The sequence below is a fragment of the Gavia stellata genome, unplaced genomic scaffold (genome assembly GCF_030936135.1).
Source record: "Gavia stellata isolate bGavSte3 unplaced genomic scaffold, bGavSte3.hap2 HAP2_SCAFFOLD_623, whole genome shotgun sequence".
NCBI lineage: Eukaryota > Metazoa > Chordata > Aves > Gaviiformes > Gaviidae > Gavia > Gavia stellata.
The window spans coordinates 1-60,192 of NW_026777113.1; the positions used below are offsets into that span (position 1 = coordinate 1).

Sequence of the window (60,192 nt, forward strand, 5' to 3'; positions counted from 1 at the left end):
TGGGGACAGGGAATGGGGGGGGACAGGGACGGGGGGTGGCACAGGGAATGGGGGTGACACACAGGGACTGGGGGGGACACAGGGACTGGGGGGGACGGACCCCCCGGGATGGGCGGGGACCCCGGTCTGGGGGGGGGGACCCCGGGACTGGGGGTGGGGGGACACCCCGGGTCTGGGTGTGGGGGACCCGGGAGTTCGGACCCCAGCACCCATGGGACCCCCGGGTCGGGGGGGGGGGGGGGGGACACACCCAGGTAATGGGGTATGGGGGGGACCCCAGTGTCTGGGTCAGGGGGGACCCAGGTATTGGGGTGGGGGGGGACCCCGGTATTGGGGTGTGGGGGACCCCGGGGTGCCCCCCAGCACCCATGGGACCCCCGGGCCTGGGGGGGGGGGGGACGTGGGTGTTCAGGTATAGGGGCACCCATGGGTTGGGGTATGGGGGCACCCATGTGTTGGGGGGGGTACCCAGGTATTGGGGTGGGGGTGTACCCAGATATTGGGGTGTGGGGGACCCCGGGGTGCCCCCCAGCACCCATGGGACCCCCAGGTCTGGGTGTGGGGGGATGTGGGTGTTCAGGTATAGGGGCACCCATGTGTTGGGGTGTGGGGGCACCCATGTGTTGGGGTGTGGGGGCACCCATGTGTTGGGGGGGGTACCCAGGTATTGGGGTGGGGGTGTACCCAGATATTGGGGTGTGGGGGACCCCGGGGTGCCCCCCAGCACCCATGGGACCCCGTCACCCGCAGCTGCTGGTGCCCCACACCCGCTTCACGGTGCACATCGCCAGCCTGGCCCGCAGGTTCCTGCTCAACCCCGGGGGGGTCTTCGACCGGGTGGGTGCCCCTGGGTGCACCTTGGGGTGCTGGGGGGGGGGGGGGGCGGGGGCGGCCTCGGGGGGATTCGGGGCGCCCTGGGGATGGGGGGGGGGTGTTGGGGGGATTGGGGGGGATTTGGGGGGGATTTTGGGGGGATTTAGGGGGGATTTGGGGGAGATTTAGGGGGTTTGGGGGGATTTAGGGGGGATTTAGGGGGTTTGGGGGGATTTAGGGGGATTTGGGGGGATTTGGGGGGGTTTAGGGGGGATTTGGGGGGATTCAGGGGGGATTTAGGGGGATTTGGGGGGATTCGGGGGATTTAGGGGGATTGGGGGGGATTTAGGGGGGATTTGGGGGGATTCAGGGGGGATTTAGGGGGATTTGGGGGGATTTGGGGGGGATTTAGGGGGGATTTGGGGGGATTCAGGGGGGATTTAGGGGGATTTGGGGGGATTGGGGGGATTTGGAGGGATTTAGGGGGGATTTGGGGGGGATTTGGGGGGATTTAGGGGGATTTGGGGGGATTTAGGGGCATTTGGGGGAGATTTAGGGGGGATTTTGGGGGGATTTGGGGGGGATTTAGGGGGTTTGGGGGGATTTTGGGGAGATTTAGGGGCGTTTTGGAGGGATTTAGGGGGATTTGGGGGGATTTGGGGTGATTTAGGGGCATTTTGGGGAGATTTAGGGGGGATTTTGGGGGGCTTTAGGGGGATTTGGGGGAGATTTAGGGGGATTTGGGGGGATTTTGGGGGATTTGGGGGAGATTTAGGGGGGATTATGGGGGGATTTGGGGGGATTTAGGGGGATTTAGGGGCATTTTGGGGGGGTTTAGGGGGGATTTGGGGGAGATTTAGGGGGTTTGGGGGGATTTGGGGGAGATTTAGGGGGATTCAGAGGGGATTTGGGGGGATTTGGGGGATTTAGGGGGATTCAGAGGGGATTTGGGGGGATTTAGAGGGATTTAGGGGCATTTGGGGGGGATTTAGGGGGGATTTGGGGGAGATTTAGGGGGATTTTGGGGGGTTTTAGGGGCATTTTGCGGAGATTTAGGGGGGATTTTGGGGGAATTAGGGGGATTTGGGGGAGATTTAGGGGGTTTGGGGGGATTTAGGGGGATTTGGGGGGATTTTGGGGAGATTTAGGGGCGTTTTGGAGGGATTTAGGGGGATTTGAGGGGATTTAGGGGCATTCTGGAGAGATTTAGGGGGGATTTTGGGGGGATTTAGAGGGATTTAGGGGCGTTTTGGGGGAGTTGGGGGGAGTTGGGGGAGATTTAGGGGGATTTAGGGTTTTTTGGGGGGGATTTAGGGGGATTTTGTGGGTATTTAGGGGGATTTGAGGGGATTTAGGGGCATTTTGGGGAGATTTTGGGGGGATTTCGGGGTGATTTAGGGGGATTTGGGGGGTTAGGTGGATTTTGGGGGAATATAGAGGCGTTTTGGGGGGATTTTGGGGGATTTGGGGGGAGATTTATGGGGATTTAGGGGGATTTAGGGGATTTGGGGGGTTAGGTGGATTTTGGGGGGATTTGGGGCCATTTTGGGGGGATTTAGGGGGCCTTAGGATGGATTTTGGTGGGATTTTGGAGGGTTTTGGAGGCCTTTGGAGGGATTTTGGGGGGATTTGGGGGCCTTTTGGGGGATTTGGGGGCCTTCGGTTGGGTTTTGGCAGGATTTGGGGGAATTTTATTTGGATTTTGATGGGATCGGGTGGATTTGGGGGGGATTTGGGGGCCTTCGGTTGGGTTTTGGCGGGATTTGGGGGAATTTGGTGGCACTTTGGGGGGATTTGGGAGGTTTTGATGGGGTCCTTTGGGTTTTGGGGCGTCTTTGGATGGGTTTTGGTGGGATTTGGGGGCATTTGGGGGGATTTTGGATGGGTTTTGGTGGGATTTGGGGGCATTTTGGGTGGGATTTTGGTGGGATTTGGGGGCATTTGTGGGGGTTTGGGGGCATTTTGGGGGATTTTGGGGGCCTTTGGTTGGGTTTTGGTGGGATTTGGGGGCATTTACGGGGATTTTGGATGGGTTTTGGTGGGATTTGGGGGCATTTGGGGGGATTTTGGATGGGTTTTGTTGGGATTTGGAGGAATTTTGGTGGGATTTTGGCGGGATTTGGGGGCATTTGTGGAGGTTTTGGGGCCTTTTGGGGGATTTTGGGGGCCTTTGGTTGGGTTTTGGTGGGATTTGGGGGCATTTACGGGGATTTTGGATGGGTTTTGGTGGGATTTGGGGGCATTTGGGGGGATTTTGTTGGGATTTGGGGGCATTTGTGGGGATTTGGGGGCCTTTTGGGGGATTTTGGGGGCCTTTGGATGGGTTTGGGGGGGATTTGGGGGCATTTTGGTGGGATTTGGGGCATTTGTGGGGATTTTGGGGGGATTTTGGGGCATTGGGGGGATTTTGGAGGCCTCTAGATGGGTTTTGGAGGGATTTGGGGGCATTTGGGGGGATTTTGGATGGGTTTTGGCAGGATTTGGGGGAATTTTATTGGGATTTTGATGGGATCGGGTGGATTTGGGGGGGATTTGGGGGCCTTCTGTTGGGTTTTGGTGGGATTTGGGGGAATTTGGTGGCACTTTGGGGGGATTTGGGAGGTTTTGATGGGGTCCTTTGGGTTTTGGGGCGTCTTTGGATGGGTTTTGGTGGGATTTGGGGGCATTTGGGGGGATTTTGGATGGGTTTTGGTGGGATTTGGAGGAATTTTGGTGGGATTTTGGCGGGATTTGGGGGCATTTGTGGAGGTTTTGGGGCCTTTTGGGGGATTTTGGGGGCCTTTGGTTGGGTTTTGGTGGGATTTGGGGGCATTTACGGGGATTTTGGATGGGTTTTGGTGGGATTTGGGGGCATTTGGGGGGATTTTGTTGGGATTTGGGGGCATTTGTGGGGATTTGGGGGCCTTTTGGGGATTTTGGGGGCCTTTGGATGGGTTTGGGGGGGATTTGGGGGCATTTTGGTGGGATTTGGGGGCATTTGTGGGGATTTTGGGGGATTTTGGGGCATTGGGGGATTTTGGAGGCCTCTAGATGGGTTTTGGAGGGATTTGGGGGCATTTGGGGGATTTTGGATGGGTTTTGGCAGGATTTGGGGAATTTTATTGGATTTTGATGGGATCGGGTGGATTTGGGGGGATTTGGGGGCCTTCGGTTGGGTTTTGGCGGGATTTGGGGAATTTGGTGGCACTTTGGGGGGATTTGGGAGGTTTTGATGGGGTCCTTTGGGTTTTGGGGCGTCTTTGGATGGGTTTTGGTGGGATTTGGGGGCATTTGGGGGATTTTGGATGGGTTTTGGTGGGATTTGGAGGAATTTTGGTGGGATTTTGGCGGGATTTGGGGCATTTGTGGAGGTTTTGGGGCCTTTTGGGGGATTTTGGGGGCCTTTGGTTGGGTTTTGGTGGGATTTGGGGGATTTACGGGATTTTGGATGGGTTTTGTTGGGATTTGGGGGCATTTGGGGGGATTTTGGATGGGTTTTGGTGGGATTTGGGGCATTTTGGTGGGATTTTGTTGGGATTTGGGGGCATTTGTGGGGGTTTGGGGGCATTTTGGGGATTTTGGGGGCCTTCGGTTGGGTTTTGGTGGGATTTGGGGGCATTTACGGGGATTTTGGATGGGTTTTGTTGGGATTTGGGGGCATTTTGGATGGGTTTTGGTGGGATTTGGGGGCATTTGTGGGGGTTTGGGGGCATTTGGGGGATTTTGGGGGCCTTCGGTTGGGTTTTGGCGGGATTTGGGGCCATTTGCTGGCACTTTGGGGGATTGGGGGCGGATCCGGGGGGGCAGTCGGGGGGTCCGGGGTGGGGACGGGGGGTCCCCGGCACTGAGCACTGAGCGCTGGCGCAGGCGGTGGCCCTGGGGCGCCGGGGGCTGCTGCGGCTGTTGGCGCGGGGGCTGCGGGAACTGCCCTACGCCGCCCTGGTCCTGCCCCGCGACCTGCGCCGCCGCGGCGTCACCCACACCCGCCGCTACTACTTCGCCGAGGACGCCCGGCGCATCTGGGCCGCCATCCGCAGGTGGGAGAGGCCTCGTGGCCCCTCGTGGCCCCTCGTGTCCCCTCGTGCCCCCTCATTCCCCCTCGTGCATCCTCGTGCATCCTCGTGCGTCCTCGTGCCTCTTCCTGCCTCTTCCTGCCCCTTCATGGCCTCTCGTGCCCCCTCGTGTCCCCTCATTCATCCTCGTGCCCTCTCGTGTCCCCTCGTGTCCCCTCGTGTCCCCTCATTCCCCCTCGTGCCTCCTCGTGCTCTGTCGTGTGTCCTCGTGCATCCTCGTGCATCCTCGTGCGTCCTCGTGCCTCTTCCTGCCTCTTCCTGCCTCTTCATGGCCTCTCGTGTCCCCTCGTGTCCCCTCGTGTCCCCTCATTCATCCTCATGCTTCCTCGTGCTCTGTCGCATGTCCTCGTGCATCTTCGTGCATCTTCGTGCATCCTCGTGTGTCCTCGTGCCTCTTCCTGCCTCTTCCTGCCCCTTCATGGCCTCTCGTGTCCCCTCGTGTCCCCTCGTGCCCCCTCGTGTCCCCTCATTCCCCCTCGTGCCTCCTCGTGCTCTGTCGTGTGTCCTCGTGCATCCTCGTGCATCCTCGTGCGTCCTCGTGCCTCTTCCTGCCTCTTCATGGCCTCTCGTGTCCCCTCGTGTCCCCTCGTGTCCCCTCATTCATCCTCATGCTTCCTCGTGCTCTGTCGCATGTCCTCGTGCATCCTCGTGCATCTTCGTGCATCCTCGTGTGTCCTCGTGCCTCTTCCTGCCTCTTCCTGCCCCTTCATGGCCTCTCGTGTCCCCTCGTGTCCCCTCGTGCCCCCTCGTGTCCCCTCATTCCCCCTCGTGCCTCCTCGTGCTCTGTCGTGCATCCTCGTGCATCTTCGTGCATCCTCGTGTGTCCTCGTGCCTCTTCCTGCCTCTTCCTGCCCCTTCATGGCCTCTCGTGTCCCCTCGTGTCCCCTCGTGCCCCCTCGTGTCCCCTCATTCCCCCTCGTGCCTCCTCGTGCTCTGTCGTGCGTCCTCGTGCATCTTCGTGCATCTTCGTGTGTCCTCGTGCCTCTTCCTGCCTCTTCCTGCCCCTTCATGGCCTCTCGTGCCCCCTCGTGTCCCCTCATTCATCCTTGTGCCTCCTTGTGCTCTGTCGTGCCCCGTTGTGCCCCTTCGTGCCCCCTCACGTGTCTTCGTGCCTCCTCATGTCCCCTCGTGCCCCCTCGTGTCCCCTCATTCAGCCTCGTGTCCCCTCATTCCCCCTCGTGCCTTTTCATGCTCTGTCGTGCGTCCTCGTGCATCCTCGTGCATCCTCGTGCCTCTTCCTGCCCCTTCATGGCCTCTCGTGTCCCCTCGTGTCCCCTCATTCATCCTCGTGCTTCCTCGTGTCTCCTCGTGCTCTGTCGTGCCCCGTTGTGCCCCTTCGTGCCCCCTCATGTGTCTTCGTGCCTCCTCGTGCTCCCTTGTGTGTCCTCATGTCCCCTCGTGCCCCCTCTTCTGCACCCATGGGTGCCCTCATCAGACCTTGTGCACTCTCTTGTGCATCCTCGTGCATCCTCGTGTCTCTTCGTGCCCCCTCATGTGTCCTCGTCCCCCTCATGTGTCCTCATTCATCCTCGTGACCCCTCGTGCCCCCTCGTGCCCCTCTTCTGCACCCATGGGTGCCCTCATCAGACCTTGTGCTCTCTCGTGCATCCCCGTGTGTCCTCGTGTGTCTCCGTGCATCCTTGTGCCCTCTCGTGTCCCCTCATGTGTCCTCGTGTCCCCTCGTGCCCCCTCGTGCTCTGTCGTGCGTCCTCGTGCCCCTGATGTGTCCTCGTGTCCCCTCGTGCCCCTCTTCTGCACCCACGGGTGCCCTCATCAGACCTTGTGCACTCTCTTGTGCATCCCCGTGCGTCCTCATGTGTCTCCGTGCATCCTCGTGCCCTCTCATGTCCCCTCATGTGTCCTCGTGTCCCCTCATGTGTCCTCGTGCCCCCTCGTGCTTCCTCGTGCCCCCTCGTGCCCCCTCATGTGTCCTTGTGCCCCCTCGTGCCCCCTCGTGCTCTGTCGTGCGTCCTCGTGCCCCTGATGTGTCCTCGTGTCCCCTCGTGCCCCCTCTTCTGCACCCATGGGTGCCCTCATCAGACCTTGTGCACTCTCTTGTGCATCCTCGTGCATCCTCGTGTCTCTTCGTGCCCCCTCATGTGTCCTCGTCCCCCTCATGTGTCCTCATTCATCCTCGTGCCCCCTCATGTCCCCTCGTGCCCCTCTTCTGCACCCATGGGTGCCCTCATCAGACCTTGTGCACTCTCTTGTGCATCCCCGTGCGTCCTCATGTGTCTCCGTGCATCCTCGTGCCTCCTCGTGCCCTCTCGTGTCCCCTCATGTGTCCTCGTGCCCCCTCGTGCCCCCTCGTGCTCTGTCGTGCGTCCTCGTGCCCCTGATGTGTCCTCGTGCCCCCTCGTGACCCCTCTTCTGCACCCATGGGTGCCCTCATCAGACCTCGTGCTCTCTCTTGTGCATCCCCGTGCGTCCTCGTGTGTCTCCGTGCATCCTCGTGCATCCTCGTGCCTCCTCGTGCATCCTCGTGCCCCTGATGTGTCCTCGTGTCCCCTCGTGCCCCTCTTCTGCACCCATGGGTGCCCTCATCAGACCTTGTGCACTCTCTTGTGCATCCTCGTGCATCCTCGTGTCTCTTCGTGCCCCCTCATGTGTCCTCGTCCCCCTCATGTGTCCTCATTCATCCTCGTGACCCCTCGTGCCCCCTCGTGCCCCTCTTCTGCACCCATGGGTGCCCTCATCAGACCTTGTGCTCTCTCTTGTGCATCTCCGTGCGCCCTCGTGCCCCCTCGTGCTTCCTCGTGCCCCCTCGTGCCCCCTCATGTGTCCTTGTGCCCCCTCGTGCCCCCTCGTGCTCTGTCGTGCGTCCTCGTGCCCCTGATGTGTCCTCGTGTCCCCTCGTGCCCCTCTTCTGCACCCATGGGTGCCCTCATCAGACCTTGTGCTCTCTCTTGTGCATCCCCGTGCGTCCTCGTGTGTCTCCGTGCATCCTCGTGCCCCCTCGTGCCCCTGATGTGTCCTCGTGTCCCCTCATGTGTCCTCGTGTCCCCTCGTGCCCCTCTTCTGCACCCATGGGTGCCCTCATCAGACCTCGTGCACTCTCTTGTGCATCCCCGTGTGTCCTCGTGCCCCCTCGTGCCCTCTCATGTGTCCTCGTGCCCCCTCGTGCCTCCTCGTGCGTCCTCGTGCCCCTGATGTGTCCTCGTGTCCCCTCATGTGTCCTCGTGCCCCCTCGTGCCCCCTCTTCTGCACCCATGGGTGCCCTCATCAGACCTTGTGCTCTCTCTTGTGCATCCCCGTGCGTCCTCGTGTGTCTCCGTGCATCCTCGTGCCCCCTCGTGTCCCCTCATGTGTCCTCATGTCCCCTCGTGCCCCCTCGTGCTCTGTCGTGCGTCCTCGTGTCCCCTCATGTGTCCTCGTGCCCCCTCATGCTCTGTCGTGTGTCCTCGTGCCCCTGATGTGTCCTCGTGCCCCCTCGTGCCCCTCTTCTGCACCCATGGGTGCCCTCATCAGACCTTGTGCTCTCTCTTGTGCATCCTCGTGCCTCCTCGTGTGTCTCCGTGCATCCTCGTGCCCCCTCGTGCCCTCTCATATGTCCTTGTGTCCCCTCATGCCTCCTCGTGCTCTGTCGTGCGTCCTCGTGTCCCCTCATGTGTCCTCGTGTCCCCTCGTGCCCCCTCATGCTCTGTCGTGTGTCCTCGTGCCCCTGATGTGTCCTCGTGCCCCCTCGTGCCCCTCTTCTGCACCCATGGGTGCCCTCATCAGACCTTGTGCTCTCTCTTGTGCATCCCCGTGTGTCCTCGTGTGTCCTCGTGCCCCCTCGTGTGTCCTCGTGCCCCCTCGTGCCTCCTCGTGCATCCTCGTGCCCCTGATGTGTCCTCGTGCCCCCTCGTGTGTCCTCGTGTCCCCTCGTGCCCCTCTTCTGCACCCATGGGTGCCCTCATCAGACCTCGTGCACTCTCTTGTGCATCCTCGTGCTCTCTCGTGCCCCCTCGTGCGAGCGAGGCCCCACCCGAGGGCCCGGGAGCCCTCTCCTGCCCCTCCTCCTGCGAGAAGCAGCGGTGGGTGGGTGTGGGGGGGGGGAGGGGCAGCCGGGCTGACCCCTCCCCTCCCCCCCCGCCCCTCCCCCAGCTTCGTGAAGGGCATCGTGCGCCACTACTACCCGTGCGACGCGGCCGTGCGCGGGGACCCCGAGCTGCAGGCCTGGGTGGGGGAGATCTTCCACAAGGGCTTCCTCGGCCGCCGCAGCTCAGGTGCCGTCGCACGAGGACGCCCTCGTGCAAGGGGGGAGGGGGGGGGTGGGGGTGGGGTGTCCCCCGGTGACCCTCGGCTGCCCCCCCGACCCCACCCCCGCCCCGTGCGACCCCCGTGTGACACACCCCCGCCCCGTGCGAGGGCAGAATCCTCCTCCCCGGCCCTCGTGTCACGTCCTCGTGTGAGGCCCTGACCCCCACGTGACCCCTGGTGACCCCCGTGTGACCCCCGTGTGACCCCTGTGTGACCCCTGTGTGACCCCTGACCCCCGTGCGACCCTCCTGTGACACACCCCCGCCCCGTGCGAGGGCACCATCCCCCTCCCCGGCCCTCGTGTCACGTCCTCGTGCGAGGCCCTGACCCCCACGTGACCCCTGTGTGACCCCTGTGTGACCCCTGTCCCCTGTGTGACCCTTGTGTGACCCCCATGTGACCCCTGACCCCTGTGTGACCCTCGTGTGACCCCCCCGTGCGGGACCCTGACCCCCACGTGACCCCCGGTGACCCACATGTGAACCCTGTGTGACCCCTGTGAGACCCTCATGTGACCCCCATGTGACCCCTGACCCCTGCATGACCCTCGTGTGACCCCCCCGTGCGAGGCCCTGACCCCCATGTGACCCCTGTGTGACCCCTGACCCCCATGCGACCCTTGTGTGACCCCCGTGTGGACCCTGACCCCTGTGCGACCCTCGTGTGACCCCCCGTGTGAGGCCCTGACCCCCACATGACCCCTGGTGACCTGTGTGTGACCCCGTGTGACCCCTGACCCCTGCATGACCCTCGTGTGACCCCCCCATGTGAGGCACTGACCCCCATGTGACCCCCGGTGACCCCTGTGTGACCCCTGTGTGACCCCTGACCCCTGTGTGACCCTCATGTGACCCCTACCTGACCCCGTGTGACCCCTGTGTGACCCTCACATGACCCCTGTGTGACCCTCACATGACCCCTGCATGACCCCTGTGCAACCCCTGCGTGACCCCGTGTGACCCTTTGTGACCCCTTTGTGACCCTCATGTGACCCCTGCACACCCCCTGTGACCCTATGTGACCCCGTGTGACCCTGTTTGACCCCGTGCGACCCCTGCATGACCCCCATGTGACCCCTGCATGACCCCTGCATGACCCCACACGACCCCCACCTGACCTTCATGTGACCACTGTGTGACCCCTGCATGACCCTTTGTGACCCTCATGCGACCCCCGGGTGACCCCGCCTGACCCCTGCACTACCCCCACGTGACCCCCTGAGTGACCTCCACCTGACCCTGTGTGACCCCTGCTTGACCCCTGCACGACCCTCACATGACCCCTGCCTGACCCTCACATGACCCCTGTGTGACCCCACCTGACCCCTGCCTGACCCTCAGATGACCCCTGTGTGACCCCGCCTGACCTCTGCCTGACCCTCACGTGACCCTGGTGTGACCCCTGCCTGACCCCACCTGACCCTCACGTGACCCCTGTGTGACCCCACCTGACCCCGCCTGACCCTCACATGACCCCTGTGTGACCCCTCCTGACCCCACCTGACCCTCACGTGACCCCGCCTGACCCCACCTGACCCTCACATGACCCCTGTGTGACCCCTCCTGACCCCACCTGACCCTCATGTGACCCTGCCCGACCCCACCTGACCCCTGCCTGACCCTCACGTGACCCCATCTGACCCTCAAGTGACCCCTGTGTGACCCCACCTGACCCCGCCTGACCCTCACATGACCCCGCCTGACCCTCACGTGACCCCGCCTGACCCTGCCTGACCCCACCTGACCCTCATGTGACCCCTGTGTGACCCCGCCTGACCCCGCCTGACCCCTCCGTGCCCCTCCCACGCCCCCTGCCCCCTCCCCTCCCCCCAGATCCCCCTCCCCCCCTCCCCATACCCCCTCCCTGCCCCCACCAAAGGCCCCACCCGGTGTGGCCCCGCCCTCTGTGGCCCCGCCCTCTGTGGCCCCGCCCTGAGGGCCCCGCCCACTGTGGCCCCGCCCTCTGTGGCCCCGCCCTGAGGGCCCCGCCCCTCCCCCAGGGGTGCCCTCCCGGCTGAGCACCATCCCCCGCCTCGTCACCTTCCTCACCATGGTCATCTACAGCTGCTCCGCCCACCACGCCGCCACCAACAGCGGCCAGGTGCCCCCCCACCCTTGGGTGCCCCCCCACCCCTGGGTGACACCCCCACCCCCACCCCTGGGTGCCCCCCCACCCTTGGGTGCCCCCCCACCCCTGGGTGACACCCCCACCCCCACCCCTGGGTGCTCCCCCACCCTTGGGTGCCCCCCACCCCTGGGTGCTCCCCCACCCCTGGGTGCCCCCCCCACCCCTGGGTGCCCCCCACCCCTGGGTGCTCCCCCAGCCTGGGTGCCCCCCCCACCCCTGGGTGCCCCCCACCCCTGGGTGCCCCCCCCCCCCCCGGGTGCCCCCCACCCCTGGGTGCCCCCCCCACCCTTGGGTGCCCCCCCACCCTTGGGTGCTCCCCCACCCCTGGGTGCCCCCCCCACCCTTGAATGCCCCCCCACCCCTGAGTGCCCCCCCCCACCCCTGGGTGCCCCCCCACCCTTGGGTGCCCCCCCCACCCCTGGGTGCTCCCCCTCCCCTGGGTGCCCCCCCACCCTTGGGTGCCCCCCACCCCTGGGTGACCCCCCACCCCTGGGTGCCCCCCCCACCCCTGGGTGCCCCCCACCCCTGGGTGCCCCCCCCACCCCTGGGTGACCCCCCACCCCTGGGTGCCCCCCCCCACCCCTGGGTGCCCCCTCACCCTTGGGTGCTCCCCCCACCCCTGGGTGCCCCCCCACCCCTGGGTGCCCCCTCCTGCACCCCTGGGTGCCCCCCCCCACCCCTGGGTGCCCCCCCACCCCTGGGTGCCCCCTCCTGCACCCCTGGGTGCCCCCCCCCACCGTGGGTGCCCCAGTGGGGTGCCCCCCCCCACCCCTGGGTGCCCCCCCACCCCTGGGTGCCCCCACCCCTGGGTGACCCCCCACCCCTGGGTGCCCCCCCACCCCTGGGTGCTCCCCCACCCCTGGGTGCCCCCACCCCTGGGTGCCCCCTCCTGTACCCCTGGGTGCCCCTCACACCTCTGGGTCCCCTCTTCCAGAGGCCTCCCCTTGGGGGGGGCAATGGGTGCCATGGGGGGGGGCACTGGGTGCCATGGGGGGGGGCACTGGGTGCCATGGGGGGGTGTCTGGGTGCCATGGGGGGGGGCACTGGGTGCCATGGGGGGGTGCCTGGGTGCCATGGAGGGGTGCACTGGGTGCCATGGGGGGTGCCTTGGTCCCTTGGGGGGGGGCACTGGGTGCCATGGGGGGTGTCTGGGTGCCATGGGGGGGGTGTGGGTGCCATGGGGCAGGCACTGGGTGCCATGGGGGGGTGTGGGTGCCATGGGGGGGGGCACTGGGTGCCATGAGGGGAGCGCTGGGTGCCATGGGGGGTGCCTGGGTGCCATGGGGGGGGGCACTGGGTGCCATGGGGGGTGCCTGGGTGCCATGGGGGGTGCACTGGGTGCCATGGGGTCTGTCTGGGTGCCATGGGGGGTGCACTGGGTGCCATGGGGGGGGGGCACTGGGTGCCATGAGGGGAGCGCTGGGTGCCATGGGAGGTGCCTGGGTGCCATGGGGGGGGGCACTGGGTGCCATGGGGGGGGGCACTGGGTGCCATGAGGGGAGCGCTGGGTGCCATGGGGGGGTGTGGGTGCCATGGGGGGGGGCACTGGGTGCCATGGGGGGGTGTGGGGCCTGGGTGCCTGGCTTCACCCGGACCCCCGGCTCCCTTGGGTGGGCAGCGGGTGCCGCGGGGCGGGGTGGGGGCTGACCCCCCCCCCCCACCCATGGGTGCGGCAGTTCGAGCTGGGTGCCTTCATGCCCAACATGCCGGCGGCCATGCGGGCGCCGCCGCCCGAGACGAAGGCGCCGCTGACGGAGGGGGAGTTCCTGTCCGCCCTCCCCGCCATGAACACCACCGCCATCACCCTGGGGGTGCTCTGGGTGCTGCGCAACGAGCCCTTCGACATGGTGAGGGACCCCCACCCAGAGCACCCGTCCTGGGGGGGGACACCCACACAGAGCACCTGTCCTGGGGGGGGACACCTACACCCACCCAGAGCACCCGTCCTGGGGGGGGACACCCACCCAGAGCACCCATCCTGGGGGGGGACACCCACACAGAGCACCTGTCCTGGGGGGGGACACCTACACCCACACAGAGCACCCGTCCTGGGGGGGACCCCCACCCATAGCACCCATCCTGGGGGGACACCCACCCATAGCACCCATCCTGGGGGGGGACGACAAACACCCCACCCATAGCACCTGTCCTGGGGGGGACACCCACCCATAGCACCCGTCCTGGGGGGGGACACCTACACCCACCCATAGCACCCGTCCTGGGGGGGGGACACCTACACCCACCCAGAGCACCCGTCCTGGGGACACACCCATAGCACCCGTCCTGGAGGGACACCCACCCACCCCATAGCACCCATCCTGGGGGGACACCCACCCAGAGCACCCGTCCTGGGGGGGGACCCCCACCCATAGCACCCATCCTGGGGGGGGGACACACACCCACCCATAGCACCCATCCTGGGGGGACCCCTACCCATAGCACCCATCCTGGGGGGGGGATACCCATAGCACCCATCCTGGGGGGGGGGGCACCCACCCATAGCACCCATCCTGGGGGGGACACCCACCCATAGCACCCATCCTGGGGGGGGACACCTACACCCACCCATAGCACCCGTCCTGGAGGGACACCCACCCACCCCATAGCACCCGTCCTGGGGGGGGACACCTACACCCACCCATAGCACCCGTCCTGGGGGGGGGGGGGGCACCCATAGCACCCATCCTGGGGGACACCCACCCACCCATAGCACCTGTCCTGGGGGGTGACACCCACCCATAGCACCCATCCTGGGGGGGACACCCACCCATAGCACCCGTCCTGGGGGACACCCACCCACCCACCCATAGCACCCATCCTGGGGGGGACACCCACCCATAGCACCCGTCCTGGGGGACACCCACCCACCCACCCATAGCACCCATCCTGGGGGACACCCACCCACCCATAGCACCTGTCCTGGGAGGGGGCACCCATAGCACCCATCCTGGGGGACACCCACCCACCCACCCATAGCACCCGTCCTGGGGGGGGGACACCCATAGCACCTGTCCTGGGGGGACCCCCACCCATAGCACCCATCCTGGAGGGGACACCCACCCATAGCACCCATCCTGGGGGGGGGCACCCACCCACCCATAGCACCCATCCTGGGGGGGGGGCACCCCTACACCCACCTCCAGTGGTGGAGCACCCACATTGGGGGGTGCCGGGTGTTCGGGAACCCCCACCCGCCCCAAGTCCGGAGCACCCGACCCCAAAGGGGACCCAGGAGGGTGGGGGCGGGGGGGGGGTCCCACCCACTCCCCACATTCTCAGGGGACCCACGTGTTTGGGTGGGTCCCCCATGGCCCCAAGGGGACCTGGGTGCACCCATGACCCCAAGGGTGGGGCCCCCCATGACCCCAAGGGGACCCAGATATTTGGGGGGGCCCCACCCATGGGTGGGTGACCCCATGACCCCAAGGGTGGGTGCCCCCATGACCCCAAGCAACCCCAGGCCTTTGGGTGGGCCCCCCACATGGGTGGGTGCCCCATACGACCCCAAGGTGACCTGGGTGCCCCCATGACCCCAAGTGAACCCAGACCTTTGGGTGGGTGTCCCCCATGGGTGGACCCCCCATGACCCCAAGGTGACCTGGGTGCCCCCATGACCCCAAGGGGACCCAGATATTTGGGTGGGCCCCCCCAAGGGTGGGTGCCTCCCATGGGTGGGTGCCCCCATGACCCCAAGTGAACCCAGGCCTTTGGGTGGGCCCCCCATGGGTGGGTGCCCCCCATAACCCCCATGGGTGGACCCCCCATGACCCCAAGGTGACCTGGGTGCACCCATGACCCCAAGGGGACCCAGATATTTGGGTGCGCCCCCCCAAGGGTGGGTGCCCCCCATAACCCCAAGGGTGGGTGCCCCCATGACCCCAAGGTGACCTGGGTGCCCCCATGACCCCAAGCGACCCCAGGCCTTTGGGTGGGCCCCCCCATGGGTGGGTGCCCCACACGACCCCATGGGTGGAACCCCATGACCCCAAGGGTGGGCCCCCCCATGACCCCAAGGGGACCCAGATATTTGGGTGCGCCCCCCATGGGTAGGCACCCCATGACCCCAAGCGACCCCAGGCCTTTGGGTGGGCCCCCCATGGGTGGATGCCCCACATGACCCCAAGGGTGGGTGCCCCCATGACCCCAAGTGAACCCAGACCTTTGGGTGGGTGCCCCACATGACCCTATGGGTGGGTCCCCCATGACCCCAAGGGGACCTGGGTGCACCCATGACCCCAAGGGGACCCAGATATTTGGGTGGGCCCCCCCCAAGGGTGGGTGCCCCCCATAACCCCAAGCGACCCCAGGCCTTCGGGTGGGCCCCCCATGGGTGGGTGCCCCACACGACCCCATGGGTGGGTGCCCCCATGACCCCAAGTGAACCCAGACCTTTGGGTGGGTGTCCCCCATGGGTGGGTGCCCCACACGACCCCATGGGTGGGCCCCCCATGACCCCAAGTTGACCTGGGTGCACCCATGACCCCAAGGGGACCCAGATATTTGGGTGGGCCCCCCCATGGATGGGTGCCTCCCATGGGTGGGTGCCCCCATGACCCCAAGGGTGGGTGCCCCCATGACCCAATGGGTGGTGTGCCCCCATGACCCCAAATGAACCCAGGCCTTTGGGTGGGTGTCCCCCATGGGTGGGTGCTCCACATCACCCTATGGGTGGGTCCCCCATGACCCCAAGGTGACCTGGGTGCACCCGTGACCCCAAGGGGACCCAGATATTTGGGTGGGCCCCCCCAAGGGTGGGTGCCTCCCATGGGTGGGTGCCCCACACGACCCCATGGGTGGGTGCCCCCATGACCCCAAGCGACCCCAGGCCTTTGGGTGGGCCCCCCATGGGTGGGTGCCCCCATGACCCCAAGCGACCCCAGGCCTTCGGGTGGCCCCCCCATGGCTGGGTGCCCTCCCCCACCCCCAGGCCCCCCCCTCACCCCCCCACCCCCCCCCCCCCCCCCGCACCCACCCAGCGCCCACTGGGCTGTTACCCCGAACGCCACTTCACGGAGGAGCCCCCCCCAGCGCCTCATCCGGACCTTCCGCCGGCGCTTGGCCGCCATTTCCCGCCGGATCCACCGCCGGAACGCCGCCCTGGCACTGCCCTACACCTACCTCGACCCCCCCACCATCGAGAACAGCGTCGCCATCTGAGGGGGGGGGGGGGGGGAAAGTGGGGGGACCCCCACCCTGGGGTGCCCCGGACACCTTGGGTGCCCTTGGGGGAGCACCCACACAGCTGGGGGCCTCGTGGGGGGCAGGTGGAGGGAGGGGTTGGGGGTCCCAGTGGGTGCTATGGGGGTCCCAGATGTGTGGGTCCCACTTTGGGGGGGGCACCCACACGCCTGGGGCCTCTTGGGGGGCAGGTGGAGGGAGAGGTTGGGGGTCCCAGTGGGTGCTATGGGGGTCATGATGGGTGCTATGGGTGCCCCAGACATGTGGGTCCCATTTTGGGGGGCACCCACACAGCTGGGGGCCTCGTGGGGGGCAGGTGGTGGGAGAGGTTGGGGGTCCCAGTGGGTGCTATGGGGGTCCCAGACATGTGGGGTCCCAGTTTGGGGGGGCACCCACACGTCTGGGTCCTCTTGGGGGGCAGGTGGAGGGAGGGGTTGGGGGTCCCAGTGGGTGCTATGGGGGTCATGATGGGTGCTGGGGGGGATCCCAGACATGTGGGTCCCACTTTGGGGGGGCACCCACACGCCGGGGGCCTCTTGGGGGGCAGGTGGAGGGAGAGGTTGGGGGTCCCAGTGGGTGCTATGGGGGTCCCAGTGGGTGCTATGGGTGCCCCAGACATGTGGGTCCCACTTTGGGGGTGCCCCAGAGATGTGGGTCCCCCCCCCCGGGGGTGGGGGAGGGAGCGGGCTGTCCCCAGTGCCAAACTGGTCTGTACTGGGAGCTCTTACTGGTGTCAATAAAGGCGCTGCCCCGGCGGCCTGTGCGGGGGAGGGGAGGCACTGGGTGTACTGGTTGTACTGGTCATACGGGGCCCGGGAACAGTGGGGTGAACTGGGGGGGAACTGGGATGGGGGGCCAAGCCCAGTGGTGTAAACTGGGGTGGAACTGGGATGGGGGGCCAAGCCCAGTGGTGTAAACTGGGGTGGAACTGGGATGGGGGGCCAAGCCCAGTGGTGTAAACTGGGTGGAACTGGGATGGGGGGCCAAGCCCAGTGGTGTAAACTGGGGTGGAACTGGGATGGGGGGCCAAGGCCAGTGGTGTAAACTGGGATAGAACTGGGATGGGGGGCCAAGCCCAGTGGTGTAAACTGGGGTGGAACTGGGATGGGGGGCCAAGCCCAGTGGTGTAAACTGGGGTGGAACTGGGATGGGGGCCAAGCCCAGTGGTGTAAACTGGGATAGAACTGGGATGGGGGCCAAGCCCAGTGGTGTAAACTGGGGTGGAACTGGGATGGGGGGCCAAGCCCAGTGGTGTAAACTGGGTGGAACTGGGATGGGGGGCCAAGCCCAGTGGGGTAAACTGGGGTGGAACTGGGATGGGGGGCCAAGCCCAGTGGTGTAAACTGGGTGGAACTGGGATGGGGGGCCAAGTCCAGTGGTGTAAACTGGGGTGGAACTGGGATGGGGGGCCAAGTCCAGTGGTGTAAACTGGGGTGGAACTGGGATGGGGGGCCAAGACCAGTGGTGTAAACTGGGTGGAACTGGGATGGGGGGGCCAAGCCCAGTGGTGTAAACTGGGGTGGAACTGGGATGGGGGGCCAAGACCAGTGGTGTAAACTGGGGTGGAACTGGGATGGGGGGCCAAGCCCAGTGGTGTAAACTGGGGTGGAACTGGGATGGGGGCCAAGCCCAGTGGTGTAAACTGAGGTGGAACTGGGATGGGGGGGCCAAGGCCAGTGGTGTAAACTGGGGTGGAACTGGGATGGGGGGCCAAGACCAGTGGTGTAAACTGGGGTGGAACTGGGATGGGGGGGCCAAGCCCAGTGGTGTAAACTGGGGTGGAACTGGGATGGGGGGGCCAAGCCCAGTGGTGTAAACTGGGGTGGAACTGGGATGGGGGGCCAAGACCAGTGGTGTAAACTGGGGTGGAACTGGGATGGGGTGCCAAGCCCAGTGGTGTAAACTGGGGTGGAACTGGGATGGGGGCCAAGCCCAGTGGTGTAAACTGAGGTGGAACTGGGATGGGGGGCCAAGACCAGTGGTGTAAACTGGGGTGGAACTGGGATGGGGGGCCAAGACCAGTGGTGTAAACTGGGGTGGAACTGGGATGGGGGGGCCAAGCCCAGTGGTGTAAACTGGGGTGGAACTGGGATGGGGGGGCCAAGCCCAGTGGTGTAAACTGGGATGGAACTGGGATGGGGGGGCCAAGCCCAGTGGTGTAAACTGGGGTGGAACTGGGATGGGGGGGCCAAGCCCAGTGGTGTAAACTGGGGTGGAACTGGGATGGGGGGCCAAGCCCAGTGGTGTAAACCGGGGTGGAACTGGGATGGGGGGCCAAGCCCAGTGGTGTAAACCGGGGTGGAACTGGGATGGGGGGCCAAGTCCAGTGGTGTAAACTGGGGTGGAACTGGGATGGGGGGCCAAGACCAGTGGTGTAAACTGGGTGGAACTGGGATGGGGGTGCCAAGCCCAGTGGTGTAAACCGGGGTGGAACTGGGATGGGGGGCCAAGCCCAGTGGTGTAAACTGGGGTGGAACTGGGATGGGGGGCCAAGCCCAGTGGTGTAAACTGGGGTGGAACTGGGATGGGGGGCCAAGCCCAGTGGTGTAAACTGGAATACAACTGGGATGGGGGGCCAAGCCCAGTGGTGTAAACTGGGATAGAACTGGGGTGGGGGGCCAAGCCCAGTGGTGTAAACTGGGGTGGAACTGGGATGGGGGGCCAAGCCCAGTGGTGTAAACTGGGTGGAACTGGGATGGGGGGCCAAGCCCAGTGGTGTAAACTGGGGTGGAACTGGGATGGGGGGCCAAGCCCAGTGGTGTAAACTGGGATAGAACTGGGATGGGGGCCAAGCCCAGTGGTGTAAACTGGAGTGGAACTGGGATGGGGGGCCAAGCCCAGTGGTGTAAACTGGGGGGGAACTGGGATGGGGGGCCAAGCCCAGTGGTGTAAACTGGGTGGAACTGGGATGGGGGCCAAGGCCAGTGGTGTAAACTGGGGTGGAACTGGGATGGGGGGCCAAGCCCAGTGGTGTAAACTGGGTGGAACTGGGATGGGGGGCCAAGCCCAGTGGTGTAAACTGGGGTGGAACTGGGATGGGGGGCCAAGCCCAGTGGTGTAAACTGGGATAGAACTGGGATGGGGGCCAAGCCCAGTGGTGTAAACTGGGGTGGAACTGGGATGGGGGGCCAAGCCCAGTGGTGTAAACCGGGGTGGAACTGGGATGGGGGGCCAAGCCCAGTGGTGTAAACTGGGGGGGAACTGGGATGGGGGGCCAAGCCCAGTGGTGTAAACTGGGTGGAACTGGGATGGGGGCCAAGGCCAGTGGTGTAAACTGGGGTGGAACTGGGATGGGGGGCCAAGTCCAGTGGTGTAAACTGGGGTGGAACTGGGATGGGGGGCCAAGCCCAGTGGTGTAAACTGGGTGGAACTGGGATGGGGGCCAAGCCCAGTGGTGTAAACTGGGGTGGAACTGGGATGGGGGGCCAAGCCCTCTGGTGTAAACTGGAATACAACTGGGATGGGGGGCCAAGCCCAGTGGTGTAAACTGGGATAGAACTGGTATGAGGGGCCAAGCCCAGTGGGGTAAACTGGGATAGAACTGGGATGGAGCTGGGCCCAGTGGTGTAAACTGGGGTGGAACTGGGATGGGGGGCCAAGCCCAGTGGTGTAAACTGGGATAGAACTGGGATGGGGGGCCAAGCCCAGTGGTGTAAACTGGGGTGGAACTGGGATGGGGGGCCAAGCCCAGTGGTGTAAACTGGGATAGAACTGGGATGGGGGGCCAAGCCCAGTGGTGTAAACTGGGGTGGAACTGGGATGGGGGCCAAGCCCAGTGGTGTAAACTGGGGTGGAACTGGGATGGGGGGCCAAGCCCAGTGGTGTAAACTGGGATAGAACTGGGATGGGGGGCCAAGCCCAGTGGTGTAAACTGGGGTGGAACTGGGATGGGGGGCCAAGCCCAGTGGTGTAAACTGGGATAGAACTGGGATGGGGGGCCAAGCCCAGTGGTGTAAACTGGGGTGGAACTGGGATGGGGGCCAAGCCCAGTGGTGTAAACTGGGGTGGAACTGGGGTGGGGGCTGGGATCACTGGTGGGAACTGGGGGTAACTGGGGTGCGGCCCAGCCCCAGTGGTGTAACTGGGGTGTAACTGGGCCAGGGGTCAATGATGCAAGCAGGGGTGGAACTGGTTTTACTGGGCCCAGTGGCGTAACTGGGGTGGAACTGGGATGGGGGCCAGGCCCAGTGGTCCAGACTGGGGGCTTTAATGGTCCAAACTGGGGTGTTACTGGGATGAAGGGCCAAGCCCAGTGGTGAAAATGGGTGGAACTGGGGTGTAACTGGGATGGGGCTGGGCCCACTGGTGGGCACTGGGAAGCCACTGGGGTTTAACTGGGATGGGGGGCCAAGCCCAGTGGTCCAGACTGGGGTGTAACTGGGATGAAGGGCCAAGCCCAGTGGTGCAAACTGGGTGTAACTGGGATGGCAGCCAGGCCGGATCATCCAAACTGGGGTGTAACTGGGGTGGGGGCCAAACCCAGTGGTGTAAACTGGGGTGTCACTGGGGTGGACTGGGGTGGAACTGGGATGGGGCTGGGCCCACTGGTGAGAACCAGGGGGGGCACTGGGGGTAACTGGGGTGGGGCCCAGTGCCAGTGGTGTAACTGGGATGTAACTGGGGTGTAACTGGGGTGGGGCCCAGACCCAGTGGTGTAACTGGGATGTAACTGGGGTCTAACTGGGGTGGGGCCCAACTCCAGTGGTGTAACTGGGATGGAACTGGGGTGTAACTGGGGTGGGGCCCAGACCCAGTGGTGTAACTGGGATGGAACTGGGGTGTAACTGGGCCAGGGGTCACTGATGCAAGCAGGGGTGGAACTGGTCTTACTGGGCCCAGTGGTGTAACTGGGCTGTAACTGGGCGGACCCAGGTGTCCCTGGGGGGGGGCACTGGGAGCGCTCGGACCAGTCGAAGCCGGGAACTGGGAGGAACTGGGAGGAACTGGGGTGGGACTGGGACTTTCGGGGGCAGGCGAGGGTCCCAGGAGTGCCCCAGAGGGACCCTGGCGTCCCCATCGTCCCCAGATGTCCCCAAGGGGACCCCTTTGTCCCCAGATGACCCCGGGGGGACCCCAGTGTCCCCAGCTGACCCCAAGGGGACCCTGATGTCCCCAGATGACCCCAAGGGGACCCCATTGTCCCCAGCTGACCCCAAGGGGACCCTGATGTCCCCAGATGACCCTACGGGGACCCCATTGTCCCCAGATGACCCCAAGGGGACCCTGATGTCCCCAGATGTCCCCAAGGGGACCCCTTTGTCCCCAGATGACCCCGGGGGGACCCCGGTGTCCTCAGATGACCCCGGGGGGCCCCCGGTGTCCGGTGGGGGGGTGCGGTACCGGCTGAGGGTGACAACGGGGTCCCAGTGGGGTGGGGGGACACTGGCGGCGGTGGCCCTCAGCCTGGTGGGGACAAGGGGACAGAGCCCCCCCTGCCACCTCGACTGGCCCCTCCACCGCCTGCGCCCCGGCACCGTGAGTGCACTGGGAGGGGACTGGGGGGGCACTGGGAGGGACTGGGGGGGACTGGGAGTGGGCTGGAGGGTACTGGGAGGGGGCTGGGGGGGCACTGGGGGGGCACTGGGAGGGACTGGGGGGGACTGGGGGGGACTGGGAGTGGGCTGGAGGGTACTGGGAGGGGACTGGGGGGGCACTGGGGGGGCACTGGGAGGGACTGGGGGGGACTGGGGGGGACTGGGAGTGGGCTGGAGGGTACTGGGAGGGGACCAGGGGGCACTGGGAGGGACTCGGGGGGACTGGGAGTGGGCTGGAGGGTACTGGGAGGGGGCAGGGGGGGCACTGGGAGGGACTGGGGGGGACTGGGGGGCGCTGGGGGGGACTAGGAGTGGGCTGGAGGGTACTGGGAGGGAGCTGGGGGGGGCACTGGGAGGGACTGGGGGGGACTGGGGGGCACTGGGATGGACTGGGGGGCACTGGGAGGGACTGGGGGGGACTGGGGGGGCTGGAAGGGCCGGGGGGGTCTGGGGGAGGGCACTGGAAGGGACTGGGGGGAACTGAGAGGGACTGGGGGGGTCTGACGGGGGACTGGGAGGGACTGGGAGTGGGCTGGAGGATACTGGGATGGACTGGGGGGGCACTGGGAGGGACTGGGGGGGACTGGGAGTGGGCTGAAGGGTACTGGGAGGGGACTGGGGGGGCACTGGGAGGGACTGGGGGGGACTGGGAGTGGGCTGGAGGGTACTGGGAGGGGGCTGGGGGGGCACTGGGAGGGACTGGGGGGGACTGGGAGTGGGCTGGAGGGTACTGGGAGGGGGCTGGGGGGGCACTGGGAGGGACTGGGGGGGACTGGGAGTGGGCTGGAGGGGACTGGGAGGGGACTGGGGGGGCACTGGGAGGGACTGGGGGGGACTGGGAGTGGGCTGGAGGGGACTGGGGGGGCACTGGGAGGGACTGGGGGGGACTGGGAGTGGGCTGGAGGGTACTGGGAGGGGGCTGGGGGGGCACTGGGAGGGACTGGGGGGGACTGGGGGGGACTGGGAGTGGGCTGGAGGGGACTGGGAGGGGACTGGGGGGGCACTGGGGGGGACTGGGAGTGTGCTGGAGGGTACTGGGAGGGCACTGGGGGGCACTGGGAGGGACTGGGAGGGACTGGGGGGGACTGGAAGTGGGCTGGAGGGTACTGGGAGGGGACTGGGGGGCACTGGGAGGGACTGGGGGGGACTGGGGGGGACTGGGAGTGGGCTGGAGGGTACTGGGAGGGACTGGGGGGCACTGGGAGGGACTGGGGGGGACTGGGGGGGACTGGGAGTGGGCTGGAGGGTACTGGGAGGGGACTGGGGGGCACTGGGAGGGACTGAGGGGGACTGGGGGGGACTGGGAGTGGGCTGGAGGGTACTGGGAGGGGACTGGGGGGGCACTGGGAGGGACTGGAGGGGACTGGGGGGGACTGGGGGGGACTGGAAGTGGGCTGGAGGGTACTGGGAGGGGACTGGGGGGCACTGGAAGGGACTGGGGGGGACTGGGAGGGACTGGAAGTGGGCTGGAGGGTACTGGGAGGGACTGGGGGGGCACTGGGAGGGACTGGGGGGGACTGGGGGGGACTGGGAGTGGGCTGGAGGGTACTGGGAGGGACTGGGGGGGCACTGGGAGTGACAGGGGTGACATGAGGGGTGACACAGGGTGACACAGGGTGATGGGGTGACACAGGGGGTGACACAGGGGGTGACAGGGGGTGACAGGGGGTGACAGGCGGTGGCACCGCAGACGGTGGTGGCCGAGGTGACGTCGCCGCAGCCCCTGGGGACCCTCCTGCTGCTGCGGCTGTGGAAGGAGCCGCTGGTGTCCCTCGTCCCCGACCGCTGGTTCTGCGCCCGTGTCACCGTCACCGGGCCCCTGGGGGACGGGGACGATGGGGACAACGGGGACGGCGATGACGACGGGGACGGCGATGGCATTGGGGACGATGGGGACACCCCCAGGGCCACCTTCCCCTGCTACCGCTGGCTGGAGAGCGGCTGCCTGGAGCTGCGGGAGGGCACCGGTATGGGGACACGGGGGGACACGGGGGGACATGGGGACAAGGGGACACCATTTGGACTTGGGGACACATGGGGGATATGGGACACGGGGACATGGAGACACATGGGGACAAGGGGACACCATGGGGACAAGGGGGGACATGGGGACACATGGGGACAGGAAAACATGGGGGACATGGGGACACGGGGGGACACAGGGACAAGGGGACACCATTTGGACATGGGGACACATGGGGACACGGGGACACCGTGGGGACACATGGGGACACCTTGGGGAGAGGAAAACATGGGGGACATGGGGATACCGTGGGGACATGGGGACACATGGGGACAGGAAAACATGGGGGACATGGGGACACACGGGGACACACAGGGACAGGAAAACATGGGGACACCGTGGGGACATGGGGACACATGGGGACAGGAAAACATGGGGGACATGGGGACACAGGGGGACATGGGGACAAGGGGACACCATTTGGACATGGGGACACATGGGGGATATGGGACATGGGGACATGGAGACACATGGGGACAAGGGGACACTGTGGGGACACATGGGGACACATGGGGAGAGGAAAACATGGGGGACATGGGGACACGGGGGGACACAGGGACAAGGGGACACCATTTGGACATGGGGACACATGGGGACACGGGGACACCGTGGGGACACATGGGGACACCTTGGGGAGAGGAAAACATGGGGGACACCATGGGGACATGGGGACACATGAGCACAAGAAGACATGGGGGACATGGGGACACCATGGGGACACATGGGGACAGGAAAACCTGGGGACATGGGGACACCGTGGGGACATGGGGACAAGGGGACACCATTTGGACATGGGGACACATGGGGGATATGGGACATGGGGACATGGAGACACATGGGGACACGGGGACACTGTGGGGACACATGGGGACACATGGGGAGAGGAAAACATGGGGGACATGGGGACACCGTGGGGACATGGGGACACATGGGGACAAGAAGACATGGGGGACATGGGGACAGGAAAACATGGGGGACATGGGGACACGGGGGGACATGGGGACAAGGGGACACCATTTGGACATGGGGACACATGGGGGATATGGGACACGGGGACATGGAGACACATGGGGACAAGGGGACACCGTGGGGACACATGGGGACACATGGGGAGAGGAAAACATGGGGGACATGGGGACACCGTGGGGACATGGGGACACATGGGGACAAGAAGACATGGGGGACATGGGGACAGGAAAACATGGGGGACATGGGGACACGGGGGGACATGGGGACAAGGGGACACCATTTGGACATGGGGACACATGGGGGATATGGGACACGGGGACATGGAGACACATGGGGACAAGGGGACACCGTGGGGACACATGGGGACACATGGGGAGAGGAAAACATGGGGGACAAGGGGACACCGTGGGGACAAGGGGGGACATGGGGACACATGGGGACAGGAAAACATGGGGGACATGGGGACACGGGGGGACACAGGGACAAGGGGACACCATTTGGACATGGGGACACATGGGGACACGGGGACACCGTGGGGACACATGGGGACACATGAGCACAAGAAGACATGGGGGACATGGGGACACCATGGGGACACATGGGGACAGGAAAACATGGGGACATGGGGACACGGGGGACATGGGGACAAGGGGACACCGTTTGGACATGGGGACACATGGGGGATATGGGACACGGGGACATGGAGACACATGGGGACACGAGGACACTGTGGGGACACATGGGGACACATGGGGAGAGGAAAACATGGGGGACAAGGGGACACCGTGGGGACAAGGGGGGACATGGGGACACATGGGGACAGGAAAACATGGGGGACATGGGGACATGAGGACACCACAGGGACACGGGGACACTGTGGGGACTTGTGGACATGGGGATATGGGACATGGGGACAAGGGGACACCGTGGGGACAAGGGGACACACGGGGACACATGGGGACACAGGGGGACAGGAAAACATGGGGGACATGAGGGAAATGGGGGACATGGGGACACTGTGGGGACATGGGGAAACATGGGGACATGGAGATGTGGGGACATGTGGGGACACCTTGGGGACAGGGGACATGGGGACACAGGGACATGGAGACACCATGGGGGCACATGGGGACCAGGGGCCACCGTGGGGCCACCATGGGGACATGAGGGACATGAGGACATGGGGCCACCATGCGGACATGGGGACATGAGGACATGGCCACCACAGGGCCACCATGGGGACGAGGGGACATGGGCCACCATGGGGCCACCATGGGGACATGAGGACATGGGGACAGGGGGCCACCGTGGGGCCACCATGGGGACATGGGGACATGATGACATGAGGCCACCGTGGGGACGTGGGGACATGAGGACATGGGGCCACCATGGGGACATGGGGACATGATGACATGAGGCCACCGTGGGGACGTGGGGACATGAGGACATGGGCCACCACGGGGCCACCATGGGGCCACCATGGGGACATGGGGACACGAGGACATGGGGCCACCGTGTGGACATGGGGACATGAGGACATGGGCCACCACAGGGCCACCATGGGGACGTGGGGACATGGGCCACCATGGGGCCACCATGGGAACACGAGGACATGGGGCCACCGTGGGGCCACCATGGGGACATGGGGACACGAGGACATGGGGCCACCGTGGGGCCACGGGGCCACCTGTGACTCCCATCACCTGCCGTGACGTGGGGAGTGGGGGCACTGGGAGGGAACTGGGGGCACTGGGAGGGCTGTGCCATGTGTCCCCATGTCCCCGTGTCCCCGTGTCCCCGTGTCCCCATGTCCCCGTGTCCCCGTGTCCCCGTGTCCCCCAGCCCGGACACCGCGTGGGGCCTCCTGGGAGCCGCGGCTGCTGCAGCAGCGCCAGGAGGAGCGGAGGGAGCATGAGGAGGCCTTCCAGTACGGACTGGGAGCACTGGGAGGGGACTGGGAGGGTGCTGGGAGGGGACTGGGAGCACTGGGAGCACTGGGAGGGGACTGGGAGGGGACTGGGAGCACTGGGAGGGCACTGGGAGGGTGCTGGGAGGGGACTGGGAGCACTGGGAGCACTGGGAGCACTGGGAGGGGACTGGGAGCACTGGGAGGGCACTGGGAGAGCACTGCAGGGGCACTGGGAGGGCACTGGGAGGGGACTGGGAGCACTGGGAGCACTGGGAGGGGACTGGGAGCACTGGGAGGGCACTGGGAGGGTGCTGGGAGCACTGGGAGAGCACTGGGAGAGCACTGCAGGGGCACTGGGAGGGCACTGGGAGGGGACTGGGAGCACTGGGAGCACTGGGAGGGGACTGGGGGGGGACTGGGAGCACTGGGAGGGCACTGGGAGGGTGCTGGGAGCACTGGGGAGGCACTGGGGGGCACTGGGAAGGCACTGGGAGCGGACTGGGAGGGCACTGGGAGGGTGCTGGGAGCACTGGGAGAGCACTGGGAGAGCACTGCAGGGGCACTGGGAGGGCACTGGGAGGGGACTGGGAGCACTGGGAGGGGAGTGGGAGGGCACTGGGAGGACTGGGAGCACTGGGGGGCACTGGGAGGGCACTGGGAGGGGACTGGGAGCACTGGGAAGGTACTGGGAGGATACGGGGTGGGGACTGGGAGTACTGGAATAGAATGGGAGGGACTGGGAGGGGACTGGGAGGGGACTGGGGGGCACTGGGAGGGTACTGGGAGGGCATTGGGACGGGACTGGGAAGGGACTGGTAGCACTGGGAGGGGACTGGAAGGGCACTGGGAGGACTGGGAGCACTGGGGGGGGCACTGGGAGGATACTGGGTGGGGACTGGGAGTACTGGAATAGAATGGGAGGGACTGGGAGGGGACTGGGAAGGGACTGGTAGCACTGGGAGGGGACTGGGAGGACTGGGGGGCACTGGGAAGGGACTGGGAACACTGGGAGGGGACTGGGAGCACTGGGAGAGCAGCAGGGGGTTACTGGGAGCACTAGGGTGTTACTGGGGGGGACTGGGAGGGCACTGGGAGGTTATGGAGGGCATTGGGAGGTTACTGGGAGCACTGGGAGGCACTGGGAGATTACTGGGAGGTTACCGGGAGGTTATTGGGAGGCATTGGGAGGCACTGGGAGGTTACTGGGAAGTTACTGGGAGGTTACTGGGAGCACTGGAAGGCACTGGGAGGTTACTGGAGGGTACTGGAGGTTACTGGGAGCACTGGGAGGCACTGGGCAGTTACTGGGAGCACTGGGCGGTTACTGGGCGGTTACTGGGAGCACTGGGAGGCACTGGGAGGTTACTGGAGGTTACTGGGAGGTTACTGGAGGTCACTGGGAGGTGACTGGGAGCACTGGGACCACTGGGAGGTTACTGGGAGGTCACTGGGAGGTTACTGGGAGGTTACTGGGAGCACTGGGCGGTTACTGGGAGCACTGGGAGGCCCTGGGAGGTTACTGGGAGGTTACTGGGAGCACTGGGAGGTTACTGGGAGCACTGGGAAGGTGCTGGGAGGATACTGGGAGCACTGGGGGAGAACGGGGAGCAGACTGGGAGCACTGGGATTATACTGGGACAATACTGGGGAGTTACTGGGTAGACTGGGGGAGCACTGGTAGCAGACTGGGAGCACTGCGTGGGTACTGGGAGGGTACTGGGGACACTGGGAGAGCACTCGGAGCACTGGGAGGCTACTGGGAGGTTACTGGGAGCACTGGGAGCACTGGGGGAGCACTGGGAGGTTACTGGGAGGTACTGGGAGGTGACTGGGAGGTTACTGGGAGGTTACTGGGAGCACTGGGAGCACTGGGAGGTTACTGGGAGCACTGGGAGGTTACTGGGAGGTTACTGGGAGGTGACTGGGAGCACTGGGAGGTCACTGGGAGGTTACTGGGAGCACTGGGAGGCACTGGGAGGTTTCTGGACGTTACTGGATGTTACTGGGAGCACTGGGAGCACTGGGAGGTTACTGGGAGGTTACTGGGAGCACTGGGAGCACTGGGAGGTTACTGGAGGTTACTGGGAGCACTGGGAGGTACTGGGAGGTTACTGGAGGTCACTGGGAGGTCACTGGGAGGTGACTGGGAGCACTGGGAGCACTGGGAGGCACTGGGAGGTTACTGGGAGGTTACTGGGAGGTTACTGGAGGTCACTGGGAGGTTACTGGGAGGCACTGGGAGGTTAGTGGGAGGTGACTGGGAGCACTGGGAGGTCACTGGGAGGTCACTGGGAGGTTACTGGGAGGTGACTGGGAGGCACTGGGAGGTTACTGGGAGCACTGGGAGGCACTGGGAGGCTACTGGGAGGTTACTGGGAGCACTGGGAGCACTGGGAAGTTACTGGGAGGTTACTGGGAGGTACTGGGAGGCACTGGGAGGTTACTGGGAGCACTGGGAGGTGACTGGGAGCACTGGGAGCACTGGGAAGTTACTGGGAGGTTACTGGGAGGTTACTGGGAGGTCACTGGGAGGTTACTGGCAGGCACTGGGAGGCACTGGGAGGTCACTGGGAGGTTACTGGGAGGTCACTGGGAGGTTACTGGGAGCACTGGGAGGCACTGGGAGGCTACTGGGAGCACTGGGAGCACTGGGAGGTCACTGGGAGGTCACTGGGAGGCACTGATAGGTCACTGGGAGGGCACTGGGAGGCACTGGGAGGTTACTGGGAGCACTGGGAGGTGACTGGGAGCACTGGGAGCACTGGGAAGTTACTGGGAGGTTACTGGGAGGTACTGGGAGGTCACAGGGAGGTTACTGGGAGGCACTGGGAGGTTACTGGGAGCACTGGGAGGCACTGGGAGGCTACTGGGAGGTGACTGGGAGCACTGGGAGCACTGGGAGGTTACTGGGAGGTTACTGGGAGGTCACTGGGAGGTCACTGGGAGGTTACTGAGAGGCACTGGGAGGTTACTGGGAGCACTGGGAGCACTGGGAAGTTACTGGGAGGTTACTGGGAGGTACTGGGAGGTCACTGGGAGGGCACTGGGAGGCACTGGGAGGTTACTGGGAGCACTGGGAGGTCACTGGGAGGTTACTGGGAGGCACTGGGAGGTTACTGGGAGCACTGGGAGCAGCCCCCTCTCTCCCCCCAGGTGGGCGCCCTACGCCCCGGGGTGGCCCTGGCGCCTGCGGGCGCTGCCCCCCGCCCTCTGCCCCTGGCCCCCGCCACCGCCACCGTCACCGCCGGTGTCACCGTCACCGCTGTCACCGTCACCGATGTCACCGCCACCTGTGTCACCACCACCAGTGTCACCACCACCAGTGTCACCATCCCCGGTGTCACCGCCATCAGTGTCACCGCCACCGGTGTCACCACCACCAGTGTCACCATCCCCGGTGTCACCGTCACCAGTGTCACCGTCACCAGTGTCACCGCCACCGGTGTCCCCGTCCCCGGTGTCCCCCCCCCGGCGGCTGTCCCCCAGCCTGGCCTTTCCCCTGGGACACCGCGCCAGCATGGCCGCCCGCGTCGCCGCCGCGTCAGTGTCACCGTCACCCCCTGCCCTGTCCTGTCCCCGAGTGTCCCCGAGTGTCCCCAAGTGTCCCCAGGTGTCCCCAGGATGTCCCGGCCACCGCCCCGCTCTGTCCTTGCGTGTCCCTGCTTGTCCCTCACTGTGTCACATGTGTGTGTCCCCCCCCTGTTCGCTGTGTCACCCACGTCCTGTGTCACCATCGTGTCCCCACAGTGTCCCCACAGTGTCCCCATGTCCCACGTCCCGATGTCCCCACATCCCCATGTCCCCATGTCCCCATGTCCCCATGGTGTCCCCATGTCCCATGTCCCCTATGTCCCACTTCCCCATAGTGTCCCCATGTCCCCATGGTGTCCCCATGTCCCCATGTCCCCACACCCCATGGTACCCCCATGTCCCCATGGTGTCCCCATAGTGTCCCCATGTCCCCACAGTGTCCCCATGTCCCATATCCCCTATGTCCCACTTCCCCATGTCCCCACATCCCCATGTCCCCTCCATGTCCCCATGTCCCCACATGCCATGGTGTCCCCATGTCCCCCTGGTGTCCCCATGGTGTCCCCATGTCCCCATGTCCCACATCCCCACGGTGTCCTCATGATCCCATGTCCCCACACCCCATGGTGTCCCCACGTCCCCATGGTGTCCCCATGTCCCGATGGTGTCCCCATGTTCCTTCCATGTCCCCATGTCCCCCTGGTGTCCCCATGGTGTCCCCATGTCCCATGTCCCCATGGTGTCCCCATGTCCCCATGATGTCCCCATGTCCCCTCCATGTCCCCATGTCCCCCTGGTGTCCCCATGGTGTCCCCATGTCCCCTCCATGTCCCCATGGTGTCCCCATGTCCCCCTGGTGTCCCCATGTCCCTTCCATGTCCCGATGGTGTCCCCATGTCCCCCATGTCCCCACACCCCATGGTGTTCCCATGTCCCCCTGGTGTCCCCATGGTGTCCCCATGTCCCCATGTCCCCATGGTGTCCCCATGTCCCCACGTCCCCATGGTGTCCCCATGTCCCGATGGTGTCCCCATGTCCCTTCCATGTCCCCATGTCCCCCTGGTGTCCCCAAGGTGTCCCCATGTCCCCATGGTGTCCCCATGTCCCCCGTGTCCCCACACCCCATGGTGTCCCCATGTCCCCATGTCCCCCGTGTCCCCACACCCCATGGTGTCCCCATGGTGTCCCCATGTCCCCTCCATGTCCCCATGTCCCCCTGGTGTCCCCATAGCATCCCCATGTCCCATGTCCCCATGGTGTCCCCATGTCCCCCATCTCCCCAAACCCCCTGCTGTCCCCACGTCCCCACGGTGTCCCCACGTCCCCTGTCCCCACGCTGTCCCCCCCGGTGTCCCCATGTCCCCTCTCCCCTGTCCCCAGCCAGGTCCGGGTGCGCCTCCGGGGACTTCGCAGCGGTGGCTCCTGGCGCAGCTTAGAGGACGTCCGGGAGGCGCTGGGGGGGCCCGGGACCCCCATCAGCGGTGGGTGCCCCCTCCCTCGCACCGGGGGCACCCAGATGTTGGGGGGGGCACCCAGGGGTCTGGGGGGGCACCCAGGTGTTGGGGGGGCACCCAGGTGTGTGTGGGGGCACCCAGAGGTCTGGGGGGGGCACCCAGGTGTCAGGGGGGGCACCCAGGGGTCTGGGGGGGCACCCAGATGTTGGGGGGGGCACCCAGGTGTCCAGGCCATGGGGGGGCCCAGGTGTCGGGGGGAGCACCCAGGGGTCTGGGGGGGCACCCAGAGGTCTGGGGGGCACCCAGGGGCCCAGGGGAGCACCCAGGTGTTGGGGGGGCACCCAGGTGTCAGGGGGGGCACCCAGGGGTCTGGGGGGGCACCCAGGTGTGGGGGGGCACCCAGGTGTCAGGGGGGGCACCCAGGGGTCTGGGGGGCACCCAGGTGTGGGGGGGCACCCAGGTGTCAGGGGGACACCCAGGGGTCTGGGGGGGCACCCAGGGGTCCGGGGGAGCACCCAGAGGTCTGGGGGTCACCCAGGGGTTCGGGGGAGCACCCAGGTGTGTGTGGGGGCACCCAGATGTCAGGGGGGGCACCCAGAGGTCTGGGGGGCACCCAGGGGCCCAGGGGAGCACCCAGGTGTGGGGGGGGCACCCAGGTGTTGGAGGGGCACCCAGGTGTCGGGGGGGCACCCAGAGGTCCGGGGGAGCACCCAGGTGTGGGGGGGGCACCCAGAGGTCCGGGGGAGCACCCAGAGGTCCGTGCCCCCCCAGAGTACGTGGTGCAGCACTGGCAGGACGACGCCTTTTTCGGGGAGCAGTACCTGAACGGGGTGAACCCCGTCCTGCTGCGCCGCTGCTCCCGCCTGCCCCCCAACTTCCCCGTCACCCCCCCCATGGTGGCACCCAGCCTCGGCCCCGCCACCTGCCTGCAGCGGGAGATGGAGGTGAGGGACCCCCCGCCCCGGGGGGGCACCCGGGGTGCGGGATGGGGGGGGCACCCAGGTATTGGGGGCACCCAGACATTTGGGGGGCACCCAGGGGTCTGGGATGGGTGGGGCTCCCAGGGATTGGGGCACCCAGACATTTTGGGGGGACCCAGGCATCCAGGATGGGTGGGGGTCCCAGGGATTTTGGGGGGTCCCAGACATTTGGGGGCACCCAGGTATTGGGGGGACCCAGACATTTGGGGGGCACCCAGGGGTCTGGGATGGGTGGGGCTCCCAGGGATTGGGGCACCCAGACATTTGGGGGTACCCAGGTATTGGGGGGACCCCGGGGTCTGGGATGGGGGGGGCACCCAGACATTTGGGGGGCACCCAGGGGTTCGGGATGGGGGGGGCACCCAGCCATTTGGGGGGCACCCAGGGGTGCGGGATGGGTGGGGGTCCCAGGGATTGGGGGGGGGACCCAGGTATCAGGGGCACCCAGGCATTTGGGGGGCACCCAGGTATTGGGGGCACCCCGGGGTCTGGGATGGGTGGGGGTCCCAGGCATGGGTGGGGGTCCCAGGCATTTTGGGGGCACCCAGGTATTGGGGGCACCCAGACATTTCGGGGGCACCCAGGGGTCTGGGATGGGTGGGGCTCCCAGGGATTGGGGCACCCAGACATTTTGGGGGGACCCAGGCATCCAGGATGGGTGGGGGTCCCAGGGATTTTGGGGGGGTCCCAGACATTTGGGGGGCACCCAGGTATTGGGGGGACCCCGGGGTCCAGGATGGGTGGGGGCACCCAGACATTAGGGGGGCACCCAGGGGTCCGGGATGGGTGGGGGTCCCAGGTGTCGGGGGGTCCCAGGTATTGGGGGGGTCCCAGGTATTGGGGGTCCCAGGTGTTGGGGGGTCCCCGGTATTGGGGGGGTTCCCAGTGTTGGGGGGTCCCTGGTATGGGAGGTCCCAGGTGTTGGGGGGTCCCAAGTATGGGGGGGTCCCCAGTACGGGGGATCCCAGTTATTGGGGGGATCCCAGGTTTTGGGGGTCCCAGGTGTTGGGGGGTCCCAGGTATGGGGGGGTCCCCGGTATGGGGGGTCCCAGGTATTGGGGGGGTCCCCGGTGTCGGGGGGTCCCCGGTATGGGGGGGTCCCAGGTATTGGGGGGTCTCCGGTATTGGGAGTCCCCGGTATTGGGGGGTCCCAGGTGTTGGGGGGTCCCAGGTATGGGGGGGTCCCAGGTGTCGGGGGGTCCGCGGTGTCGGGGGGTCCCAGGTGTCGGGGGGTCCCAGGTATGGGGGGGGTGCCCGGTATGGGGGGTCCCAGGTTGTTGGGGGGTCCCAGGTATGGGGGGGTCCCAGGTATGGGGGGTCCCCGGTATGGGGGGGTCCCCGGTATTGGGGGGTCCCCGGTATGGGGGGTCCCAGGTTTTGGGGGTCCCAGGTATTGGGGGGTCCCAGGTATGGGGGGATCCCCGGTATTGGGGGGTCCCCGGTATGGGGGGTCCCAGTTATTGGGGGGGTCCCAGTTATTGGGGGGGTCCCCGGTATGGGGGGTCCCAGGTGTTGGGGGGTCCCAGGTGTTGGGGGGTCCCCGGTATGGGGGGTCCCCGGTACGGGGGCACCCATCGTCCGGGCGCGCAGGGGGGGCGCCTCTTCCTGGCCGACTACGCGCTGCTGGAGGGGATCCCCACGGGGCGCATCGGGGGGGAACCCCAATTCCTCTCCGCCCCCCTCTGCCTGCTCTGGCTCAGCCCCCGCGGGCAGCTGCTGCCCATCGCCATCCAGGTACCGCCCCCGGGTCCCCCCATGTCCCCCCATGTCCCCCCGTGTCCCCCCACGTCCCCCCGTGTCCCCCGTGTCCCCCCGTGTCCCCATGTCCCCAATCCCCACGTCTCCATGTCCCACCTCTCATGCCCCATGTCCTCCTGCCCTCCTTGACCAGATGCCCCATGTCCCCCTGTCCCCATGTCCCCACGTCCCCATGTCCTCATGTCCTCATGTCCCCAAGTCCCCCTGTCCTCATGTCCTCATGTCCCCATGTCCCCCTGTCCTCATGTCCCATGTCCCCAAGTCCCCATGTCCCCCTGTCCTCATTTCCCCAAGTCCCCATGTCCCCAAGTCCCCAAGTCCCTACGTCCCCCTGTCCTCATGTCCCCCTGTCCTCATGTCCCCCTGTCCCCATGTCCCCATGTCCCCAAGTCCCCCTGTCCTCATGTCCCATGTCCCCAAGTCCCCATGTCCCCCTGTCCTCATATCCCCAAGTCCCCATGTCCCCAAGTCCCCATGTCCCCCTGTCCCCCTGTCCTCATGTCCCATCTGCCATGTCCCATGTCCCCATCTCCCTTTGTCCCTATGTCCCCAGGTGTCGCCATATCCCAATGTCCCCCCCCATGTCCCACATTCCCATGTCCCCATGTCCCCCATTGTCCCCATGTCCCCCATTGTCCCAATGTCCCAATGTCTTATGGCCCCCTATGTCCCCATGGTGTCCTCTTGTCCCCAAGTCCCCCTAAGTCCCCATGTCCCCCTGTGTCCCCATGGTGTCCTTGTCCCTGTGTCCCCATGGTGTCCTCTTGTCCCCATGTGTCCCCTTGTCCCCATGTCCCCCTATGTCCCCTTGTCCCCATGGTGTCCTCTTGTCCCCAAATCCCCCTAAGTCCCCATGTCCCCCTGTGTCCCCATGTCCGCACAGTCTTCTCTTGTCCCCATGTGCCCCCATGTCCCCATATGCCACGTCCCCCTTGTCCCCACGTGCCCCCATGTCCCCATACGCCATGTCCCCCCCATGTCCCCATGTCCCCCCACGCCCCCACGTCCCTTTGTCCCCATACCCCCATGTCCCCATAGCCCCTTCCCCATGTCCCTTTGTCCCCACGTCCCCCCCACCTCCCCATGTCCCCCCTCCCTGACCCCCCCGTGTCCCCCCCCAGCTCTCCCAGCACCCCGGCCCCGAGGCACCCATCTTCCTGCCGGGGGACGGGCCCTGGGGGTGGGTGCTGGCCAAGCTATGGGTGCGGGGCGCCCACTTCATCCTGCACGAGACCGTCACCCATCTGCTGCACACCCACTTCCTGGGGAGACCTTCGCCCTGGCCACCCACCGCCTGCCCGCCTGCCACCCCCTCTACCAGGTACCCCCCAAATCCTGCACCCCAAAACCCGGCACCCCAAAGCTGCACCCCCCCCATACTGCACCCCAAATCCTGCACCCCCAAAACTGCACCCCCAAAACGGCACCCCCATACTGCACCCCAAAGCTGCACCCCAAAACCCTGCACCCCCAAAACGGCACCCCAAAACCCAGCACCCCAAAGCTGCACCCCAAATCCTGCACCCTGAAACCCGGCACCCCAAAGCTGCACCCCCCCATACTGCACCCCAAAACTGCAACCGCAAATCCTGCAACCCCAAAACTGCACCCCCAAAACGGCACCCCCATACTGCACCCCAAAGCTGCACCCCAAAACCCTTCACCCCCAAATCCTGCACCCCAAAACCCAGCACCCCAAAGCTGCACCCCCAAAACGGCACCCCAAAGCTGCACCCCAAATCCTGCACCCCCAAAGCTGCACCCCCATACTGCACCCCAAAACCGCACCCCAAAACCCTGCACCCCCAAACCCTGCACCCCCAAAACGGCACCCCAAAACCCTGCATCCCCAAACTGCACCCCCCAAAACGGCACCCCCATACTGCACCCCAAAGCTGCACCCCCAAATCCTGCGACCTCAAATCCTGCACCCCAAATCCTGCACCCCCAAGACTGCACCCCCAAAGCGGCACCCCCATACTGCACCCCAAAGCTGCACCCCAAATCCTGCACCCCCATACTGCACCCCAAAACCGCACCCCAAAACCCTGCACCCCCAAACCCTGCACCCCCAAACCCTGCACCCCCAAAACGGCACCCCAAAACTGCACCCCAAAGCTGCACCCCAAATCCTGCGACCTCAAACCCTGCACCCCAAATCCTGCACCCCCAAACCTTCACCCTGGCCACCCACCGCCTGCCCGCCTGCCACCCCCTCTACCAGGTACCCCCAAATCCTGCACCCCAAAACCCGGCACCCCAAAGCTGCACCCCCAAAACGGCACCCCAAAACCCTGCACCCTGAAACCCGGCACCCCAAAGCTGCAGCCCCAAAACGGCACCCCAAAACCCTGCATCCCCAAACTGCACCCCCCAAAACGGCACCCCCATACTGCACCCCAAATCCTGCACCCCCAAATCCTGCACCCCAAAACCCAGCACCCCAAAGCTGCACCCCCAAAACGGCACCCAAAGCTGCACCCCAAATCCTGCACCCTGAAACCCGGCACCCCAAAGCTGCACCCCCCCATACTGCACCCCAAAACTGCAACCGCAAATCCTGCAACCCCAAAACTGCACCCCCAAAACGGCACCCCCATACTGCACCCCAAAGCTGCACCCCAAATCCTGCACCCCAAATCCTGCACCCCCAAACTGCACCCCCAAAACGGCACCCCCATACTGCACCCCAAAGCTGCACCCCAAATCCTGCACCCCAAATCCTGCACCCCCAAACTGCACCCCCAAAACGGCACCCCCATACTGCACCCCCAAAGCTGCACCCCAAAACCCTTCACCCCCAAATCCTGCACCCCAAAACCAGCACCCCAAAGCTGCACCCCCAAAACGGCACCCCAAAGCTGCACCCCAAATCCTGCACCCCCAAAGCTGCAACCCCATACTGCACCCCAAAACCGCACCCCAAAACCCTGCACCCCCAAACCCTGCACCCCCAAAACGGCACCCCAAAACCCTGCATCCCCAAACTGCACCCCCCAAAACGGCACCCCCATACTGCACCCCAAAGCTGCACCCCCAAATCCTGCGACCTCAAATCCTGCACCCCAAATCCTGCACCCCCAAGACTGCACCCCCAAAGCGGCACCCCCATACTGCACCCCAAAGCTGCACCCCAAATCCTGCACCCCCATACTGCACCCCAAAACCGCACCCCAAAACCCTGCACCCCCAAACCCTGCACCCCCAAACCCTGCACCCCCAAAACGGCACCCCAAAACTGCACCCCAAAGCTGCACCCCAAATCCTGCGACCTCAAACCCTGCACCCCAAATCCTGCACCCCCAAACCTTCACCCTGGCCACCCACCGCCTGCCCGCCTGCCACCCCCTCTACCAGGTACCCCCAAATCCTGCACCCCAAAACCCGGCACCCCAAAGCTGCACCCCCAAAACGGCACCCCAAATCCTGCACCCTGAAACCCGGCACCCCAAAGCTGCACCCCCCCCCATACTGCACCCCAAAACTGCAACCCCAAAGCTGCACCCCAAATCCTGCACCCCCAAATTGGCACCCCCATACTGCACCCCAAAACTGCACCCCAAAACCCTGCACCCCCAAAACGGCACCCCCATACTGCACCCCAAAACCGCACCCCAAAACCCTGCACTCCCAAATCCTGCACCCCAAAACCCGGCACCCCAAAGCTGCACCCCCCATACTGCACCCCAAAACTGCAACCCCAAAGCTGCACCCCCAAATCCTGCACCCCAAAAATGGCACCCCCATACTGCACCCCAAAGCTGCACCCCAAAACCCTGCACCCCCAAAACGGCACCCCCATACTGCACCCCAAAACCGCACCCCAAAACCCTGCACTCCCAAATCCTGCACCCCAAAACCCGGCACCCCAAAGCTGCACCCCCCATACTGCACCCCAAAACTGCAACCCCAAAGCTGCACCCCAAATCCTGCACCCCAAAAATGGCACCCCCATACTGCACCCCAAAGCTGCACCCCAAAACCCTGCACCCCCAAAACGGCACCCCCATACTGCACCCCAAAACCGCACCCCAAAACCCTGCACTCCCAAATCCTGCACCCCAATACCCAGCACCCCAAAGCTGCACCCCAAAACTGCACCCCAAATCCTGCACCCTGAAACCCGGCACCCCAAAGCTGCACCCCCCCATACTGCACCCCAAAACTGCAACCCCAAAGCTGCACCCCAAATCCTGCACCCCCAAAACTGCACCCCAAATCCTGCACCCCCAAAATGGCACCCTCATACTGCACCCCAAAGCTGCACCCCAAAACCCTGCACCCCCAAATCCTGCACCCCCAAAACTGCACACCAAAACTGCATCCCCAAACCCTGCACCCCCAAAACGGCACCCCCATACTGCACCCCAAAGCTGCACCCCAAAACCCTGCACCCCCAAATCCTGCACCCCAAAACCCGGCACCCCAAAGCTGCACCCCCAAAACGGCACCCCAAAGCTGCACCCCAAATCCTGCACCCCCAAAACGGCACCCCCATACTGCACCCCAAAGCTGCACCCCAAATCCTGCACCCCCAAACCATGTACCCCCAAAATGGCACCCCCAAAGCTGCACCCCAAAATCTGCCCCCCACCTGCCCCCCCATTCCAGCCGTGCCCCCACACGTCCCCGTGCACCCCGAAGCCTGAAGGTCCCCTCCCTTCTCCCCCGTCCCAGGGGGGCTGTGTCCCCACGTCCCAGGTCCCCCCATGTCCCCCTGTCCCGTGTCCCTGTGTCCCCAATGTCCTATGTCCCCATCGCCCACATGTCCCATGTCCCCATGTCCCCAATGTCCCATGTTCCATATCCGCATGTCCCCATGTCCCCAATGTCCCATGTCCCATGTCCCCATCACCCACATGTCCCCCATCCCCATGTCCCCAATGTCCCATTTTCCTGTGTCCCCAATGTCCCATGTCCCATGTCCCCATCACCCACATGTCCCCCATCCCCATGTCCCCAATGTCCCATTTTCCTGTGTCCCCAATGTCCCATGTCCCCATGTCCCCATATCCCCATGTCCCCAATGTCCTCATGTCCCATGTCCCCTTGTCCCCATGTCCCATGTCCCCAATGTCCCATGTCCCCAAGTCCCCAATGTTCCCATGTCCCCATATCCCCATGTCCCCAATGTCCTCATGTCCCACATCCCCTTGTCCCCATGGCCCACATCCCCAATGTCCCATGTCCCCATGCCCCCCAATGTCCCCATGTCCCCAATGTCCCAATGTCCTACATCCCCATGTCCCCATGTCCCCAATGTCCCATGTCCCCATGTCCCCAAGTCCCCAATGTCCCATGTACCCAATATCCCTATGTCCCCAGTGTCCTCATGTCCCACGTCCCCGGGTCCCCATGGCCCACATCCCCAATGTCCCATGTCCCCATGTCCCCAATGTCCCCATGTCCCCAATGTCCCCAATGTCCGATGTCCCCATGTCCCCGTGTCCCCAATGTCCCATGTCCCCATGTCCCCATATCCCCATGTCCCCAATATCCTCATGTCCCACATCCCCTTGTCCCCATGTCCCACATCCCCAATGTCCCATGTCCCCATGCCCCCAATGTCCCCATGTCCCCAATGTCCCCATGTCCCCACGTCCCCACATCCCCAATGTCCCCATGACCCCAAGTCCCCAATATCCCCATGTCCCCAATGTCCTATGTCCCCATGTCCCCAACGTCCCATGCCCCCAATGTCCCCATGTCCCTAATGTCCCAATGTCCCATGTCCCCATGTCCCCAAGTCCCCAATGTCCCATGTACCCAATATCCCCATGTCCCCAATGTCCCATGTCCCCATGTCCCCATATCCCCATGTCCCCAATGTCCTCATGTCCCACGTCCCTGGGTCCCCATGGCCCACATCCCCAATGTCCCATGTCCCCATGCCCCCAATGTCCCCCCCATGTCCCCAATGTCCCACATCCCCATGTCCCCATGTCCCCAATGTCCCCAATGTCCCAATGTCCCATGTCCCCATGTCCCCACATCCCCAATGTCCCATGTCCCCATGTCCCCAACATCCCATGTCCCCATGTCCCCAAGTCTCCAATGTCCCCATGTCCCCAATGTCCCAATGTCCTACATCCCCATGTCCCCATACCCCCAATGTCCCATGTCCCCATGTCCCCAATGTCCCATGTCCCCATGTCCCCAAGTCCCCAATGTCCCATGTACCCAATATCCCTATGTCCCCAATGTCCTCATGTCCCACGTCCCCGGGTCCCCATGGCCCACATCCCCAATGTCCCATGTCCCCATGTCCCCAATGTCCCCATGTCCCCAATGTCCCCAATGTCCGATGTCCCCATGTCCCCGTGTCCCCAATGTCCCATGTCCCCATGTCCCCATATCCCCATGTCCCCAATATCCTCATGTCCCACATCCCCTTGTCCCCATGTCCCACATCCCCAATGTCCCATGTCCCCATGCCCCCAATGTCCCCATGTCCCCAATGTCCCCATGTCCCATGTCCCCATGTCCCCACGTCCCCACATCCCCAATGTCCCCATGACCCCAAGTCCCCAATATCCCCATGTCCCCAATGTCCTATGTCCCCATGTCCCCAACGTCCCATGCCCCCAATGTCCCCATGTCCCCAATGTCCCAATGTCCCATGTCCCCATGTCCCCAAGTCCCCAATGTCCCATGTACCCAGTATCCCCATGTCCCCAATGTCCCATGTCCCCATGTCCCCATATCCCCATGTCCCCAATGTCCTCATGTCCCACGTCCCTGGGTCCCCATGGCCCACATCCCCAATGTCCCATGTCCCCATGCCCCCAATGTCCCCCCCATGTCCCCAATGTCCCACATCCCCATGTCCCCATGTCCCCAATGTCCCCAATGTCCCAATGTCCCATGTCCCCATGTCCCCACATCCCCAATGTCCCATGTCCCCATGTCCCCAACATCCCATGTCCCCATGTCCCCAAGTCTCCAATGTCCCCATGTCCCCAATGTCCCAATGTCCTACATCCCCATGTCCCCATACCCCCAATGTCCCATGTCCCCATGTCCCCAATGTCCCATGTCCCCATGTCCCCAAGTCCCCAATGTCCCATGTACCCAATATCCCTATGTCCCCAATGTCCTCATGTCCCACGTCCCCGGGTCCCCATGGCCCACATCCCCAATGTCCCATGTCCCCATGTCCCCAATGTCCCCATGTCCCCAATGTCCCCAATGTCCGATGTCCCCATGTCCCCACATCCCCAATGTCCCATGTCCCCATGTCCCCAACGTCCCATGTCCCCATGTCCCCAAGTCCCCAATGTTCCCATGTCCCCATATCCCCATGTCCCCAATGTCCTCATGTCCCACATCCCCTTCTCCCCATGTCCAACGTCCCCAATGTCCCACGTCCCCATGTCCCCACGTCCCCATGTCCCCATGTCCCCCCCAGCTCCTGCTGCCCCACTGCCGCTTCACCTTCCACATCAACATTTTGGCCCGGGAGACGCTGCTCAACCCCGGGGGGCTCATCGACCAGGTCAGCCGCACGCCTGGGTGTCCCCCCCGGTGGCACCCGGACGCCTCGGTGTCCCCCCCCCGTGGTGGCACCCGGACACCCGGATCCCCCTTGGTGGCACCCGGACACCTGGGTCCCCGCGGTGGCACCCAGACGCCTGTGTCCCCCAGGGATGGGGGGAGTTGGGGTGCGGGTTCGGGGGAGGTTGGAGGACGCTGAGGTGTGGCGGTGTCCCCAGGCCACGGCCATGGGGCGGGAGGGGACACTGGAGCTGGTGGCCCGGGCGACGGCGGCGCTGACCTATAGGGAGCTGTGTGTCCCCGATGACCTGGAGCACCGCGGGGTCACCGACATCCCCAACTACTACTACCGCGACGACGCCCTGGAGATCTGGGGGGCCATCGAGAGGTGGGGTGGGGACATGGGGACATGGGGGGGGGGACATGGTGGTGGGGACACGGGCATGGGGAGAACGGGGACGGGACATGGGGTTGGGATGTGGGGACAACAGGGATGGGGTCGTGGGGGTGGGATGTGGGGATGGGGTCGTGGGGGTGGGATGTGGAGGTGGGGACATGGGGATGGGGACAACGGGAGATGGGGACATGGAGATGAGGACATGGAGATGGGGACATGGGGATGGGGACAATAGGAGATGGGGACACGGGAGATGGGGACATGAGGATGGGGACATGGGGATGGGGACAACGGCAGATGGGGACATGGAGATGGGGACACGGGAGACGGGGACATGGAGGTGGGGACATGGGGATGGGGACAATAGGAGATGGGGACACGGGAGATGGGGACATGGAGATGGGGACATGGGGATGGGGACATGGAGATGGGGACATGGGGATGGGGACAACAGGAGATGGGGACATGGAGATGGGGACATGGGGATGGGGACATGGAGTTGGGGACGTGGGGATGGGGACAACGGGAGATGGGGACAACGGGATATGGGGACATGGGGATGGGGACAATAGGAGATGGGGACATGGAGATGGGGACATGGGGATGGGGACATGGGGATGGGGACAACGGGAGATGGGGACATGGAGATGGGGACATGGGGATGGGGACATGGGGATGGGGACAACGGGAGATGGGGACATGGAGATGGGGACATGGGGATGGGGACACGGGAGATGGGGACATGGAGGTGGGGACATGGGGATGGGGACATGGGGATGGGGACAACGGGAGATGGGGACACGGCAGATGGGGACAACGGCAGATGGGGACATGGAGGTGGGGACATGGGGATGGGGACAACGGGGGATGGGGACATGGGAGATGGGGACATGGAGATGGGGACATGGGGATGGGGACAACGGGAGATGGGGACACGGGAGATGGGGACATGGAGATGGGGACATGGGGATGGGGACATGGGGATGGGGACAACGGCAGATGGGGACATGGAGATGGGGACATGGGAGACGGGGACATGGAGGTGGGGATGTGGGGATGGGGACAGAGGAGATGGGGACATGGAGGTGGGTACATGGGGATGGGGACATGGACATGGGGACATGGAGATGGGGACATGGGGATGGGGACAACGGGAGATGGGGATGGGGACATGGGGATGGGGAGACAGGAGATGGGGACATGGAGATGGGGACATGGGGATGGGGACATGGGGATGGGGACATGGAGATGGGGACATGGGGATGGGAATGACGAAGATGGGGACAATGGGGATGGGACACGGGGATGGAGACACAGGGATGTGGACATCGGTGATGGAGGCAACAGGGTTGGGGACATGGGGACAGGGACCCGCAGGGATGGGAGCTGCTGGGGGTGATGCCGGGACAGAGGGCGTGGCCCTGTCCCCGTGTCACACCGGTGTCCCTGTGGTGGCCCAGCTTAGTGGAAGGGATCGTGGCTCTCTACTACCCCGAGGACAGTGACGTGGCCGAGGACCACGAGCTTCAGGACTGGGTGGGCGAGATCTTCACCTACGCTGTCCTGGGCAATGAGAAGACGGGTAGGGACCCCGGTGATGGTCATGGCCACGGTGATGGTCAGGGCCATGGTTGTGGTCACATCACGGTGATGATCATGCATGGTGGTGGTGGCCATGATGGTCATTGTCATGGTCACACCATGGTAATGGTCATGATGATGGTGGCTGTCACGGTGATGGTTGTGGTAACATCGTGGTGATGGTCGTGGCCGTGGTCACATCATAGTCATGGTCATGGTCCCATTGTGGCCACGGTCACACCGCAGTGACGGTGACAGCTGTGGTCATGGCTATGGTGTTGGCCGTGGTCATGCCATAGTCATGGCCATGACCATGATCGCTGTTATGGCTAAGACCTCACACCACAGTCATGGTCGCCATCATGGTCATGGCCATGGTCGTAGCCAGGATTGTAACACGGCATGGGCACGGTCATGGCCATGGCCATGGTCATGGCATGGGATGGCCATGGTCACGGCCACAGCCATGGTCACGGTCGTGCCATGGTCAAGACAGGATGGGCATGGTCATGTCCACAGTCATGGTCATGCCATGGCCACCGTCATGCCATGGCCACTGTCATGCCATGGGATGGGCATGGTCATGGTTGCAGTCATGGTCATGGTCACAGTCACGGTCATGCCGTGGTCTTAATGATGCCATGGTCAAGACATGGGATGGGCACGGTCATGTCCACAGGCATGGTCATGACATGGACGTGGTCGTGCCACAGCATGGGGAAGGTCACAGTCACAATCATGGTCATGCCGTGGTTATGGTCATGCCATGGTCAAGACATGGGATGGGCACGCTCATGTTCACAGTCATGGTCATGCCATGGTCGTGGTCATGCCATGGTCAAGACATGGGATGGGCGTGGTCATGCCCGCAGTCATGGTCATGCCATGACCATGCTCATGCCGCGGTCAAGGCATAGGATGGGCATGGTCATGGTCATGGTCATGCCATGACCTAAGCGCGTGATGGCCACGGTCATGCCACGCCCGTGCCAGGTGGCGGGTTGGTGGGGGACCGTGCGTGGGGCATGTGGTGGGTGAGGTCATCGCTGACCTCATGCCATTGCCGCCCCCCCAGGCTTCCCCTCAAAGCTCTGCAGCCGCCCCGAGCTGGTGAAGTTCGTCACCATGATCATCTTCTGCTGCTCCGCCCGGCACGCCGCTGTCAACAGCGGCCAGGTGGCACCTGGGGACATGGGGGGACATGGGGGGACATGGGGCCATGGAGGAAATTGGAGGGTGGAGAAATGCAAGTGCTCCTGTAGGGCTCAGAGGTGGACATGGAGCCACCTTGGTGGCACCTGGGGGGACATGGGGACACGTGGGGGGGTGGAGAGACCCAAGCAACCACGTAGGGCTCAGAGGTGGCCGTGGAGCCACCTTGGTGGCACCCAGGGGGACAGGGGGACACGTGGGGGGGTGGAGAGACCCCAGCACCCACGTAGGGCTCAGAGGTGGCCATGGAGCCACCTTGGTGGCACCCGGGGGGACGTGGGGACAAGTGGGGGGGTGGAGAGACCCCAGCACCCATGTAGGGCTCAGAGGTGGCCATGGAGCCACCTTGGTGGCACCCGGGGGGACGTGGGGACAAGTGGGGGGGTGGAGAGACCCCAGCACCCACGTAGGGCTCAGAGGTGGCCGTGGAGCCACCTTGGTGGCCACAGGGGACTTGGGGATGTGACCCAGGTGGCCCCGGTGGGACCCAGGTGACCCCAGGGGAGGTTGGGGGGCCTGGGTTCCCCCGCTGACACCGCCCCACCCAGTACGACTACGCCGCCTGGATGCCCAACACGCCGGGGACGCTGCGGCGGCCACCGCCGCGGAGGAAGGAGGAGGCCACCGCCGAGCTGCTGCTGGGGACCCTCCCGTCCCCCGATGCCACCGGCGCCCTCCTGGCACTGCTCAGCGTCGTCAGCTACGAGGGCGGAGAGCCGGTGAGGGGGGACCCGGGCGGCCGGGTGGGGTCCCCCACATGTCCCCCATGGGACCCAGACGTCCGGGTGGGCACCCCATGACCCCCATGGGACCCAGGAGTTCCGGGTGGGCACCCCATGACCCCCAGACGTCCTGGGGGGCACCCAATGACCCCCATGGGACCCAGGAGTTCTGGGTGGGCACCCCATGACCCCCATGGGACCCAGGTGTCTGGGTGGGCACCCCATGACCTCAGGGGACCCAGGCGGCCGGATGGGGTCCCCCATGTGTCCCCCAGGGGACCCAGGGGTCTGGGTGGGCATCCGTGACCCCCACGGGACCCAGACGTCCTGGGGGGCACCCCATGACCTCAGGGGACCCAGACATCTGGGTGGGCACCCCATGACCCCACGGTACGCAGACGGCCAGGTGGGCACCCCATGACCCCCACGGGACCCAGACGTCCTGGGGGGCACCCCATGACCTCAGGGGACCCAGGTGTCTGGGTGGGCACCCCATGACCCTCAGGGGACCCAGACATCTGGGTGGGCACCCAATGACCCCCATGGGACCCAGGAGTCTGGGTGGGCACCCCGTGACCTCAGGGGACCCAGGAGTCCAGGGGGGCACCCCATGACCTCAGGGGACCCAGCCGGCCGGGTGGGCACCCCATGACCCCACGGGACCCAGACATCCGGGTGGGCACCCCATGACCCCCACGGGACCCAGACGTCCGGGTGGGCACCCATGACCCCCACGGGACCCAGGAGTTCCGGGTGGGCACCCCATGACCCCCATGGGACCCAGACGTCTGGGTGGGCACCCCATGACCCCCACGGGACCCAGACGTCCTGGGGGGCACCCCATGACCCCACAGGACCCAGACATCTGGGTGGGCACCCCATGACCCCCATGGGACCCAGGTGTCTGGGTGGGCACCCATGACCCCCACGGGACCCAGGTGTCCGTGTGGGGTCCCCCACGTGTCCCCCAGGGGACTCAGGGGTCTGGGTGGGCGCCCCATGACCCCCACGGGACTCAGGGGTCTGGGTGGGCACCCTGTGACTCCCATGGGACCCAGGTGTCTGGGTGGGCACCCATGACCCCCATGGGACCCAGGAGTCCGGGTGGGCACCCCATGACCCCCAGGAGTCCAGGGGGGCACCCCATGACCCCCAGGGGACCCAGCCGTTCCGGGGGGCACCCCATGACCTCAGGGGACCCAGGTGTCTGGGTGGGCACCCATGACCCCCACGGGACCCAGGTGTCTGGGTGGGCACCCATGACCCCCAGGGGACCCAGGTGTCCGTGTGGGGTCCCCCACGTGTCCCCCAGGGGACTCAGGGGTCTGGGTGGGCGCCCCGTGACCCCCACGGGACCCAGACATCTGGGTGGGCACCCCATGACCCCCACGGGACCCAGGTGTCTGGGTGGGCACCCATGACCCCCAGGTGTCCGGGTGGGGTCCCCCACGTGTCCCCCACGGGACCCAGGTGTCCGGGTGGGGTCCCCCCCATGTCCCCCAGGGGACTCAGGCATCTGAGCCCCCCCCATGACATTCCCCCCCTCGACCCCCCGCAGCGGCCACTGGGCTCCCGCACCCAGGAGCCCTTCAGTGGGGCAGCCCCACTGCGACTCCTGGGTTCTTTCCGACGCCGCCTGGCCGCCATCTCCCACCGCATCCGGCAACGCAACGAGGGGCTGGCGCTGCCCTACCCCTACCTGGACCCCGCCTGCGTCCAGGAGAGCATCGCCATCTGAGACCCCCCCCCCACCCCGGGATGTCCCCAACCCCCTCTGGGGGTCCCCAACCCCCCCCCGGGGGTCCCCAACCTCCTCGGACCATCTCCAAACCCCCCCCCTGGAATGTCCCCAACCTCCTTGGGCCATCCCCAACCTCCCCATGGTGTCCCCAACCTCCCCCATCCCATCGTCACGCCCCCCCGGTGTGTCCCCAACACCCCACCACAGTGTGTCCCCAACCCTCCTGGGTGTCCCCAACCCTTCCGGGTGTCCCCAACCCTCCCTGGACCATCCCCAAGCTCCCTGAGGTGTCCCCAAACTTGGGGTCTGCTCCCTGCTCCCTCACCCCCCCCCATCATCGTCCCCGTCTGCCCCAGCCCTGCCTCAGTTTCCCCAGCAGCCCCGGACCCCCAGCCTGAATGTCCCCTGTGTCCCCTGTCCCTGCACCACACTGGGGGGGGACACGGGGAATAAATGTGGCTTCTCCCCCACACCCCTGCACGGTTTGGGATTGAGTTGGGGACAAGGGACAGCCTGACCATGGGGACACTGTGGCCATGGGGACACCACGACCATGGGGACACCATGACCCATGGGGACATGGGACACCATGGCCATGGAGACACCCTGGTCACGGGGATGAGGGACACCATGGCCATGGGGACACCATGACCCGTGGGGATGAGGGACACCATGGCCATGGGGACACCATGACCCATGGGGACACCATGACCCATGGGGACAAGGGACACCATGACAATGGGGACACCCCGGTCATGGGGATGAGGGACACCATGGCCATGGGGACACCCTGGTCATGGGGACAAGGGACACCATGACAATGGGGACACCCTGGTCATGGGGATGTGGGTCACAACGACCATAGGGACACCCTGGTCATGGCGACAAGGGACACCATGGCCATGGGGACACTCTGGTCATGGGGACAAGGGACACCATGACCATGGGGACACCCTGGTCAGGGGGATGTGGGTCACAACAGCCATGGGGACACCCCGGTCATGGGGATGAGGGACACCATGGCCATGGAGACACCATGACCCATGGGGACACCATGACCCATGGAGACAAGGGACACCATGACAATGGGGACACCCTGGTCATGGGGATGTGGGTCACCATGGCCATGGGGACACTGTGGCTTGGGGACACAATGACCCATGGGGATGTGGGACACTATGACCCTTGGGGACAAGGGACACCATGACAATGGGGACACCCCGTCATGGGGATGAGGGACACCATGACCATGGGGACGACCTGGTCATGGGGATGAGGGACACCATGGCCATGGGGACACCATGACCCATGGGGACACCATGACCCATGGGGACAAGGGAGACCATGACAATGGGGACACCCTGGCCATGGGGACAAGGGACACCATGGCCATGGGGACACCCTGGTCATGGGCATGAGGGACACCATGGCCATGGGGACACCCTGGTCAGGGGGATGTGGGTCACAACAGCCATGGGGACACGCCTGGTCATGGGGATGAGGGACACCATGGCCATGGGGACACCATGACCCATGGGGACACCATGACCCATGGAGACAAGGGACACCATGACAATGGGGACACCCTGGCGATGGGGATGTGGGTCACCATGGCCATGGGGACACTGTGGCTTGGGGACACAATGACCCATGGGGATGTGGGACACTATGACCCTTGGGGACAAGGGACACCATGGCCATGGGGACACCCCGTCATGGGGATGAGGGACACCATGGCCATGGGGACGACCTGGTCATGGGGATGAGGGACACCATGGCCATGGGGACACCATGACCCATGGGGACACCATGACACATGGGGACAAGGGACACCATGACAATGGGGACACCCTGGCCATGGGGACAAGGGACACCATGGCCATGGGGACACCCTGGTCATGGGCATGAGGGACACCATGGCCATGGGGACACCCTGGTCAGGGGGATGTGGGTCACAACAGCCATGGGGACACCCCGGTCATGGGGATGAGGGACACCATGGCCATGGGGACACCATGACCCATGGGGACACCATGACCCATGGAGACAAGGGACACCATGACAATGGGGACACCCTGGCCATGGGGATGTGGGTCACCATGGCCATGGGGACACTGTGGCTTGGGGACACAATGACCCATGGGGATGTGGGACACCATGACCCTTGGGGACAAGGGACACCATGGCCATGGGGACACCCTGTCATGGGATGAGGGACACCATGGCCATGGGGACACCATGACCCATGGGGACAAGGGAGACCATGACAATGGGGACACCCTGGTCATGGGGACAAGGGACACCATGGCCATGGGGACACCCTGGTCATGGGGACAAGGGACACCATGACCATGGGGACATCCTGGTCATGGGCATGAGGGACACCATGGCCATGGGGACACCATGACCCATGGGGACAAGGGAGACCATGACCATGGGGACACCCTGGCCATGGGGACAAGGGACACCATGGCCATGGGGACACCCTGGTCATGGGGACAAGGGACACCACGGCCATGGGGACACCCTGGTCATGGGGACAAGGGACACCATGGCCATGGGGACATCCCGGTCATGGGGATGAGGGACACCATGGCCATGGGGACACCCCGGTCATGGGGATGAGGGACACCATGGCCATGGGGACACCCTGGTCAGGGGGATGTGGGTCACAACAGCCATGGGGACACCCTGGTCATGGGGACAAGGGACACCACGGCCATGGGGACACCCCGGTCATGGGGATGTGGGTCACAACGGCCATAGGGACACCCTGGTCATGGGGACGTGGGACACAATGACCCATGGGGACACGATGACCCATGGGGACGTGGGTCACCATGGCCATGGGGACACCCTCGCCATGGGGACGTGGGACATGACAACGGGGACACCCTGGGGTTGGGGACGAGGGACACCCTGACCCACGGGGACACGGTGACGCTCGGGAGGTGGGACACCACGGCCACTGGGGGGTGCACATATGCAGAGCGCCCCCCAGTGGCTCCTCCAAGAGCCCCCAGGGCACAGCCTGCTACCGTGTCTATTTGCATAGCTCCGCCCACAACCCCGCCCACCAGTGCAGGAGGGGCGGAGCCGGAGCTTGGGTCCGCCCTGGGATGCTGTGGGGCCCGAACGTGTGGGTCCTCTGTGCTGTGGGCACGAATGCGTGGGTCCCCTGTGCTGTGGGGCTGGGACACGTGGGTCCTCTGTGCCGTGGGGCTGGGATGTGTGGGTCCTCTGTGCCGTGGGACCGGGACACGTGGGTCCTCTGTGCCGTGGGGCTGGGATGTGTGGGTCCTCTGTGCCGTGGGGCCGGGACACGTGGGTCTTCTGTGCCATGGGGCTGGGATGTGTGGGTCCTCTGTGCCGTGGGGCCAGGATGGGTGGGTCCTCTGTGCCGTGGGGCTGGGATGTGTGGGTCCTCTGTGCCGTGGGGCCGGGACACGTGGGTCCTCTGTGCCATGGGGCTGGGATGTGTGGGTCCTCTGTGCTGTGGGGGCCCGGACACGTGGGTCCTCTGTGCCATGGGGCTGGGATGTGTGGGTCCTCTGTGCTGTGGGGCCCGAACACGTGGGTCCTCTGTGCCGTGGGGCTGGGACACGTGGGTCCTCTGTGCCATGGGGCTGGGATGTGTGGGTCCTTTGTGCCGTGGGGCCAGGACGGGTGGGTCCTCTGTGCTGTGGGGCTGGGACGCATGGCTCCTCTGTGCCGTGGGGCACGAACGCCTGGGTCTTCTGTGCTGTGGGGCCGGGACATGTGGGTCCTCTGTGCCGTGGGGCACGAACTTGTGGGTCCTCTACACCGTGGGGCTGGGACACCTGGGTCCTCTGTGCCGTGGGGCTGGGACGCGTGGGTCCTCTGTGCCGTGGGGCACGAACACGTGGGTCCTCTGTGCTGTGGGGCTGGGACGCCTGGGTCCTCTGTGCCATGGGGCCGGGACACGTGGGTCCTCTGTGCCATGGGGCTGGGATGTGTGGGTCCTTTGTGCCGTGGGGCCAGGACGGGTGGGTCCTCTGTGCTGTGGGGCTGGGACGTGTGGGTCTTCTGTGCTGTGGGGCTGGGACACGTGGGTCCTCTGTGCCATGGGGCTGGGATGTGTGGGTCCTCGGTGCTATGGGGCCGGGACGGATGGGTCCTCTCTGCTGTGGGGCTGGGACGTGTGGCTCCTCCGTGCCGTGGGGCACAAACGCCTGGGTCCTCTACGCCGTGGGGCCGGGACACAATGGGTACTCTGTGCCGTGGGGCATGAATGCCTGGGTCTTCTGTGCTGTGGGGCGGGACATGTGGGTCCTCTGTACCGTGGGGCCCAAACACGTGGGTCCTCTGTGCCATGGGGCTGGGATTTGTGGGTCCTCTGTGCCATGGGGCCCGAACACGTGGGTCCTCTGTGCCGTGGGGCACGAACGTGTGGGTCCTCTACGCCGTGGGGGCAGCAACAGCTGGGTCCTCTGTGCCGTGGGGCTGGGATGTGTGGGTCCCCTGTGCCGTGGGGCCGGGACACCGGGGTCCTCTGTGCCGTGGGGCACGAACGCGTGGGTCCTCTACGCCGTGGGGCTGGGACGTGTGGGTCCCATGTGCCGTGGGGCCGGGACGTGTGGGTCCCCCGGGGCCACAGTCCTGCTCCAAGGCCACCTGATGTCACCAGCGATGTCACCTGTGATGTCACCCGTGACCTTCCACACCCCCCCCCCACCCCCCTGGCCCGGTGCCCCCCCTCCCCCCCCGGGGTCACGGGGTCGGGTCTGGCCTTGGGGTGGGGGGTGGGGGGGGGCACGAGGTGGGGGATGGGGGGGGGGCACCGCAAAGCCTTCTGGGTAACACCGCCCCTCCCCCACCGATGAGGCAAGAGGAGGGGGCGGGGGAGGGGACCCCGGGGTGCGGGTGCTGCCCCTCCCCCCGCGCGGACCACCCCCCAGGGTTCGCCCCTCCCCCCCCTCCCATCGCCTGGGTCCCCCCTAAACCCCCCCGAGGGGGGATGGGGGGGGGTTGGGGGGCGATGTCCCCCTCCCCCACCCCGGACGCCTAGGTCCCTCCGAGTCCCCCTCCCCCCCCCCCCCAGGTCCTCCCCCCCTCCCCCCCCCCCCCCCCCGGAGGGACCCAGGCGTCCGGGGTGGGGGAGGGGCGCTGACAGGCTCACCTGGTTGGATGCCACCGCGGGGTGGGGGATGGGCTCCCCCCCCCCCCGGAAGGTCCCCCGATGGGTGGGGGTGGGGGGAGGGGCGGCACCCGGACGCCCGAGACCGGCGCGCGGAAGAGAGGGGGGGGGCGGGGCCCCCGGGAGGGCCCCTCCCCCCCCCGTCTGTTGGCGGCCCCGCGGCCGCCGGTGGTGGGCAGAGGCTGCGGAGCGGCGCGTGGTAATGTCACGCGTGACGTGGCGTGACGTGGCGTGGGGGGGGGAGGGGAGGGGGACACCCCCGGGAGAGTGGGGGAGGGGGAGGGGGCGCGCGGCATCGCGGGGGTCTGGTGGGGGAGGGGAGGAGGGGGGGGGGTGGGGTGTCCCGCGTGGGGTGCACGTGGCTGCGGGGCGCCTTTGTGACGTAGGGATGGGGGACCCCCCTCGTAGTGACGTCAGAAGGGGGGGACCCCCATGTAGTGACGTAGGGAGGGTCCCCGCCGGGACGTTCCGGGGGGGGGGGGGGGGGGTGGGGTGTCCTGGGGGGGGGTTTGGGGGGGGCCCTGAGGGGTACCCCGAGGTTTGGGGGCGCCCCCGGGGGTTGGGGGGTCCCCCGGTTTTGGGGGGTCCCTGAGGTGTCCCCGAGGTTTGGGGGTGCCCGGAGGTCCCCCGAGGTTTGGGGGGTCCCCAGTTTTGGGGGTCCTTGGGGTGTCCCAGAGGTTTGGGGGTCCCAGGGGTCCCTGAGATTTGGGGGGGTCCCCCGGTTTTGGGGGGTCCCTGGGGTGTCCCCGGGGGTTTGGGGGGGTCCATGGGAGTTTGGGGGTGCCCGGAGGTCCCCGAGGTTTGGGGGGTCCCCAGTTTTGGGGGTCCCTGAGGTGTCCCCGAGGTTTGGGGGCTCCCAGGGGTCCCTGAGATTTGGGGGGTCCCCCAGTTTTGGGGGTCCCTGGGGTGTCCCCGAGGTTTGGGGGGTCCCAGGGGTCCCTGAGATTTGGGGGGTCCCCCAGTTTCGGGGCTCCCTGGGGTTGTCTCCGGGGGTTTGGGGGGTCCCCATGGGTTGGGAGGGGTCCATGGGAGTTTGGGGGTGCCCGGAGGTCCCCGAGATTTGGGGGGTCCCCCGGTTTTTGGGGTCCCTGAGGTCTCCCCGAGGTTTGGGGGGTCCCCAGTTTTGGGGGTCCCTGGGGTGTCCCTGCAGGTTTGGGGGCTCCCAGGGAGTTTGGAGGGTCCCCGGGGGTTTGGGGGGGCCCCAAGGTTTGGGGGGGTCCCCGGGTTTGGGGGTCCATGAGGAGTTTGGGGGGTCCCTGGGGGTTTGGGGGGGGCCCCAGGTTTGGGGGTGCTGAGGGGGGGTGTTGTCCCCAGGTTTGGGGGTCCCCCCAGGTTTGGGGGGGTGCTGAGGGGGGGTGGCCCCCAGGTTTGGGGGTGCCCCCAGGTTTGGGGGTGCTGAGGGGGGGGTGTCCCCAGGTTTGGGGGTGCTGAGGGGGGGTCCCAGGTTTGGGGGTGCTGGGGGGGTGTTGTCCCCAGGTTTGGGGGTGTCCCCAGGTTTGGGGGTGCTGAGGGGGGGTCCCAGGTTTGGGGGTGCTGAGGGGGGGGTGGCCCCAGGTTTGGGGGTGTCCCAGGTTTGGGGGTGCTGGGGGGGGTCCCAGGTTTGGGGGTGCCCTCAGGTTTGGGGGTGCTGAGGGGGGGTTCTCAGGTTTAGGGGTGCCGGGGGGGTCCCAGGTTTGGGGGTGTCCCCAGGTTTGGGGGTGCTGAGGGGGGGTCCCAGGTTTGGGGGTGCCCTCAGGTTTGGGGGGTGCTGAGGGGGGGTTCCCCAGGTTTAGGGGTGCCGGGGGGGTCCCAGGTTTGGGGGTGCCCCCAGGTTTGGGGGTGCTGGGGGGGGTCCCAGGTTTGGGGGTGCTGGGGGGGGTGTTGTCCCCAGGTTTGGGGGTGCCCCCAGGTTTGGGGATGCTGAGGAGGGGGGTGGCCCCAGGTTTGGGGGTGTCCCCAGGTTTGGGGGGTGCTGAGGGGGGGTGGCCCAGGTTTGGGGGTGCTGGGGGGGGTCCCAGGTTTGGGATGCTGAGGGGGGGGTGGCCCCAGGTTTGGGGGTGCCCCCCAGGTTTGGGGGTGCTGAGGGGGGGTGGCCCCAGGTTTGGGGGTGCTGGGGGGGGGGTCCCAGGTTTGGGGGTGCTGGGGGGGGTGTTGTCCCCAGGTTTGGGGGGTGTCCCCAGGTTTGGGGGTGCTGGGAGGGTGTTCCCCAGTTTTGGGGGTCCCCTCACCCCCTCTCCCCCCCCCCCCCCCCCAGATGCAGGTACTGCGGTTCTACGTGCGTCCGGGCCCCCCCGAGCGGGTGGGGGGTCCCGGGGGGGGTTCCGGGGGGGGCCCCCCCAGGATTGGGGTTGGGGTCCCCCTGCGGGTGGCCCGGGGCCGTGGAGCCGGGGGTCACCGCTGTCACCTGCGAGCTCTGCTACTACCTGGCCTGGGACGGTACGGGGGGGACATGGGGGGGACAGGGGGGGACGGGGGGGGACGGGGGGGACACGGGGGGTGTGGGGATGGGTGGGGACATGGGGACATGAGGGGACACGGAGAGGTGGGGGGGGACATGGGGGACTTGGGGGGACACGGGGGCATGGGGGGACATGGGGACACAGGGGGACAACGGGAGGTGGGGGGGGACATGGGGGACTTGGGGGGGTTTGGGGACATGGGGGACATGGGGGGGACAGGGGGGGACAGGGGGGGGACGGGGGGACAGAGGGGACACGGGGGGTGTGGGGACAGTGGGGACATGGGGACATGAGGGGACACGGGAGGTGGGGGGGACATGGGGGTCTTGAGGGGATTTGGGGACATGAGGGACATGGGGGGACATGGGGGGGACATGGGGGGACATGGGGACATGGGGGGACACAGGAGGTGGGGGGGGACATGGGGGACTTGGGGGGGTTTGGGGACATGAGGGACATGGGGGGACAGGGGGACATGAGGGGACACAGGAGGTGGGGGGGGGACATGGGGGTCTTGAGGGGATTTGGGGACATGAGGGACATGGGGGGACAGGGGGGGACATGGGGACATGGGGGACATGGGGGGACATGGGGACATGGGGGGATACAGGAGGTGGGGGGGCCATGGGGGGACATGGGGGGGGGGGCATAAGGGGACATGGGGGGACATGGGGGACTTGGGGGGTTTTGGGGACGTGAGGGACATGGGGGGGACGGGGGGGACACGGGGGGTGTGGGGGACAGTGGGGACATGGGGGACATGAGGGGACACGGGAGGTGGGGGGGGACATTGGGGGGGTTGGGGGACATGAAGGACATGGGGGGACTTGGGGGGATGGGGGTGCAGGGGGGACACGAGGGGACATGGGGGGGGACATGGGGGACTTGAGGGATTTGGGGGACATGAGGGGACATGGGGGGACGGGAGGGAAACGGGGGGGTGTGTGGGACGGGGGGGACATGGGGACACAGGGGGACACGGAGGTGGGGGGGGACATGGGGGACTTGGGGGGTTTGGGGACATGGGGACATGGGGAGGACATGGGGGGACAGGGGGGACACGGGGGGTGTTGGGGACGGGGGGGACATGGGGACATGGGGAGACACAGGAGGTGGGGGGGCCATGGGGGGATATGGTGGGGGGGGGGCATAAGGGGACTTGGGGGGACAGGGGGGGGACATGGGGGGACGGGGGGACAGGGGCTGGGGGGGGGCTTTGGGGGGGGGTCTCGGGGGGGGGGGCAGTGGGGGGGCAGTGGGTGCCGGGGGGGTCCCAACGTTTCGGGGTTGCGCAGGGGGAGACCCCCCCCGACGCGGAGGAGGGCGGGATCCTGCGGTGGCTCCTGGGGTCCCCCCTGGGGGGGGGGGGAGGAGGTGGCCCCCCAAAGCTTCCTGCGCCCCCAGGGCCCCCACCTGCTGCTGGAGATCGGGCCCAGGTACGGGGGGGCACCCATGGGTGCTGGGGGTCCCGTGGGTGCTGGGGGGTGCGGTGGGGGTCCTGTGGGTGCTGTGGGTCCTGTGGGTGCTGTGGGTGCCAGTGGGGGTCCTGTGGGTGCTGTGGGTCCTGTGGGTGCTGGTGGGGGTCCCGTGGGTGCTGGGGGTCCCGTGGGTGCTGTGGGTGCCAGTGGGGGTCCCGTGGGTGCTGTGGGTCCCATGGGTGCTGTGGGTGCTGGTGGGACTCCCGTGGGTGCTGTGGGTGCCCCACTGGGGGATCGCACAGGTGCCCGGGGGGTGCTGCGGGTGCCATGGGGCAGGTGCGCCCGTGGGGTGCTGTGGGTGCCAGTGGGGGTCCCGTGGGTGCTGTGGGTCCCATGGGTGCTGTGGGTGCCCCAGTGGGGGAATCCCACAGGTGCCCGGGGGGGTGCTGTGGGTGTCATGGGGTGGGTGGCCTGTGGGGTGCTGTGGGTGCCAGTGGGGGTCCCGTGGGTGCTGTGGGTCCCCATGGGTGCTGTGGGTGCCCCAGAGGGGGAATCCCACAGGTGCCCGGGGGGGTGCTGTGGGTGCCATGGGGTGGGTGCCCCGTGGGGTGCTGTGGGTCCCGTGGGTGCTGTGGGTGCTGGTGGGGGGTCCTGTGGGTGCTGTGGGTCCCGTGGGTGCTGTGGGTGCCCCACTGGGGGATCGCACAGGTGCCTGGGGGGTCCTGTGGGTGCCATGGGGTGGGTGCCCCGTGGGGTGCTGTGGGTCCCATGGGTGCTGTGGGTCCCCATGGGTGCTGTGGGTGCTGGTGGGGGTCCCATGGGTGCTGTGGGTGCCCCAGTGGGGAATCCCACAGGTGCCCGGGGGGCGCTGTGGGTGCCATGGGGCGGGTGCCCCGTGGGGTGCTGTGGGTGGCAGTGGGGGTCCCGTGGGTGCTGTGGGTCCCATGGGTGCTGTGGGTGCCCCATTGGGGGAAACCCACAGGTGCCCGGGGGGGTGCTGTGGGTGTCATGGGGTGGGTGCCCCGTGGGGTGCTGTGGGTGCCAGTGGGGGTCCTGTGGGTGCTGTGGGTCCCGTGGGTGCTGTGGGTGCCAGTGGGGGTCCTGTGGGTGCTGTGGGTCCTGTGGGTGCTGGTGGGGGTCCCGTGGGTTGCTGGGGGTCCCGTGGGTGCTGTGGGTGCCAGTGGGGGTCCCGTGGGTGCTGTGGGTCCCATGGGTGCTGTGGGTGCTGGTGGGACTCCCGTGGGTGCTGTGGGTGCCCCACTGGGGGATCGCACAGGTGCCCGGGGGGGTACTGCGGGTGCCATGGGGCAGGTGCCCCGTGGGGTGCTGTGGGTGCCAGTGGGGGTCCCGTGGGTGCTGTGGGTCCCATGGGTGCTGTGGGTGCCCCAGTGGGGGAATCCCACAGGTGCCCGGGGGGGTGCTGTGGGTGTCATGGGGTGGGTGGCCTGTGGGGTGCTGTGGGTGCCAGTGGGGGTCCTGTGGGTGCTGTGGGTCCCGTGGGTGCTGTGGGTACCCCACTGGGGGATCGCACAGGTGCCTGGGGGGGTCCTGTGGGTGCTGTGGGGTGGGTGCCCCGTGGGGTGCTGTGGGTGCCAGTGGGGGTCCCATGGGTGCTGTGGGGTCCCCATGGGTGCTGTGGGTGCCCCAGTGGGGGAATCCCACAGGTGCCCGGGGGGGTGCTGTGGGTGTCATGGGGTGGGTGGCCTGTGGGGTGCTGTGGGTGCCAGTGGGGGTCCTGTGGGTGCTGTGGGTCCCGTGGGTGCTGTGGGTACCCCACTGGGGGATCGCACAGGTGCCAGTGGGGGTCCTGTGGGTGCTGTGGGGGTGGGTGCCCCGTGGGGTGCTGTGGGTCCCATGGGTGCTGTGGGTCCATGGGTGCTGTGGGTGCTGGTGGGGTCCCATGGGTGCTGTGGGTGCCCCCAGTGGGGGAATCCCACAGGTGCCCGGGGGGCGCTGTGGGTGCCATGGGGCGGTGTGCCCCGTGGGGTGCTGTGGGTGGCAGTGGGGGTCCCGTGGGTGCTGTGGGTCCCATGGGTGCTGTGGGTGCCCCATTGGGGGAAACCCACAGGTGCCCGGGGGGTGCTGTGGGTGTCATGGGGTGGGTGGCCTGTGGGGTGCTGTGGGTGCCAGTGGGGGTCCTGTGGGTGCTGTGGGTCCCCGTGGGTGCTGTGGGTGCCCCACTGGGGGATCGCACAGGTGCCTGGGGGGGTCCTGTGGGGTGCCATGGGGTGGGGTGCCCCGTGGGGTGCTGTGGTCCCATGGGTGCTGTGGGTGCTGGTGGGGGTCCCATGGGTGCTGTGGGTGCCCCAGTGGGGAATCCCACAGGTGCCCGGGGGGCGCTGTGGGTGCCATGGGCGGGTGCCCCATGGGGTGCTGTGGGTGGCAGTGGGGGTCCCGTGGGTGCTGTGGGTCCCATGGGTGCTGTGGGTGCCCCATTGGGGGAAACCCACAGGTGCCCGGGGGGTGCTGTGGGTGTCATGGGGGTGGGGTGCCCCGTGGGGTGCTGTGGGTGCCAGTGGGGGTCCTGTGGGTGCTGTGGGTCCCGTGGGTGCTGTGGGTGCCAGTGGGGGTCCTGTGGGTGCTGTGGGTCCTGTGGGTGCTGGTGGGGGTCCCGTGGGTGCTGGGGGTCCCGTGGGTGCTGTGGGTGCCAGTGGGGTCCCGTGGGTGCTGTGGGTCCCATGGGTGCTGTGGGTGCTGGTGGGACTCCGTGGGTGCTGTGGGTGCCCCACTGGGGGATCGCACAGGTGCCCGGGGGGTACTGCGGGTGCCATGGGGCAGGTGCCCCCGTGGGGTGCTGTGGGTGCCAGTGGGGGTCCCGTGGGTGCTGTGGGTCCCATGGGTGCTGTGGGTGCCCCAGTGGGGGAATCCCACAGGTGCCCCGGGGGGGGTGCTGTGGGTGCCATGGGGTGGGTGCCCCGTGGGGTGCTGTGGGTCCCGTGGGTGCTGTGGGTGCCAGTGGGGGTCCTGTGGGTGCTGTGGGTCCCGTGGGTGCTGTGGGTGCCCCACTGGGGGATCGCACAGGTGCCTGGGGGGTCCTGTGGGTGCCATGGGGTGGTGGGTGCCCCGTGGGTGCTGTGGGTCCCATGGGTGCTGTGGGTCCCATGGGTGCTGTGGGTGCTGGTGGGGGTCCCATGGGTGCTGTGGGTGCCCCAGTGGGGGAATCCCACAGGTGCCCGGGGGGGCGCTGTGGGTGCCATGGGGCGGGTGCCCCGTGGGGTGCTGTGGGTGGCAGTGGGGGTCCCGTGGGTGCTGTGGGTCCCATGGGTGCTGTGGGTGCCCCATTGGGGGAAACCCACAGGTGCCCGGGGGGTGCTGTGGGTGTCATGGGGTGGGTGCCCCGTGGGGTGCTGTGGGTGCCAGTGGGGGTCCCGTGGGTGCTGTGGGTCCCATGGGTGCTGTGGGTGCCCCAGAGGGGGAATCCCACAGGTGCCCGGGGGGTGCTGTGGGTGCCATGGGGTGGA

The 60,192-nt window shown here is 66.1% G+C and overlaps 2 protein-coding genes across 2 annotated transcripts; both read left to right on the forward strand.

The window, feature by feature from the left end:
* The first annotated feature begins 729 nt into the window (after positions 1-729).
* On the forward strand, positions 730-16,391 carry LOC132321690 (hydroperoxide isomerase ALOXE3-like). The gene is given in 7 exon segments (XM_059835134.1): positions 730-837; positions 4,660-4,829; positions 8,952-9,073; positions 11,107-11,207; positions 12,911-13,081; positions 16,211-16,249; positions 16,251-16,391. Coding segments are annotated over 7 exon segments (852 nt in total).
* A 5,127-nt stretch (positions 16,392-21,518) lies between these two features.
* Positions 21,519-47,714, forward strand: LOC132321691 (hydroperoxide isomerase ALOXE3-like). Its single transcript, XM_059835135.1, is given in 16 exon segments — positions 21,519-21,887; positions 23,637-23,913; positions 26,781-26,878; positions 30,001-30,276; positions 30,320-30,387; positions 31,759-31,859; positions 32,604-32,776; positions 34,403-34,546; positions 35,692-35,833; positions 35,836-35,891; positions 41,979-42,065; positions 42,283-42,452; positions 43,922-44,043; positions 45,118-45,218; positions 45,803-45,973; positions 47,535-47,714. Coding segments are annotated over 16 exon segments (2,535 nt in total).
* Positions 47,715-60,192: the final 12,478 nt, after the last annotated feature.